Source organism: Xiphias gladius, chromosome 17, assembly GCF_016859285.1.
Source record: "Xiphias gladius isolate SHS-SW01 ecotype Sanya breed wild chromosome 17, ASM1685928v1, whole genome shotgun sequence".
Classification (NCBI taxonomy): Eukaryota; Metazoa; Chordata; class Actinopteri; order Istiophoriformes; family Xiphiidae; genus Xiphias; species Xiphias gladius.
In genome coordinates, this window is record NC_053416.1 from 19,557,363 (window position 1) to 19,629,293 (window position 71,931).

The 71,931-nt window shown below is 40.6% G+C and overlaps 3 protein-coding genes across 9 annotated transcripts; 1 reads left to right on the forward strand and 2 right to left on the reverse strand.

The window, feature by feature from the left end:
- Positions 1-1,162: 1,162 nt before the first annotated feature.
- On the forward strand, positions 1,163-4,577 carry LOC120802925 (LIM/homeobox protein Lhx1-like). The gene is made up of 5 exons (XM_040151113.1): positions 1,163-1,332; positions 2,040-2,260; positions 2,625-2,899; positions 3,770-3,926; positions 4,201-4,577. The coding sequence occupies exons 1-5, from the start codon at positions 1,163-1,165 to the stop codon at positions 4,575-4,577; spliced, it is 1,200 nt and encodes a 399-aa protein (XP_040007047.1).
- An 11,558-nt stretch (positions 4,578-16,135) lies between these two features.
- Positions 16,136-52,917, reverse strand: acaca (acetyl-CoA carboxylase alpha). 7 transcript variants are annotated; one of them, XM_040151252.1, is made up of 54 exons: positions 52,742-52,917; positions 51,249-51,507; positions 48,940-49,072; positions 48,239-48,377; positions 47,728-47,837; positions 47,552-47,633; positions 47,335-47,433; positions 46,937-47,043; positions 46,701-46,811; positions 46,311-46,520; positions 46,028-46,198; positions 45,206-45,367; positions 44,809-44,972; positions 44,499-44,649; positions 44,214-44,317; positions 43,877-44,104; positions 43,528-43,678; positions 43,273-43,407; positions 42,381-42,527; positions 42,095-42,283; positions 39,466-39,566; positions 39,109-39,197; positions 38,819-38,943; positions 38,274-38,387; positions 37,595-37,708; positions 37,405-37,494; positions 37,179-37,297; positions 35,860-35,883; positions 34,606-34,749; positions 34,397-34,499; positions 34,195-34,302; positions 34,010-34,066; positions 33,683-33,727; positions 32,293-32,334; positions 31,106-31,321; positions 30,745-30,900; positions 30,413-30,637; positions 29,454-29,609; positions 29,201-29,347; positions 28,464-28,733; positions 28,151-28,248; positions 27,839-27,959; positions 27,541-27,651; positions 24,086-24,229; positions 23,834-23,954; positions 22,674-22,770; positions 22,486-22,582; positions 22,241-22,376; positions 21,985-22,162; positions 21,792-21,904; positions 20,918-21,072; positions 19,802-19,972; positions 18,063-18,199; positions 16,136-17,898 (listed from the first exon to the last, which is right to left on the reverse strand). In XM_040151252.1, the coding sequence occupies exons 2-54, from the start codon at positions 51,476-51,478 to the stop codon at positions 17,772-17,774; spliced, it is 7,074 nt and encodes a 2,357-aa protein (XP_040007186.1). In that variant the 5' UTR covers positions 51,479-51,507; positions 52,742-52,917; the 3' UTR covers positions 16,136-17,771. The 7 variants fall into 7 exon arrangements, with proteins under 7 accessions (XP_040007186.1, XP_040007187.1, XP_040007182.1 ...); XM_040151253.1 differs by lacking the exon at positions 52,742-52,917 and adding an exon at positions 52,623-52,691; XM_040151248.1 differs by lacking the exon at positions 52,742-52,917 and adding an exon at positions 52,310-52,610 and having other exon boundaries at positions 30,434-30,637.
- A 6,806-nt stretch (positions 52,918-59,723) lies between these two features.
- Positions 59,724-65,805, reverse strand: LOC120802794 (T-box transcription factor TBX2b-like). The gene is made up of 7 exons (XM_040150954.1): positions 65,353-65,805; positions 64,554-64,821; positions 64,208-64,354; positions 63,852-63,928; positions 63,602-63,765; positions 61,094-61,647; positions 59,724-60,128 (listed from the first exon to the last, which is right to left on the reverse strand). Exons 1-7 carry the CDS (start codon positions 65,706-65,708, stop codon positions 59,724-59,726), a joined length of 1,971 nt encoding a protein of 656 aa, XP_040006888.1. The 5' UTR covers positions 65,709-65,805.
- Positions 65,806-71,931: the final 6,126 nt, after the last annotated feature.

Here is a 71,931-nt window from a genome sequence, read left to right on the forward strand (position 1 = left end):
ATTAATCGGCGGGGGGGGGGGGGATTGCGTTTAGCACCTTCGGCTGTCCGATTCCACACACTGCGGGCGCGGGCCCGCCGGTCATTTGTCATCTCTCGCCCACTACACAGCCGGTTCCGAGGGAAACCAGTCATTCGCATGATATCCTCGTTGACCCTCGGTACAGATACCGGTACGTTGGCGGATCCTGCGCAGAAAAGAGAAGGTTATTATGGCAACCGGAGCGCCGCTTGGTATCTTCACTACAGTCTGTCAGAATAAATAGATCAATGATCTCTTGAGCCTTTTTTTTTTTTTTCCAGTTCTCTCATCTAACTAAAATTTGCTTTTAAGGGACATTGTTGGACAAGGAAAAACAAATTGTTCCCCACGAATGAAAGGTTTAGAGGTTGATCACTCCAGAGTCCTGCTCAGTTTTCGCACCATGACACTCATTTGACCCGCTCTTACATTTTATCATCTCCTTTCATTGGATCTTATTCTATTTTACCTCATTTCATAAGCGTGCCTTTTGACTATCTTTAACACACCACCGAGGGACGCGTAGGCCACGGACGTGAAGCGTCCTCCTATAGGCTTTCCCTGGAGCTGACGTCACGGGGTTCTCCGCGGGCAATAGGCCGAGCTTCCAGAGGTGCGCTCATTACGAGGTCCCTCGCAGATCCGAGGGCGCACCGGAGTGCGAAAGGGACACAAATGACAAGGCCGAGCGCACGTATGGCACATCACCGTCCCCGTCCCCCTCCCCCCCTCCCTACTTTAGACACCACTCAGGATATATAGCACGGCAGTGAGCTGGTGTAATCGCCGCTAATGGGTAGCCCTGTGGTTTTTTTCTGCACTTACCCATTAAATCGCAACACCTCGGATCATCCTGATGGGGCTGGCCGCGATCTTCACTCTATAACGTTCCTTCCGAAATGCCTCCCGGTCGTTCCTTTCCACAGTTGACCTCTCGTCTGGAGCTGTCAGCCACATGTGGATTGTTGTCCCGTGGAGCAGAAGAGCTGCATCTGATCTCACGCATGGCGACGTAGTTGCCGCGATTAGTTCGGATAACCGTGGATGTCCTGGATCGTACCCGAGCGAGTCAACACCGACGCGTTGGAGGAAAGACGCCGAGTGTTTACCCCACACACTGGGCAGGGAATAACCCCAGACGATGCTTCAGTGCGCCAGCTGCGAAAAGCCTATTCTGGATAGGTTCCTGCTCAAAGTTTTGGATAGACCGTGGCACGCCAAATGCGTCCAGTGCTGCGATTGCAAATGCAGTTTGACAGAGAAGTGTTTTTCACGCGAGGGGAGACTGTATTGTAAGAATGACTTCTTTAGGTAAGCATCCAAGGTGCGCGTGGTTTAAAAAACAAAAACAAAACAAAAAAACAGAAAAAAAAAAAACCCGGAGAAAATGCAACTGTGATCAAATCAAATTTTTATTCAGACAATTAAAAAAAAAGAAAGAAAGAAAGAAAGAAGGGATTTGACAGGACACGGTAGCCTGAGTTGCAAAAGCGAGAAAAATACAAATGTTCGAGTATTGATCCCAAAACGCTGATGGGACCTTTACTGTGGGCGCTGATACCTATTCAAGGCCATGTGGCAATTACCTTTTTTTTTTTTTTCTTGAATCACAAAAAAAGTAAATTTAAAAAACACGAAACACACACACACACACACACACACACACACACACACACACACACACACACACACACACACACACACGCGCACAAACCCCACTCATAATCAGACTACTGTGCCTTACATCGTTTTTTCACGTTCTATGCATTTGACCTCAGACGAGGCCACCGGTTAGACTTTAGCTCCGTGTGGGATCCGACTAAAATTGTAGTTTTTTTTTAATATCAAACATGTAAGATGAACTGCACTCGGACCACTTGACAACAGTCCCCGGTGTCTTCGTGGACCGGTAGCCTGAAGTAGAATTTGCGTAGATTTTACCGCCCGCGTCGGAGGCACTGTTGTGTTGCGTCTGCACTGAAACTTTCCCCCTGACCGTTGCTCTCCCCCATGAACAGGAGATTTGGGACCAAGTGTGGCGGTTGCGCCCAGGGGATTTTACCCAGTGATCTTGTCCGCAGAGCCCGGAGTAAAGTGTTTCACCTGAACTGTTTCACCTGCGTGATGTGCAACAAGCAGCTGTCCACGGGAGAGGAACTGTACGTCCTGGACGAATTCAAGTTCGTCTGTAAAGAGGACTATCAAAACAGCAACGGGAAGGACACCATCCTCCTTTCGGGTGATTATATGTTTGTCAAGCCAGTCAGGCAGTATTGTACAATTCTAAATCAAATGCTTAATAAATCAAGGCTGCAGTGGGTATTATTATTATTATTATTATTATTATTATTATTATTATTATTATTATTATTATTATTATTCCTAGCAAATAATTTCTAGTCCAAATTGCCCAGTGTGTCTTCCTCTGAGTAATCTCGTACCGCCAGTGTTGACTATTCAATAACACTGAAATCATTTGGCTCCTGTATCAATGACTTGCTTTAAAATTGTCCCTATTTTTGCAGGTGGGATTTAGACTCTCGGGCGCTGTAAACGCGTAGCTGAAAGTGCTAACCCACTGCCTGCCTCATTCTCGTTGACAGTCACGACGTGCAGCGACCCCAGTCTGTCCCCGGACTCCCAGGACCCGCAGGACGACGGGAAGGACTCCGAAACGGGACATTTGTCCGACAAGGACGCGTGCAGCAACGAGAATGACGAGCAGGGTGCCGTCGGGAAGCGACGCGGGCCCCGGACCACGATCAAAGCCAAGCAGCTGGAGACCCTGAAAGCGGCTTTCGCGGCCACGCCGAAGCCCACCAGGCACATCAGGGAGCAGCTGTCGCGGGAGACCGGCCTCAACATGCGAGTCATCCAGGTAACAAGCAAAAGGGAACAAGGAGGGGGGGGGGGGCTTGACAGAGAGTGTATTTATTAACCATCTAGACCCATTATCGGACAGCTGGGCGCCAACCAAATCTAGACGGCGGTCGGCAGTGTCCGAACAGGTTAACACGCGCCCAAAGGACTGACGTGACAGGGAGTCGAGTCACGAGCGCACATTTTACACCACAACAGCGCCTTCACCAGCTCCTATGGACACACACAAGCAAAAGTTGCTGATGGCTCTTGGGCATTTTTACACTCCACGTCCTGCAGACACCCTGAGGACATCCGTCCATAAAGCTCTGCAGACCCCCCCCACCTTTAAAAAAAACAAAACAATTTCTGTATTTTGTTCCCCCCTAATCTTTACTCCCATTGCGCTCCCACAGCCCTTTAAAAGCAGGACTCACTCAGCTCTGAGGTCCATGGACACTTTTAAAAAGCCCCCCTGATGAATTGCCTTCCACGTCGAGATGCATTAAAAGCGAATGGTGTTTCGGTCTGCTAGGAACCGGCTCATCTTCCCCAAATCCGCCTTTTACGCATACATTTTAGCACCAAGCAAACCCTCAGTCCAGTTCATCAGCATCATTTTTGACTTGAGCGCAAAAGAAGTCTGAAAACTTAACCCAAGTTTGTTTAAATTTCATAATCTTTAAGGGGTCCATTGTCACGAAATAGTCCGATTCAGCCCGAATATTTTTGCAGCTCAGAAATGCTGCCGTGACACCTGAATGGCCCTGGCCCTTGCGAGGCATGAGCAGGTAGAGGAGGACGTCTTTTCTTTGCAGTGAGCCTACCTTTCCCACTCGTGCCCGTCCACGGCGCTCATCTTGTCTAACGCTGGCTCTGTGTCCTAAAGGTCTGGTTCCAAAATCGGAGGTCTAAAGAGAGACGCATGAAGCAGCTGAGCGCTCTGAGCGCGCGGAGGCACGTGTTTTTCCGCAGCCCGAGGAGGATGAGAGCGCTGGGAGAGAGACTGGAACCAGGGGAGCTGGGACACTTCTCCTATTATGGAGGTGAGCGGTGCTTGGGGGATAAAGGACTGATAACGTCCCTGATTCGAAGTTGATAGTCTTTTGAGTGAAATCTGCATCTTCAAGACGCCTATTCACTACAATTAATTCGAGTCATCTTGTATTGAGGGTGTTTTCTTTTTCTGTTGATTTGACAACATCTTAAAAATGTAAGGAAAAAAAATCAGCATAAAAAATTCAGTTCATGTTGTTCATATTTTTTTCTTTAAATTCAGACACAGCCCATGCACTAATCCAGCTCTTTTTATGAACACAGATTATCCTGGTGAATACTATGGCTCAGGGGGGAATTATGTGTACTTCCAAGGCCCTCCATCGGTCCAGGCTCAGACTCCAGCAGATTTGGGCTTTGTGCCCTCCTCTGTCCCCGCCGGCACCCCATTAGGAGCCATAGACCACCACCATCCGGGCCACCACTGTCCAGGAGAGGTGCAGTGCTTCTCTGACACAGTATCCCGTCATCCTGCGGACTCGCCCAGTCCGGAGCCCAATGGACCGGGCTCAATGCACAGCATCTCCAGTGAGATGTGTGGCCCCAGCACACCCTACACCACTGTGTCTCTCAGTGACAATGGATACACCAACCAGCTGTCACAGCCCTCCTCGGAAATGAGCGAGGGCACTGTCTGGTAATCCAGCTAAAACCGAACTACAAGGCACACTTGGATTTTGAAGGCAAATCAGTGCTTTTTTCTTTTTTTTTTAGATGTACTTTTATGTATGTATGTATTATTTATTTATTTATCTATTTATTTATCTATTTATTTGCCTGCATTTCTGTTAAGCTCTATTTAACTATTTACAAATCTCTATATTTGTACGTCGGTAGAATTGTTATTGACTAGCCAATCAATAGATGGGTTTTAAAAAATCCATGCGAATTTGACTCCTTAATACATTCATAATGGTGGGCCACACAGCTCAAGCAATAAACCAATGCATTTATAGGCTGCAGAAAGTGTTTTTTGTTGTTGTTGTCGTTGTTGTTTTTTTTTAGTGATTATAAAAGATTTTCTGCAACATATTTGACATAATTGTCCTTAAAATGTTGATGTGAAGGTGCATGGCAGCCTTTTTACCACATTTCAGTGTTTTACACATACTGACAAACAGCACCCTCTATCCACGAGTTCACGTGTAATAAAAGATTTTATCATTTAATAACAGATTATGATTGTGACGTTTAATACATTTGACCAAAAACCTCTCTCAGGACCGTGGAAGCATTGTTTTGGTCTATTTTTATTTGCCAGGCATGTCTTTTAATTATTTGATGTTCAGCACGTTTGCCTTCAAAAGGACATCTTTATAGATCTGAAAATTTTATATGTACTAGAAAATGATTTGACTTTAACATGACACAAGTCCAACCTTATATAGAGAATAACGGACAATTGTACAGAACAGTCAGTTGTTTACTTAAAGCTCCGATGTTTAGGGGTTTGAATTTCAGCTGTATACAACCTCTTGATACAGATGGACAAACCATTTAATGCAAACAGACCAAACTTTTGTAGCTGTTCTATTTATGTGCTCGCTCACTGTGCTACTTTGTATTATGTCCTCATTAAACAAAAAAACTACCCCTCCCCAGCCGAAAATACTAAAAAACTCTTTTGCCAAATGAAAGTACAGCATGAATCCTGCACCTTTAGTTGTGAGAAGCATCAGTTTTTAAGGGTTCAGTTCTTCTAATTCTCTGAGGATACCTGAGTAAAAAGTGTTTTTTCCAGCTCAGTTAGCCCAACACCCAAGAATCAGATTGTTTTTTTTTTTCTTTCTTTTTGGATCCGAATGTCAAATTATTTACACTGATGGTCTCATGCACTGCCAGCAGCAGCAGCAATGTTTTCCATGAGATAATACATGATTGTCCCGATCAAGTTTATGAGACCGATGTTTAGGACCATTCACTGTATAATAAAACACATATTCATAATTGTTATTTGTTGTTGATTGGGGGTGGGTGTGTGTGTGTGTGTGTGTGTGGGGGGGTACATCAACCCCTTCAGGATACAAATATGTATTTCCAGACCTGTACACTATGTAACAGTGTTGTAAGTTTCATAAACACCATAATCTCAAAGCTGATGGAAGCAGTGGCAGTATCTTCAAATGGCATGACTCAGATATTTAAGAAATATACATACTCAGAATTAAACAGACCTACACAACTGTCTCACAATGATAGTGAACAAGATCACTATGTATACAATGATTTGCAATTATTTTTTGTCTCTGCTATATTATTGAGACACACCAGTAAATATCTGCTTTATTTTCATATGTGTGCTTAAATGATTGACAGCAGCTTATTATGGGTTGAAACAGTAAGTTTTCCTTAATTTGTTGCGTATCATAGAAATGATAATTTTTCTGTTTTTTTTGTTTGTTTGTTTTTTTCCTTGCAAGCATCATATTTCACAATATGGTCTGTATTTCTGTGTCCAGGGCATTTAAAATGGTAATACACTATCTGAGACACACGCAAGCACACACACACACACACACACACACACACACACACACACAAACACACTCACACGTGCACACAGACAAGCTCACGCACACACACACACACACACACACACACACACACAAACACACGCAATGCAACTGCATTAGAGCTGAAACAATAAACTGATTAACTGACGACTTGATCAACAGAAAATTAATCATCAACTACTCTGCTAACTCACTGATTGTTTAAGACTTTAAACTTTAAGACTTTTTTCTAATAAAACGCCAAACATTTTCTGGTTCTAGCTTTTCGGATGTGAGGTTCTAGCTTTTACATCATGGTAAACTGGATATCTTTGGGTTTTGCTCAGGAAAGACATTACCTGGGGCTTCAGGAAACTGTGAAAGGCATTCTTGTCTATTTTCTGGCATTTTATAGACCAAACGATTGTTGAACAATATAGAAAAATAATCGACATAATCCATAGAATTAATTCATAATGAAAAGAATTGTTAGTTGCAGCCCTACACAAATAAAAATGGTGGCGCTTTGGCTAAATATCATAAAAATGATAACTTGACGTTGTTGGATTTAGTGGATCATGATTGGCTGTCTCATAGAAGAGAGAGAATTTCGTACCTCAAAATCCCCATCATTTCAAAAAATATTTGGATGCTATTTTTGGATTCACTAAGTTAAACTCTAGGTCTTACATACAAAATCAGGCTGTTTTTTGACCTGTGGTTAATGGCTGCAACACTGGGTATTTTCTACTGTCACAGACTGCTAAATGATAGCCCTTTTATCCAGAGCTCTACAACTGTAAACATCTTGACAAGGAGAGATGTTTGCAGGTTCTCTTTCTGCTGCAGCATCAACGAAGCCAGAGCGTCTCATTGTGTTGTTACTGACACTGCTGGCTAATATAGACGAGGCAACTAGCCAGTAATCAATAAACCTACAAATCCAGGGGCAATTGGTCAGCATTTCTGAGTCATTTTGCAAATGTTGATGGGCTGTTGAGTTTATAAAAGTGGCCGAGGTCTGCTCAGAACTGTGAGGAAAGAACACACAACACTACAAAAAGCTAAGACCCAAATGTTATTTGTACCCGGGGGCTTTAAATTTTCTTCTCCTGTTTTCTTTTTTTACATATTGAACTGAATTCATAAAGATATTCTTCAAATACTAAGAGCTAACAACAACAACAACAACAACAACGACAACAACAACGACAACAACAACCAACAACAAGTTAGTTCATCTCTCAGTACTCAGTGACAGTCCCAAGCCCACTGATCCCTTGGGAAGACTTAGTCTTTGTGATAAACAGGTCACATACAGTATATAGTTTCATTTTAAAAATGTTTTCAACAAACGTTCACAGTGGAGTAAATAGTCTGGTTGTTGGACACCATTTACAGTATCGGATTAATCCACATCTGGTGTGCTAATGAGTATTTATGGCAGCAGGCCAGCGTGTGAGGGGTATCCTCAAAATAATACATGTTGATGGTAATGAAGGAACATGTCACTCAGTGCAACAATCTGGCTCACTGATGTGTTTTCCCTGATACTGAGGGCTTTTAGACAAAATGGAGACCTCTGGCACAGAGGAACAGGCTACAGAAGCAGTACTTGTAAGTAGGATCAATTCCTTGTTGGTTTTGGGCTTTTCATGGGATTTGTTGACAAAAAAAAAAAAAAATCTAGATATAATCAGACGTATCCCTTGCAAAGCTAATCCCTAAATTGTTCTGTAAATAAAATCACTTTGTTGTTGAGAGATACATTTGGACTTCCTGAATAGAGTTCAGTCAGGTAAATAAAATTTGGGGGCCACCTGCTATTTGAGGAAAGCTTGGGGCACATACACTACCTTCACCAGCTGGTGGTTGTAGAAGATTATTTGTATTGCCACAGTTCTGTTTACTTTCAACGCTATATTGAAATCTACTACCCACTAATACTTACTATAATTTAAACTCCTTGTTATGTATAAACAATAACTGTTTTGTTACATAACTGAGGCCCCCATGGCATTTCTACATCCCATGTGAAACGGAAGGTGCAGTTGTTAGATTTGAGTGAAAGTAATTTCTCAAATTTTGTGGTCAGTTTTGATGCTGGTCCTACTAGAACTGTAAGAGTCACTGAAAATTCTCGCAGAGAGAAGCAGGAGTGGAATTATATTTCCTTAATTATATTTCAATATTCGGTCATTCCCAAGAAAATCACTTTTATAAAACAGGGCATTTTTAGTTGTTCGAAATTGTTCTGAACAGTGAGGTCAAAGTTGAAAATGTCTCTTTTCCAAATCTCAGACAAACAGGTACATTAGTCCCCCTTGGACCTGATTTCAATATTGCTACTACTGCCTATTGCTGTATAGTCATTTCTTCCAAGGTATTTCTTACTGGATAGACCAGGTAAGTACATTAGATGGAAAGCTACAACTTGAGGTTGTCTGGGCTTCAGAGCTCAACTTGCTTAACTTGAAGCAGCGAAGCTAGTTAGATAAAATCGTAGAGTAACTTTCACTACTTCTCATGACTTTACATTAAAAATGTTATTTTAACCAGTAACTGGACGCAGCTAAGACAAACTCAGCACGTGGAGGTATTCTCAGCAATGTTCTTGATCACAATTTTGTGGTCATTGTATGAAATGCATCTCATTTTAGTTCTGTGCATTGTTTTCCTGTTGCCAGCTGTTGGTCAGTGTGGTGAGTAGCTGATGTATTTTCATTTATCAATAGTCATCACCTACTTATCCACCGAACTGCGTTAAAGGTGCATGGAAAAGAAAGAATGACATCAAGTGAAGTAGGAAAGTAACAGCCATGGGAGTCTTACAATGGTGATTAAATATATCACATACAATAATAATTAACTATATTATTTTAAAAATGGTGAAGGGATGCCAACGATCAACAACCACAGCTATGCAATAGAGTTCTAAATAGAATTCTAAATATATATACTAAAATGTATTTTCACATTTTTTGAATTAAAGCCTATGAAGCCTCTCATGTTTAAATGTTTCCTTCTCTGTTGGGAGATAATGTTATGCTGTTAATCAACCTAATCCCTGTTTATCTGAACAAAATGCCTTGATTAAGAGAGAGATCTGCAAGTCAAACAGGAGGCCAGCAAATCAATTTAAATCTATCTGACAGTGATTATGGCGACTGTTGGATAAACCATGTGAAATAAAGGTTATTTGTCCTCTGAGGAGTCATTTGTGCACTTTTACTACAAAACTAATTCGGCTGAGTCCAAAAGTATGTGTCCAGAAATACTGGGGCCAATATAGCAAATCTTTCTAGGGCTTGACCCACATGTTTTTGGGTACCACTGTCCAGGAGTAAAAGTTTCTTGTTTATTTTGACATATTTTGTATTTTGTCAAATCTGACTGCTTTTGTCAAACAAATGAAGTGGAAAGACAAGAGAGCTGAGCGGTAATCAGCTGACTCGTGGCCAGATGGACACACTGAGTACTGAGGCCTGACACTTGAGTTGGCTCACAGCTACATGGTTAGGTGCCTGCAGCTAATCTCCTTATTGTTCTTCACAAAACAAGACAACGTTCTTAGGTAGAGTCATCTGAACTGGTTGGCTCATTCTCCAAAAAAAACAAAAGACAAAAAACAAAAAAACAGTGATGGCAATTGAATTAAAAAATGATTATGAGTTCAACTTTACACATGAACAAATATTATGACTGGAAAATACTCTATTGTAATTTGAGGTGGAAATCATTTTTATTTTCTAATCTCATTAAATCTAAATCTAAATCTAATAAATCTAAATCTTATTTGAACTTAATTTCGCATTTGACATTTTGTGGTTGCTGTTTCCTTTTATTCACATGCACAGTCTGGCCCAGTTTGCTAGCTAATTTGAGTCTTTCTTCACTTTTTGCTCGAGGCCACTTTCTGCATGAAAATCATTCACACATACAATTTTATAATCAATGCCCACAGTAATAGGATTCCTCTGGCCATGGGCAATTAATACAGTTTTTTCCTTTTTTTTCTCCTTGCGCTGATCTCAAAGCTATGAGACATTGGCTTCTCCTCATTTACATATTTATTGCATTGGACTCAAATCTGGCGAGTGATTGATGTGGAGCCTGCCTCCTGAATTTTTAGCGGCCCATTATTATGAAAGGGGGGGCTGCAGCATGTCAGTGTACTTTTGATTAAAGTTGAAGAGGACAGAATCATAAGAGTTCCCCACCTACTTTCTTCTCCTGCAGTGCTTAATCTGTAAAAGCCAAGTGCTGAGAAGATTTCAGCATGTTATAGATATTGACAAGTCGTTGTCTCACAAAAACCAAGGCAGATACGCTCGTTAAGATTTTAATCAGTGTTTCATTTGCTGTTAAGTTTTAGAGAGTAAGATGAACATACTAAAATACTTTGAGTTATTCGAGGATCTACATGTACCTTGGCAAAGCTTGGTATTGTGATCATTTAGAATTGAGGAGACAGTAACAGTCCACACCTGTAATGGAAATTGACGAACAGCAGCCAGTTTTGTTCATGATGACCTGATAAGTGGTAATGATTATAAGCAATATCACTACCAGTCCATGAAATCAAGGATTTATCACCTTGCTTTTGATAATAGCTTTACAATAGCTTTTGCTTTACATAGCAAACGAAGAGGAGACAAAAAAACAACATGCAAAACAGTCTTAAGAAATACAATGTTCTACTGAGGTATGCAGAGTTATTCTGTCCCTGAGTGGTTTTACACAAATAACCCTACACATGTTTCACACCAAATTCTTTCAAATCACTTTGTATCTAGTAATTGTAGTAGGAGCGCTGAGACAAAGAGAGAACACGCAGAAGGTTGATGCTTCCTTTCAGCAACACCTTTATCAGTCACCAACACTGTTCGATGACACTACACTATGTTGTCAAGCACAATGATTTCCCTGGTTGGCTGCTTTTGTCCTTCAGAGCCAGAGGACACTGGTCCACAAATCCAGCCATTTCACAGGCCCTGTGAGTAGCAGTAAACCAACAGTTCCGTAGGGAGTTGGCTTTCCATGCTCCACTGATACGCCTGTAATGCATGCATTTTAATTTGGCACACCTCTCAAAATGGGCCACTGCTGGACTGATGTTTGCATTCAGTTAAACTCTTTTAGTCAGCAACTCTGTGCAAACCATAACTCATAGCAGACTGCATGTTCTTCAGTGTAGTCTTGAAGCCATCAATTAATCAGTATATGCTAAATGGGAAAGACATGAAACTTTGCAGCATATTAATACACGGCCGCCCACCACTCATTTAACATGCATGTACTTTTGGCATTTTGACACAGATTTGGTTGCTGTATATAAGGTTAAAAATAGCACCACTAACTGCAAAGTGCTCTATCCGTGCTTTCATAAGATGATGACCACATAGGAACACAAATATGATTCGCAGAGGTACAACATATTACATGAATGTCAAGTAACTATTAAGTGTCTACTAATTTTCATATACCAGCAAGTGACTATGGCTGTTGGTGAAAATTATAGGGAACAAAAAAAACTTCTACATTTAAAAATGTATACACCCCCATTTACGATATTGCACAGATGTGTTTAGGAGAGAGTGCAAAATCAAGAAATGCTCACTTAGGTAGGAGCCTGCAAGCCGTGCTAGCAACTCTGTTACACTGTGCTTAGGCACCATCAGCATGTTAACAACCACTATCTTAGCATGGTGGTGTTTAGAAAGCATAATGTTAACAATTCCTACAATCTAAGTTTAGCATGCTAACATTTGCATAATTGGCAGTAAACACAAGTACAGCTCAGACAGAGAGTGTCATTAGTTTTGCAGATGTTTGGTCATAAACCAAGTCAAATTTTGACCCGACCATGGTGCTAGATAAAAAGTCTGGGGATCAAAGTTATGACAATTCATCTGCAGGGCACCATGAATGTCTATACCAAATTTCACATCATTCGTCCAGCGTTTTTAAGATAGTCGTATAAAAACCAAAAATCTTAATCTCATGTTGGCGCTAGAGGAAAGGTCGGGGAATCACCAAAGTCAGAGGGATTCATCTTCTGGGGAAAATGAATGCAGGTACAAAATTTCATGGCAACCCATCCAAAAGTTATTGGGACATGTTTTAGTCTGACCCAAAGTGGTGGACCAACAGACTGACTTTGCCATCCCTAGAGTCGTGGCGCCAGCATGGTTTAAGCTATACTTTTACTGACATTTACAGAGAGATACAGTAACAGTCGACAGGGACTTCTTTCCGGCCCGGACTTGCCCACTCTTTCAGCATGCTATGTGGCTCTTCTCCTATAATTTCCATACCAGTCAATGACCTACAGTAATAATTGTGATGTATGACTAGAGATGTGGCACCTTGGTTGCTGACCTTTCCCACAATCCCATACTGAGCAACCTTCACCACCACACACACCCCCACACCCCCCGCCCCTTCCTCCACCAGCTCTATTCAGCCCCCCCCATTCCTTGCATCTCGTCGTTGGCTTGATGTACGTGGCTCGCCACACTCCAGTGGCTCCATGAATGTTAATGTCGGGACAGGGGGGGAGGGATGAGAGGAGATGGGAGGAGTGGCTGCATGGTACAAGGAGCAGATCCACCTGGTTTGCAATGCTCAGCTACGGGGAGCTTGTTGTATATTATTGTTCATATTGGCTAAGTTATGTTTCTGTTCCTGCATGAGCAGCAGAATTAGGACAGATAGCAAGCTAGTTATTGTGCACTCAGCTACAGGATAATATTGATTTACTCTTGATGATGAATAGCAGACTGCTGACAGCATGTGATGAGGCACTTTGTGGATGTGTTCATTCACACCATTTAAAACAACTTTTTTTTCGTGAAGTCAAGATTAAAACATTTTGTTAATGATGAGCTGATAACTTCAGACCTCCGTCTTGTCCTGATGTCCTTTGTCCTCTGTCTACAGCTGGTTTGTCTTCTTGTGAATTATCCCTCCTCTCTGTCATCCTGGTGTTCAGTGAGTCCTCAGCCGATGTTTACCAAGCTCTGGCAGAATGAGAATGTATGCATTATGTGGTGATAATCACAGGGTGCTGTAATCTTTGACCCTTGTGGCACATTTCAAACGCGGATCGGAGATTAAGCCTCTCATGCAGCTGGCTGACAGGCTGCCTTCGTGCCCCTGGAGAGATTCACTGCCTGACTATTCTGCAGGCTGGCCTCCTCGCATTAAAGATACAATACATCATTTATTTTCAATTTTGATCTATTGATGAAAATTGCTTTTCAGAAGTTTGGTTTACCCTTCATAATGTAGGTCTATCAAACATTATAAATCCTGAAAGCCTGACCTGCATGGGGTAATCTCACTCAAAAGCAACACCATCATAAAACTATATGCAAACAAAGGCGATAGTTTGACATCAGTGTTTTACTTCCCATTAGAGGTCTACCTTAAACCCAGCTAGTCTGGGACTCGTAGTGTTGGATCAAATTATAAGGGAGCACTAAACTGAATGAAAATGGACTGCTCTCATATCCATGTGAAGTAAGTTGCTATTAATGCATCGGTATTCAACATGTTGATTTACGTGCAATATGATATAATATAGTATATATTAGTATATAATATAGTATACTAAAAAGTATAACAATATAGATCTTAAGTTCAATGCAAATGTGATTCTATTAGTTCAGCAAAATTAGTATGTTGTGAAACTACATATAATACACTAATTAAGCATGTACTTTTAAAAAGTAATATTTAAACTAACTTTACATTAGGACAGGCACACTTGTGAAAAACACAATTAAAAATGCTTTTTAAATGAGTGCACTTTTAATAGGTATCTTAAGGTAAGTACAAATTAAAATATATGTGGTAAAATTACATATAATACACCAATTAAAGTTTTACTTAAAGTAGTAATCAAATTTAAATGGTTTTTTCAAGATTTATTACAGTTATGGAAAATACAATTAAACCCAATTACCAATGTATTTCAAAATAGGGCACTTTTAATAAGTATACTATGTACAACTTGAATTATATCGCTATGTTAATATACATGGTAGTAGCCCACTAAAAATAGATTTACATCATATTTACTCACATATTGTGAAAATATACTTTCGGGATAGTATGAATAATTTATCAGTTGTCATTATTTGGAGATTAAAAATATTTTGGAGGCTGCTATAGGGCCATGAATGGTATCATGTAAAACGAAGTTGCCTTGAAATAATAGATACAGGCGTATGACCCAGGCGTCATCCGTTTCTATCCCAGACTCGGGGGACTCTACCAACATTTACTGGAGTCATAAGACACATCTGAAAAGTCTCTTAGTGTGACTGTGCCGCTATACACTTTGCAATAAGGTTGAAACGTGAAGGAGCAGGCAGACGGACAGAATCTTCAGCCTGGAGAGAAGGAGGACAGCTGGGTCCTGGCGCTCCCTCTGTGTCGGTCTACTCTTTGTCACGGGCAAAAGACTCTTGTTTTCAGGCAATAATCAGACAGCCCTGGGGCTCTGTAAAGACCCTGTTCGCTTTTCATCTCAACTGTTGCATACACCCCACTAATTGGAATCCTGCAAATGGGTCACAGGCATTGTCTCTCAAGTGCTGTCAAGTCATTGAGACGCATGGATGTGGAATTATGGTCGCCTCAGATGCATGATTGAGTCTTCCCTCTGCGCTATCTTAACGCCTCCATTTCAATCTCATCACAGAACTGATGTTGTCCCTTTTTTTCCCATTAATATTTCTCGCTGCTCTCTCCTCCATTTTTGTAACAGTTCTGCCTGAAACCAGCCGTCATGGGGATTTAGCAAATGGAATAAAAATTAAAAAAAATTTTTTTAAATCTAAATTCAACATGAGCTTGGTTTTATTGTTACATTTAAAGTATTTCTTTGGAGGCCAAACAAATGTTTCAAGACTGTTGATGTGACTAATTGTTTTTTTTGTTTTTTTTTTTGTATTGTGAATCAACACAGGCCCAAATTGTAAACTAGAGAAAGGACATTAAGCAGTTTCTTGCAAGTTTCACCCACCAAACCTCTTCTCTCCACTTCAATGGTTGAGGAGCAACCTGATTCTGCAGTTTGTCAGTGATTAGAAGAAGAATTAGCCAGCCTAGCATGCCACCACAAATGAGCAAAACCCTCTGGGAGACCAGAGAGACCAAGCAAGGCACATTTCCAATTATACCGCCAAATGACTCATTCTCTTATTGGGCCTCCTATAATTGTGGTGGGTATTGGGTGCATGCAACTCAATTTGTCTTACATATTTGTTGGTAGGATGGTAATAGAGTTGACAGAGCCAGGGGGATGATACGAACGAAGGAGACAAAAAGGATGAGATAGATCCCTCAATATTTGTTTGATGTTTCATCCTCCTTAAGACTGTTGAAGTTTAAAAGCCAGGAAGAAAATGCAACTTTAATCGTCTGTAGACTGAAGAATGGGAAGACTATCATTTTCGACTGATCAGAAAATGCCTCCCCAGAGTAATAGACTTTGCTCTGACTGCTGAAATTAATGAGGCTTCCAGTGATGTGATTATCTGTCCCAAGGATCATCAATATGTAAAAAATAATTGACAAATTAAATTACTGCAAATTCTTGGAAACTTGATTTTTGTTAAAACCACTTTCTTTAGTTTTTTTTTTTTCATGTAACAAAAACACTGATTTTTAAAGTTCTGCACAATTACAACTCAATCTAAGTTCGGTAAGCTTTATTAAATTTGCAGACACATTTAGAGTTCATCACTGTAAATACTTCTTCATCCTTGTATTGGAAACAACCAGTTACTTATAAAGCAACTGGACAACATGTTCACGTAGGCATATAAAAAGGCACAGCATTGAGCATCAAGCCATTTCACATTGCTAACATTGCTTTTTTTAGCAGAACATATGACACAGTGTTCTATAGGATTGAATTCAACATGATGGTTCTGTTTCGCCATTAGTCTTTAAAAAACAAACAAACAACAAAAAAAAAAAACTCAAGAGGAGAATATGCAATTCAAACATTGTTTTCAAAAATGAATATTAAAAATAATTTGATATACACAAAAGTAGAAACTTTAAATAGAATAGTTAATGTGGATGACAGTAAAAGTTTTGATGACAGTAAAATTAGACAACATAGCTGACATGTAATGTACAGTATAAGTCCAGTGAATGGTTGCCTTTGTATTTTCATACATGAATGATTCAGCCATCTAACAGTTGTAAATTCAAAAATATTTCTTTAGTTTAAAAAAAAAAATTAAAGAAAGAAAAAAAAAAACAAAACTAAAAACCCCTCAACTTTCAATAATTGGTTTTAGAAGCAACACAATAGTTGTTAAAAAAAAACAAAACCCTAACAAACAAAAAATTTACCCAAAGGTGAAAAGACTATTTTTCTAAAGAAGCATGCTATACACTCTGTGTAGTACCATTATTAATTCCCATTTAAACTATTATCATCTCTTTTTGTATCACTTGCACGTATGTGTGTGTATGCCTGTATGCCAACTGTGCAGGTTTGATTCTAGATGCAATGTAAGGGAACAGTTAGCAGTAAAGTGCATGTAAAGCAGCATGTGTGTGCTGTGTGAGTGAGAACAGAAGGGACAGCTGTGGTTTTGTTGTGAGGCGAGCTGCCCATTGCTCACTGCAGGGTAACCGTGAAAGAGTCGGGGTCTAAAAGGACCTTGTCCCTGCTCCCTGATGGGCTCTCCTTTCCTAATCTGTTGTAGTGCCCCCTATCTTTATTCAGTAACTAAGTGCTCCATACTTTGGAGTTTAAAAACCCGCTTTCTTGCTAATGCCCCGAGCAATGTGTCGTCATTGTCGAGCTGGTCATCAAAACACTTGCAAATCTTAACAAGCGTACGGTATGTCACTAACCAAGGTGCATTTTAATATGACAACATCCCTCTACATTTATTGTTGTGCGCACTGTGTCACTGATTATCATGGAAGCATAAACATCCATTTGAGCCAACTGTGTAAACTCCAAACATGTCATTACATATTAGTCACTAGATATTTCTTTAGTCATCTTTCAATTGCACTTGAATACAAATTACACTGATTTATCTAAACACTAGCATACATGTAAGGCAATCTACAAAATGTCATAAATGATGTCAGTCATCTGAACTCTTGCTTAGTGATAATCATCGCCAACGGTTCATCTGTAACCTGGCAGGTGCCAAGGGCCATCATGTTGGCTGCTCAAGCCTCAGTTTCCAGCGCAGGCCCCAGTCAGGAGTAGGCCCGGCTGAGCCTGGCTCCTCTGGCTGTGGTGGTGGCCAGAACTGTGATTCAGTCAGGCAGGGAGGGAGGGAGGAGAGGCTCCCACTAGGAGGAGGCTGACGTCTCCATAGTGGACAGGATACGGACCACCTCGGCTCTCTGTGTGGGTGAGATGTGCTGGGTCATATGCACAATAGAATCCATGGCAACCTCTGGATTGGCTTGAACGAGGCTGAAAATAAAAAGGGGAAACAAAAGAAAACAACATCAAAATCATGCGAAGGAAGCTGGATTTCACGTGTGTTTGCCAGGTGGGCAGATGGGGTAAAGACAGCTGAGAATTAGTTGCGCTGTAACTCTTCACCACATTGAGCCTGCATCGTTTAGAAATATCACCTGCGAATCTGCTTGAGGATGTGATCACGGCGGATGTACTTGATGTTCTCGTCGATGACAGACCTTGCGCCGTCTTCTTCAGTTAGTTGCCTCTCCAGCCATCCCACCACCTCTTCGTTGTTATCCCACAGATAGGCCTGCATAATGAAGGGAGGGAGTGTTAAAGGAGAGATAAATTATTGCGAGCAAGATTCAAAGTATTTGTGGATAAATAAAGTCTAGAAACCAAACTTTTTCTCCTGGTGTGAGTGTGAACAAAGGTGAGTGGTAATAAAAAGAAGCCCCAGGAAACAATTAAAACTTGCATATATAAGTATCATTTAAATGGGTAAAATATATAAAATATTATGAATCAACAAATAAATATCAACTACATCAAAAGAGATGGAAAGGCACAAAGTGGGTGCCTGATGTTTTGTTGACTGGCCCTGATAGGAAAATTAGTATTCATGAGTGCTGGCATCTCTGATCCCAAACAAAGACAGGCTGGAGGGCTTAGCAAAGATTTGGGGGTGGAGGGGTTTAATGGGCTCTTGCCTTTTTTATGAACAGTCCTATTTGAGGTCCACAAGAACATTTAATGCCCTTATTAATCATTTTTAATCTGTTTGCTTTTAATTAAGAAACAGTGTGTTGCTCTTCTATCTGCACGTGCCAGGGCTGTGATTAATTGTGGCTTAAGACAGCCAGTCCTGATTGGGATAATATATTAGCTAACAAGAAGGCCACTTCTGAAGAGATCTCTAATGCTTGGCCGGCTCCTATCACCCCCGCGGCTGGTCCTCTAAGCCCGACACTGGGCCGGAAGGAACCGCATTTATGTGTCTCTGAGGGATGCTTACTTTCATTAACTACCAGTTATCGGTCCATCTGTATTTAATCACAATGATTTAATAGGAATGATTATTACTTATTTTAACTGGTACAACTTGTGGGTAAGGGATGGCAGTTTGATAACAAAACAAAAAAAACCCCAAACCCTCTGTAATCATTCCTTGGGGCTTAGAAGGTGTTTACTTGAGTGCATCTACACACTACAGACAGATTTGAGTTCAGAATGAGCCATTTAATACTGGCCTAAGAGAAAACACGCTTACTAAGCCTCACTCAATTACTCATCACAAAAAAGACTGGATATAATGATGACTTTGAATATGAGTAGATGCACTGCATGAAATCTAAAAATAAATTAGCAAATGAGTTCATTGTTTTTTCCAGATTTTTGTGTGGTTGTCTGTATCTAAAAGATGATGAAAATGTATAATACAAAACTCATACTGTGATATTCTACAGTTTCACAGCCCACATTCAATCTTTTGGCCAAAGAACACCTAAATTTTAAAATGCAAGATGTTTGGAGAACTCTAGAATGGGCCACTTCACCTGTTTTGGGGAAGGCTGAGATAAAGCCGCACTAACTGACTTCTGCACCATGAAGTAAAGCAGCAAATAACATCATTTTTATTTTCACATACTGTGTGGTTAAAATATAAGCAAGCTGAATAAATTACAAGACAACAACAAAAATAAAATAATACAATGAATAATAATTTCATCATCATCCTCATCGTCTGTGTGTGTTGCTTTAAAACGTTAACTCTAAAGTCCCTAAAGTTAACCTGAAGTTCACAAACGGGCAAATTCAATGAAATACAGATTACAGGTTTCTACATCTTCCACTCAGTCACAAATAGAGAGAGACTATTGAGCAAACCCTAGAGGTATGCGTTGGGTTTTACCTTCACAGCCCCCTCCGCCTCCACAAACCAGCGGCGCAGCATGGCCTGGATCTGGCCGTCTGTCAGCTCGCTGTTGGCCGCTTGGATCTTCCTCTTCACCGTGTCCTCCAGCAGCAGACGCCGCAAACGCCAGTAGAAGAACTGACGGGACGTTGGCCATTCCAGGATATCCTGAAAAAGGCAAAAGATGAGCAGCTACTGTTAATAAGAGCTACTTTATCCCAAGTTTTAAATGTTATTAGATGTTTACATATAAGTACATGTATTTCATTGGGTGAATTTAAGGTGGAATATGGAGAATTTTCTTCCTGTGCCAAACCATACTTGGGATGTCACACTGAGGTAGAGCTCATTAAGGAAATAAACTGTTCTAGCTGGCAAAAAGGTCTGTGCTGTACGTTTGGCTCGATTAACTGTTATTTACATAATCTCAGGCCATATTTGTGTGGATAAAAAAACGACTCAGAATATTACAGAGTCTGCTTTAACACACAAACCACATTCAATTTAAAGGGCTAATTCAGCTTTATGAAGACTCTAATTGAAAGATGGATGTGACACTTGTAAAGCAGATTAATGTGTGTCACAGAAATATGTTATTCTGTAAATAAAGTATTTATCATAGTGGACTGAAGATCTGAGGATGTCATTTTGTGAACACACAGACTAGCCCAGTTAGTAAGTCTTTCCAGTCCATACTGTGTGCATAAAAAAAAAAAAAACGACTCCTCGACTGCCATCCATCCATGAAACACCCTTCTGGTCATGTCAGCAAAGTGACTGTGTGTGTATGTGTGTGTTTGTATATGAAAGATGGGACTGGGAAGGCACAGAATGAGATTGGGCCTGCCCGAGGCTGCTCTGTGGTCGCTAAGGTGATTGACCAGGGTCATCAGAAGATAATTATGAGGACGAGTCTCACAGCCTGGTGAGACCAAACATTATTCACTATGCAGGTGCAGCAGCAGCTAGACTGATCCTCCCCTGTGGCCTTTTCAGGTTATTCAAGTACTGCACACTCATACTGGAGCAATACATGCACACAAGATAGAATTAAAGAGAGAAAGAGAGAGAGAGAGAGAAAAAGAAAGAGAGAGAGAGAGAGAGAAAACTCACTGTGATAACGCCCTTCTCTTGCATGCGACCTGGGGTGTCATGGAGGTCTGCAAACTGCACAGCCACCTGGTGGTAGATGGGCAGGAGAAACTCCTCACGCTCCTTCAGCTTGGTCTCCAGCTCTTTACGATCAGGGGGGCTCAGCTCCGGGGTTCCTGTAGCAGTTTCAAAATAATACCATAAAACACATCATCAAATCAAAACATTTGCCAAAAACTGAAAGCCATATATCTGCATGTTTTAATTGCAAGCAGAGTATACAGACAAGAAATAGCATCTAATGCTAATTAATAGGTGCAGGACATACAGTGTAGCAGGGATGGAGTTTAGGTTTGAAAGCCAAAAAAAAAAAACCTGTTCATGGTAGTCTTTGGTTTGGCCTTCCCTTATAGTCCCATGTTCTACATGCAGCCATGAATTAACTGCTGCTAAAAGCATTTTGTTTTAGTGTTCCCCCAAACCCCTAGTGGCTGTCACCGAAGACTGATTTCTGTCAATTCCAATCTGTAAGCTCTCAAACCCTTCCCAGTAAACCTCCATTCCACCGGTTTGCCCAAAGCACCGAGCCCCACACAGCATCGGACCAAAGTTCCTCTGAGCCCTGGGTAAAATCAATAGCCTGCTCAGGGGGGACAGGAGAACTGGTGATTGATCTGAGCAGGCTGTGATTGACACATCTCCCGGGGTACTGCAGCGAAGATGATACAATCAACACCAAATAAAGAACAACAGTGAAAGCACACATGCTCCTGCCTGATATATTGCTCCTTCTTAAAACAGGCCGGCAGCGAGAAAGACTACAAATAAGAAAAAGGCCAAGGGGGACAAAAACACCCAAGGAGACCTTTAATTAGAAATGAACTGGAGGACTCACCCAATCTTTCAGCCAAGCCCATGTAGACCGGATCTACTCTTCTCATAGTCTTCACCAGGTCCTTCCTCCTAAACTTGATCTCCACTGTACCTTCAGGCTCCAACACTCCACCTCTGGGGACAAGAATGATTTAATGAACAAAGGTGATTTGATAAAGATGATTCTTACTCTGCCCTTTCGTCGTCCGACTCACCGGCTGTCCTTGTCGGCGTACATTTCCATGTGACGGGGGTTGATGGTGGGATCTATAACCACCCAGGAGCCTCCCCTCAGTTCAGCCTGCGGGGGAATATAAACCAGTACCGGCTGCTTGTATTCCCTTAGCCCGTCCACAATGTAGGCCCCAAACTTCAACACCTGGTCGTACATGTCTAAGAAGGAAAATTTTCAAATGAGATACTGAAAAGGGTTAAACTCAGATTGACTCATTACTATGAAAGTAGATGTACCTTTCATTCCACCAGAAAAGCCCCTCCAGTTGGAAAACAATATGAGAGGTAGGCCTTCTCGGTTCAGGTCCTTAATGGCCTGGGCTGTTTTGAAAGCAGAGTCTGGGAACCAAACCTGTCCTGCCTGCTGGATGATCTAAATATACAAATCAGAAAAACAGCATCAGTGCCTGAGTGTCTGTAAATGTCTAAACACTTGGGTGCCAGAGGTCCGTCTTGATTATATGCATTGAGGGAGCCCTTACCTTCGCCTCTGAGTCCAAATTGGCTGGATCAGCTGGGATTGACAGCTCCACTGACCTGGTTTCCACAGCAACCACTCCAGTAGGTATCCCGCCCAGTCTGGGGAGAGAGGCCTTTCAGCACTGACGTCTACAAAATACCTTTACTAAATTTTATAATGGACATATAAATATTTATGGTGTAGACTTACCTGGCTCTGCCTACCACCACACTCTGAGCCCATGGCTGCATGATCTCCATGAAGGAGCCATTGTCAAAGAAACCACTTTGCCAGGAACCCTTTGGAGCTTTAAATACAGAAATGAGAGAGAGTAGTGTGACAGAGAGTGCAGAAAGGTAAAAAAAAGAGTGAAACAGGGAAGAAAGTGGAGTTAATTACTGCCAATTGGAAAGGCAACCAAATCAATTTTCCAAAAACATTTTCTCTTTCCATACTTTTTAAAAAGTCTCTTGCTTTATTCCATTTACAGTCCGAGGTTGTGTATTTTTGTTTTTTTCTCTGAATTTGTAATCTTGGCAGCAACCATGATGGATGACTGTGTAAGGAGGCTTGCTCAGCTCTTTTACTGCCTGCACACCCTGAGAAACATGCCCAGCCTAGGAGGTTACCGTTCAATTAAGCCTCGCCACTCATCACTACCAGAGATGTTGACTGGCTTCCCACACGGTCCACCAATCTCACTGCTGTCCCAAGCTGTAATTACACTGACGTGGAACCTGCTCAGTCTTGACCTACAGTGTAAAACACACTGAGCCAATTTTGGTCCTATCTTGGTCTTACCTTTAGCTTCACTGTTTCTCTCTTAGTTTCTTAATAACTTCACTCTAGTAATGAACTATTTCCATATCTAACCCACAAGATATTAGACTGAGTTATAAATCTTTATATTTACTTTAAATAACACATGAAAAATGGGCCTGTGACTCTAGAACTGCTAATAAAGCACTTTGGATGAAAAATGATCAGTAGAGCAAATGCAAAAGTGCACACTGTAAATCATCATCATAGTTACATCAAGGATACTATATAGGGCCATACAACGTATTTTAGCACAACTCAGCATTTGATGTAACTACCCCATTGTTTAATTTTTGGAGTATACAAAGGCTTGAATGTAGGGCTGTAAATTACAACTGTTCATTATCGATTAATCAGACCTTTATTTAGCAATTGAGAAAATGATGGTCATTGTTTCACGGGGCCCAAGCCGAACTTTCAAACTAGCTTGTTTTTTCCAAACAACAGTCCAAAGTGCAAAGATATTTAATTGATATTAATATAAAAACAGAGAAAAGTTGGATACTTTTGCGTTTGATAAGTGATAAACAGATAAAAGACTAGCGTCTCACTCTGGCTGGGACGTCCAGCTAACATCCAGCGAGGGTCATACGGAGCCTTGGTTGGTACAAATTCCACTTGCCGATCTATGGGATCCTTGGCACTGAGGATGGGCACTGGACTAGATTTACACTGAGGAAAGATTTTTTTTTTTTTTTTTTTTTTTTTAATTTTGCAAAAAACATGCAGCTCTAAACATTACGTTAAGTTAACCTGTATTAATTCAGGATGCAGCATCTTATTCAAAACAATTGCTAAATTACCTTGGGCATATAGGACAGCCACAGCAGAAGAGTGAAGACACCCTCAAAGTCATCACAAACAGTACAGTGGGTCACACCATTGTTGTGCATGATTTGAATTCCACCGAGCTGGTTATTCGATGTGTACACTTCTCTGCCCAGCACCTGTAGTTGGAAAAAGACAAAGGTGTGGATTTTACATTTGAAAAAAAATGTTTTATAATATTAATAGTACTTTCCTCTTTTGAATTCTCAGACTGTCCAACATTCATCTCTGGCTTTTAAGGCATATGCCATGGTAAAAAATAACACTTTTGAGAATACACACTAAGTCACGTACAACAGTAAACTGTTGCAGTGCTGCTCTTGAAACTTGCCTGAAAATTGGAGCAGCTCTTTCCTGCACAGTTTAATTATGTGCTGATCTACCCTCTAAAAGCCTCCTCTCTCTGGCCTCCAATGGTGGCAATAGAGTTAATCTACTGTTCATGTTGTGCAACCTCGGCTGACAACAGGAGGTGTCGTCAGAAGGTTTCTGGTCTGGGGAGCTGTTGATCAATGAGATCACACACAGATGCAGACATGTCAGGTAACACCAGGGACTCTGCATTTACAAGGCCCCACTGCATCATCAATACAGGTGATCAGCAGAAATCTCAGCCAGAAATCTCTCTATCACAGCAGTCACACGTGGGTGGCAGTATCTGCTGCTCTGCCTGGGGGATTTTCTTAAAATACTCTTTGAATTAACACATGCCCTGTCTCATCTAAAACATTCTATTCATTCTCATGCTAGCAACTGGCTCTTTACTGGCTCACATTCCTTGTTGCTGGGTTTATTGTGAATACTCCCTGTACCAGTTCTGATAGAGGCTATAGTGTAACGGTGACATGGAAGTTGCGGAACAATTTCTGCCCTCAAAACTGCCTCTGTGCCAACCTGAATCCATAAAGTTTCACTCCCAGCCCACCTTATTTTCATAAGCAGCTTAGAACAGGTGGCAGGGCCCTGACATGGTTCCATAAAAATCAGAGAGGAGTTCAATCCTTACCCTAAGCTCTAACCTTTTCAGCCATCATTTACTTTCTTTATTACCATTAATGGTTATGTATCTGGCTACAAATCTAGGGCACTCTCCTAAAGCTGTCAGGAAAGCCTGCGGCCCCAAGAAACATTGCAATCACCTTGACATACACAAAAACCCCAGTGCCTCCGGCCATCGCCGGCTTCATTAAGATTCCAAAGCAGAGAGAAGCGGACGGGGTATAGGAGTAGGAACAGAGGGAGATGACTGGGAGGAAGAAAACGAGGGGCCGACTGGATGTAACAGCTCACTGGGGTATTTGCGCTAGTAGTTACTATCCAGTCCCCATGAAAATATGAGCGCTTTTCAGCAGCTAATGAAATGATGATCTTTGGGTAGCAGCCTCCTGCTCTCCATTAAGTTTCAGTTAATAGCCATGAAACCACATGATAAACGAGCAGAATTTAAAAAAACTACCCCACTTCTTGCCTGTGTCGCTAGTTGAATCAGTACTATTGTAAATAGTACAGAGTATACAGTATATTGAAACTCATCATCTACACAACGTAGACACCATTGTGTAGTAACAATTACTGTGAATCTAAGCGCACAAATACAGCTAAAGAGTGGGGCCATCTAAAAACAACCGAGCTGCCAGCGAATAGGTATGCCATTATTGGGCCATTTACATGATTTGTCATGTTGCAATCCGTCATCTAATTTGAAATGGAGTCATCTTAATGCACTGACAAGGACGGAGAATGGAAAGCAAGACAAGAGGAAGTAGTGAAGCATGTAGGCACGCACGCACGCGCGCACACACACACACACACACACACACACACACACACACACACACACACACACACACACACACACACACGAATCAACTGCATTCAGAAAACAATTTGCCTCAGCAAAACTTCATTTTGATTAAAAACAAATGATATGGGTGTCCTGCATCGCAGCCTCCGGCATGTCACTCTATTTCTATGCAAATACAACTTCACGGTTCGCTTTCAATTATTCCACTAGGAGTGGCAGGCTGGCCTGTTGCTGGGATCGGATAGCAAATCCTAGCAGAAGAAAGTGAGGGAGGCGGAGGCCTGAACGCCGGGTTGGAACAAGCACCAAAATCACAGCACACTTTTCTCAATTCTTTTCTTTGATATATACAAACACACATAATTCAACCCTTTCATTTCATATAGAATCTGTAGAATCTTTGTCTTAATTTATTATAAAAAAGGAAAACAGACTGTACAGTACCAGCTGCAAAACGTTTTACACAAACGCACACAGCTCCTTTCCAGATCTGTTTGCCCTTACAGTCATATAAGCTGAAAAATTTAATAGCCAACTAATGAATATTTATAGCAAGTTCCTCATTAAAATGCAGACGCATCAAATGTGTTAATTTAGGGAGGATTCATTTGGTTGCTACAGGAAGTGCAATGTTCAGACAAACACAACATCATAGTGTTTTCAATTTAAACACTAGAAAAAAAACGACCTTTAACGGGCTTTAGTCGACGAAAGAAAATCTTGGTCGACCTGAAATCTTACCTAGTCTTCAACAAATTGATTGGTTGCAGGAAAAAAAAAATCTGCACATTATCTACGGATTAACGAAATGAGCCACAGAGGTCTAGTGCAATGAGTACACTAGACCTCTTAGCCTTATTAGCCTAAATGAATTGTAAATACACTTAAAAAACTGGTATTTGTAGCATATTAAATCATTTTAACCTAATTATTTTATAGTGAAATGATAACAACAGACTCAGAGCTGACCAGACCTGCCCATTTTCATATGATTTCTGAAAATAGAACTACAGTATATCAACTGGTGAAGAACTATTGAGGAATATACACTCAAAGCCTCAAGCATTAAACATGAAAGTTGACGCACATCCAAACGCAAACAAGTTTGCCTATTGCTTTTAGATGACATGCCATGTTGGTTGTCGAGCTATGATGCTTTGCAAAGTTTACACTCGACTTTTTGTTCATTGGTTTTAAAACAAAATGCAGCCACACCAACAACTTCTTTGATATGGTGTCAATTAGTTTGGAGCTGACCCCCGAGTAAACGTTCAGTAAACGTTAAATAAGTTAGATCTAGTAGTCCCCCTTAGGTCAGGTGAGTCCAAAGTTGTGAAGACAGGAGGTTTGTGTTTTCACAACACCCCCGTTTTCACAGGTAGTCTGTCCCTCCCACTGCTGCAGGAAATAATGGATTCATCGTGGAAGTCTATTGACGTAGCGCTTTTCTCTGTATTAAAGTAACACCGCCGACTGTCTGACCAATGAGAATTTGGTCTAACCAGGACCCATGGACCAAAAGATCGACCAGTCCATCGGGAGACTACAGCGCTAGATAAAAAACCAAAACTTTGTATTGTGCTGAAATACACATTTAAATTAGATAATAAATGTAGATAATTTTACCTTGTTGAGTGCTCCAGCTCCAGTAAGAATGATGTGAGAGTTGTCCACTTGGATGGTTCGCTGTCCAAGCCTAACCAAATAGGCCCCAATTCCTATGGCTCGACATGTGACCTAGAGGACCAGACAGTTGTGTTTGTCTCTAAGTAACCACACGTAAGCACAATTACTCAAGTAAATTCATGTAGAGCAAGTCTTTCTTCTTGAAAGATCAGACATGTGAACAGCTTGTGGCTTAGGAGGAGACTACATGCATGCATGTTTTTCTTTTTGTACACAAGTGTGCCCACTTTAGTCTTACCAGGTTCATGGTGATGATTTCCTCATAAGCCAGAGAGGACTCTCCAGCGATCATCCCAGACCCTTTCAGATTCTCCACGCCCAGCCCTTCATCCTTTCCAATGATGTCAGTGATCTTGTACCTGCATGACAACACATATTCACTCAAAGCCAGATGTGACCCTCAAATTTCCCATCTGTGGTCACCTCTATTGCATTTTCATGGACTTGAATCTGTGGAGTCATGTACACTTGATTAATACTACAGCAGCTTCAAGATTTCTTTCCTTACGTACAAAGTTAAGTGTATTAATATTTAATAAAAATGATGTACCTGGATTCTCCTTCATCCTCGACATGTTCGCAATGCACAGAGTTCAGGGCTGAAACCTTCTTGTAATCCTGAGGTGTGAGGTAGAGATACTTGAAACCCTGCAGGGAAAAAGAAAAGAAAAGACATTTCAGATATCAGATACCATAATAAAGAAATATACATATAAAAATATAAATAAATGAACAAAACAGTTTGTGTTTTTGGAATACTGAGTTGGTGAATTGTAGGCCACAAAATTTAAAACAGTGACACAAAAATTTCGTAGGGAAGCCCTCAACTACAGCATTATGTGACTGAGACTCTGCTGGCTGACCTTATATGGGTCTGCTGGATCTTGCCAGGCCACATGGAACATGTGTCTGATTTCCTCTGCCAGCCCAATGCGGGCGCCACTGTTGGCTGCGATGTAGATTCGAGGGATGCCGCTCTCTCGTGACATCTCTGAGGCTCGCAGGAATAACAGGTCCTCCTGGGGCCCAAATGAGCCTATCTTGTGTGTAATGTCATTACTTATGACGATGATCTCTCGGCCCGCTGGATACTCTGGAGTTCGCAGGGTCATCCGCCAAGCCACCATACCAATCTTGATAGACAGAGTAGAAGCACTTTTACACAAGAAATACTGAATATCTGTATCTATTGTATCATAAATATACTGTAAACATTGTATTTTGATGTTTTTTTGTTAAGTTTTTGAGGGTAAATGTTGCTCAAAAGGTGTAGCTGAGAATGAGATCGAGTGTGAGATGTTCCATATGTTATGCTCTAAGGGTTATTCAGACTGCAGTATTTTATCTTTGGTTTAAATAGAATCACTACACATAGTGCACTGAGAGACAATAACTAAGTTTTGCCATTCAACAATAAAGTATTGAACAAGCAGCCTAGAACACAACCGAAGAAACACAGAGACACCTACAGAGTAAAAAGGAAATTGCATATTTTGAGGGGAGGTGGATAGATAAAGTAAAAAGATGTCGTCAAAGTAAATGGGTACTATTTAATTTTTTTATATATCTGTATTCATGTGTCAAACTAAAAAAAACTGACCTCGTTGCCCCCTGGCAGTCGGTTCATCTGCACCAGCTGACCTTGGGCGTCAAGAACCAGCTCTGTGAAGGTGAGCAGCTCAGAAGGAAGAGGGCATTTGGGTAAGTGGGCATAGGCCTGGCTTGAGTGCCACAGCTTTTTCAGAGCCTAAATGAAATAATCAAAAAAATGAATTATTATTTAGTATTTATAAGCAGAAGCTAAGCAAAATGGTCAAAATGTAAGTTCTTTTTTTTTTTTTTTTAAACTTTACCTGTCTGAACATTTCTGGAAAGTCATAGACATACGTGGTGCCCAGAGACTGCGCCTGGAAGCGCTTAGACTGCAGCAGGTCCTTGGTGACATAGGGTGTGTTGATGAGCATGCCATGCAATGGACCCTGCTTGTCTCCATATGCTTGGAACATAATCTGAACAAAGAAGGAGAGAGAGTCACTTTATAGATATTCTGACCGCTAACAACCCTGAGATTGTACACAGGAAGTGAACATCAGACAGACATGACCATTAAATTCTAAGAGCTACAGTGTTGTAAGTGTAAGCATGTTTTAAGAAAGCATTTCCCATCACATATGTTTTGTTGAATTAGGCCAACAACACCCTAAAAAAGCTCAACAGCATGTCTTGGTATCCCAAAATCATTCCAATCCACACTATTATGACTGCAGGAAATGCAGTTGGTTCTTTCTCAACCATGTCTTGAATCTTCAAATAGAAAACAGATCTGACACCTCCTCACTCTTAATATTCACTATTATGAAACTAATAAGGCAACCACCAAGCAAAAATAAAAAATGGGACAGAAAAGTAATATGTGAATTGTGTAGCCACTCCCCCCCCCAATTCTTCAGGGTTCCATGTACATTTTACCTATTCAACATTCACTTACTATTGAATAGATGATGATGGTGATGGACAGATGGATGGATGACGAGACTTACCTGACCAGCTGCGAGAAGAAACATATTACTAAAAAAAAATTGTCCACTGGGGAAAGGGCAAGACGCCGTACTGGATCTCTACTTCACATCAATAAATATTAAAGCCAGAACTTTTGTATTCTACTGTGTAAAAATGACAAACTCAATTTTTTAACCTTACGAGAGGTAGGTAAACAGCATTCTGTAAGTTGAGGTTTCCAGAATGGAGCTGAAGCCTTTTGCCTGCAACTGGACAATATGCGGATGAGATGGAAGATGTATGAGTGCCCCACCTGTCGGTCTTTGGGCCCCACCTGTCCCGTTCGGGAATCAGTGACCTCCTTGTAAAGGCTGATGTCCAGGTAGTAGCCTGATTCATTGGTAAGAAAGAGCCGGATGGGGATTTGCTTTCCTGTTGGAGTCAGGCGGATGTTAATTTTCAGTTCAGCCTGCAGGACGCGCAGCTTCCACAAACGGCTACCGTAACGCATGACCATGGAGCGCACAGACTCCTCAATCTAAAGTTTGTACAGAAAGATTAGGGAGAAATCAAGTCATTGATAACATGTGAGCTTTGTTCAGATGGTGTTTTGGAGATGTGTTTGTGTATGATTATTTCACAAACCTTCGATGGGTCCATGATGACTGTAGGGACAAAGTTAAGGAAGATATGATTACAGTCAGTTCGCACAGTTGTGTTGTTGAAAGCCACCTCAAGCTCATCCATGGCTTCCAGGAGCAAACGCTCTGCCTCATTGTGAAGGTACTCAAAAGAGGCCTCCTAGTAAATGAACAGAGAGAAAAAATAACTTTCAACAAGGGCAGGTATGATTAATCTTTGGAATAAAAATGTGTAGGGGGAATCCAAAAGCTCTAAAATCACACAAAAGTGCAAGTAACTTAAAAAACAATCATTAGGAATGTAAAAGAAAAAAAAAAATTCCATTACTCATAAAAAAAAGTTTCTTGGTCTTTTGTATTCTCACCTTTGTAACCAGATCAGAGTGGCGGATTATGGCTCGCACAAAGAAACGGTAGTCCGTAACCTCTGTGCCCACCTCCACCCGCGCTGCACCCAGGTACAGGTGCATTTTGTGGTTGGCACATGGAATGGCAGTTAGGGCAAAATTGCGCATGCGGTTGAGCTCCAACTGGAAAGCTAGTGCCGGCTCCAAATGACGATAGATCCTGTCTTCTTCAAACTATTGAGACAAAGGCAGGATGCAATGACCAACACCAACACATCACTACCAATATTTTCAATGGATTTATTCACAGACTTTCCTGAAGATTTTTTTTTAAGTTAAGCCTCTTTGCCATCATCTCTTCCATTAACAGAAGTAGTTCAAATTGGCAATTTCAGGAGCACTCAGTTGATATAAGAGTAGAAAGATGCCTGTGAGCCGCACACTGTATTAAGTAAATGAAATCATGGGCAATCTCGATCTCAGAAAGCTGCTAATGGGTGTCATTTCTCTTAAATGGGAGAAATAATTAAAGAGTTCATTACTTTAATGAGTTTTGGTGGTGTCATTGTAGTGAAACTATCAGGGGTAACGGAGAGGAAGAGACATCACTGGTTGTGATAGAGTGAAATTCATCATTGCCAAGGGGGTGAAAAATTGTTTCTTATAACCACAACATGGCTTTGAACGGTTTCCCCGCCTAAGGAAAATCCATCAGTCTGTAGTATCTTGAAATTTGTAGGTTTATTTTCAGTGTCACAATAATTTGATACATGTGCATAAAAAGGTATATATGTCCCTTAATCTTTTCAATAGAAATGGTAATTTCTGCGCGGCCAAACACCAATTTGGCCATTCAGAAAATATTTTGAGTAAAAGTGATGATTTGACACATGGTTTGTGATATGATATAGTTTGCGCGGCTGTGGCTAAGGAGGTTGAGCGAGTCGTTCCCTAACCGGAAGGTCAGTGACTCGATCCCCGGCTCCTCCAGTCCGCATGTCAACGTGTCCTTGGGCTAGATACTCAACCCCAAATTGCCCCTGATGTATCATCGGTGTGTCAGTGTGTGTGTAAATATAGAAAAGAGCGCTGTATGAATGTGTGTGTGTCGATGGGGGAATGTGGCAGTAGTGTAAAGTGCTTTGTGTGGTCGATAAGACTAGAAAAGCGCTATATAAGTGCAGTCCATTTATGTAGACACCCACCTTGTCTCTGGCACGGAATGTGAAAAATTTGGGGAATTCTCTCTGTGTGGTAGATAGTGAGACAGAGAGAGAAAGAACACAAAGAAATCAGCAAAGTCTCCGTGACAAAAACCTTTGTTGTAAACATAGCAGTTCACTGTTAAGAATGCCAAATCAGTTAGAACACACACCGACTATAAACCTAATGAAAGCAGGTGAAAATAAGATATTCTGGGCTTTGCTTAAATTGCTACACGAGTAAGTATGGAGTAAAGCAGTGATGATCAGGACCTTGCCTTACATGCATTGGGCCCTAATCACCTTTACTGCTGGAATCACTCTGTTTTCACTCAGACCACAAGCTCACATAATAATGGTAACAGGCTACATATATAAAGCACCACTCACTATGTTAATGCATAAAACATTCCCTTTTTTCAGAGACATTTGATCCTCTGAATAATGCCCGGTACCCTGTTTGACGTTATCAGATGAAGTGTCCCACTTGCCAAAACAAAGCCAGACCGATTGGAGATGCTCTCATCAACTCACAGCCTACATGATAACAAAAGAACTGCAATAGTACAAACACTGGAAACCACCACAGCCACGATTTGACACTGTGATTACACATAATTTTCACTCTCCATGATATAGTGAACTGAAAAAATTTTTTTTATGGTGGGCATAGAGAATGGCGCAGGCTACTAAAAAAGCCCTTCCATGTAATAAGGGCCACATAATGATGGTGACACCAGTTAGTATGATTTGCTCTCATCAGAGCTGTGGTACCACCAAAAGAAAAATCAAAGCCTATTGTTTAAATGACAGCAGAGGTGAAAGAACAGAGCATTTCTCAAAATCTAATCCCGTCCTAAATCCCTGTCATTATCACTTTCATTCAAATTTTAGTGCGTGTTCTATTTATAATGTGTCAAACCTGGAAAGATAACTGCAGTGCTGTGTACTGCAGCACAATCAGAAGGCGATATCACAAAACTGCCATGATTGCTGGTTCAATTCTTACACGGCTATTCATGCTAAAAATGTGTGCTCACAACAATGCAGGACACTTAAAATTGACATTTCAAGGTGAGAAAATCGCAATGAGTACATGTGCCTGGGGCTTTAGTGACATCTTTAAACTGTAGCTCAAAAAAAATCTGTTGCTAAACCAAACCTTTATGGATTCAGGACAATGGTGGGATGGTTTCCTTTATATATGCTGGCACAACAAAGTTCAATAAGCTCCCCCTTGAAATCAAGAAGCTGACTGGCTGTATATTTAATGGGCATTACCGTGGTAGGGCCTGTTTGAACTATTTTTGCAATAGCAAATGCATCGAAACTTGTCCAATAAGTCAAATCAAAGAGCCATCTGTCCTCATTTCCTTCATCTTCCTCTACTTACATGAAACCTTTGGTCCAACTCACAGTTGACTTGCTTCCTGAAATCCTGTCATCATAAATGCAGCAAAAGCAAGGCATGCAGAAAGAGGATACAGAGACAAACAAGAAAGTAAGCTAAATTTCGAATGCAAATTATTGCAATTATCACAATAATGACATTGCGTATAAAGAAATTAATTAAGTATTAGTAATTACAAAAAAAGATGCAGGACAGTTCATTTTTAACAGTTTGATACATGCTTTTTAGACCTATTGAATAGGTGACATGCATGGTAGCAAATTGTCAAGAAAGGTAGCTGACTTATTAAACATTATTAGGGACCCTCACCTTCTGGGCAACAAGGAAAGTAAGCCTTCGGATGCCATGTTCAAACAGCAAGGATTTCTGGGATTGATAAGAAATACAAATGTCAGGATGAGGAGATGTTTCCGAATAATCCCAAACATTTAAATTGCTCCGCTGAAATCAAGACAAAAAAAAAAAGAAAAAGCCTTTTTGTAGACAGCTCCCACCTTTGACTGAGTGAATTCCCGGAACATGGCTGCCAGGCCATCGTCATCAATGTCACTGTCCGTCTTTATTGCCACATTCAGGATATGTATAGGCTCATCCTGGGCACTCTGTATGATAAAGCAAATAGACATTTCATCCTAAAATACACAGTCATACAGGGCAATGCCCAGCCTGCGACCATCAGATGTCTGTTCTCATCACCTTGTTGTCCTCTTCACCATACAGGACAGGATTACCTCCCTCTGGGAAGGTTGGACTTGGGGGAGGAGAGTCAGAGAAGCAGCTCAACACGTCCGGTATGTTCCTGTGAAGAAGGAAAATCGCACATCCCATTAATCACACTTCTGATATTATCTTCACCTATCGACAAAATATATCCAAGTTAAGATCTATTTTATACAAGCACTGACCTGGTGAACTCCTGGAAGGAGCGGAAAGCGACCATGGCTCCCATGCGCTGACAAGGTGGTGTAAAAGATGTGTCAAGCAGTACATCACTCACGCTGGCTACATGCACCATGCCATAGTGGTTCAGGTTTGATGAGAATGACATCCTAGGTTGTCGACAGAGAGCAATTATTATGGGAATCTGCCATACCACTAGACTGACTTTGTAAAGATGTGCCCCATCCACCTTTAAGAACCTCACAACAGTTTTAATCCCTCATCTTTTTGGCAGTTTGAGATGCTGGGATAAAATAATGTGTATGAAAAAATTTAAAAGCCCAATGGGTTAACTGTAAGTGACTCATTTGTATAAAAACTGAATGAGGTTCAAATTATAAAAAGCAAGTAGTAACACAATTCCACCATGACACGTGAACAAGTGAAAGTAGCTGCACAGTATGTCAGGGATTCTTTGATACACCACGTATTAATTGAAATAAAACAAAATATTCCTTTTTACAGGGACAAGCAAACAATGATCCACCAAGAAGACCCTTTAAAGATTTACAGGTTTCATTTTGTTGGGTGTTAGTCCTTCAATTGTAGGAAGCCATCCAAGAAGATACACCCACTGAAAGCACTTGAGAAGTTGTGTGTGTCAAACCTGTCCACAGTTTCCGATTCTGAGACATTTTTCTTTGCAGCATTTTCATCCTTAGATTTACTATCCTGTGTTTTAAGGTCCTGGGGTTTAGTCCCCTGTAATTTAGTGTCCGTGGCTTTTACATTGTCCAGGATTGGAGCAGACATTTTCCTGGCAGAACAGTCAGGGGTGTCATTTCAGGAGATTTGCACTGGTGTACAACATTTCCCCAAACATGTATTTTTAATTACCTTACACCACATTACATCCCAAATTTTTCCAAATTTCCACAATACTGAAGCACATACAGACAATACTTAGGATTTGAACACTCTTTCACAAAGACACAAACACACATACAGACCCAAATGTCTGACACAGAGGCTGAATGCCAAAGGCCATGCTGTTGTCAGTAAAATTAAGAAACATTGTCCTTATCAACCAGACTATAGTCCAGTTGCTAAATCAGCTTCATCTTGGGAAATTTAAAAGCACCAAACAGTTGCTTAACCAAACAACATGTTGACTTAATCACCAGATGCATTAATTTTTAAATGAATTACTGCTCTGACCATGCAGCTAGCTAGTCTACGGTCACTTGAGGTCTATGCAATAAAAAGAATGTTTACAATACCTGTTTAGAGTGGGGATGTTCCCTCTGCAATCAAACAACATTGATTACTAAGTGGTTAGTGGCAGGCATCAGGAGAGGAAGACAGTCAAAGTGTAGCAATGTGTGTTTGTGTGTGTGAGCGTGTGTGTGTGTGCTTTAACGTAATTGTTTTGTATTTATAGGTACCTAAATGATACATGATACATTGAATGCAAAAACTGTTGATAAAGGAAACTGAAAAATATCTTTCTAGCAATACAGACACATTTCACTTCTTGACTGCTCCCTTTACAACATGCATCACGAGATCCTAAGGCCTCCTTTCCTGAGGCATACTCTGAACAAAGACAGAGGATCGCTTTAAACTCCCAACATGTAGGTTAATTCAGACACATTAAATCACAAGCATGCAATAAAATGAGTGTATGATGGCATTCACGGGATTTCTACCACTAGCTGCAAGCAAAGAAAAATATAAGCGCTGCCAAGCAACCACAAGCAAATACACAGAAACATAATAACATTCACACACAGCCAAACCAAAAACAATCATACAGGTAGGATGCGGAATATGAGAGCAACAGAAGTGCCACAGTACTGTGTCTGTTTTTCAAATGCTAAGCATGTACAACACAAATCCTGAGTTTGTCTCTGGTTTCTCTCGGATTCTCAAGTTTAATATTGCATAAGATAAGTTTTTCCAGGACTTATAAGAAAGAGCAACTGACATTAGACTCTTGAGGCTGAGAGCTTTGTTGCTCATGGCACTTACACTTTTGACAAACCAAGAAAAGTATTTTCAGTCTTGCAAAATACCTTCTTTTGCACATGTGGAGCATTTACATGGAGAACAACAATGAACGATGACAGAGCTGGGAAGGTGGGAGAGGAACCTTGGCACCATGGACGACATTAAGATTGTGGACTAAGTGATTTCTAGGTGTTAGAGTAATATGTTTTGTGTAACCACAGCACATTTGCTCCTATGCGACAAACACCTAGACAATGGAATAATGCAGTGGTCTATGGGAAAAAAGCAGCTGTGAGAATAGAAGGAGCCACCAAACTATACTGATAATTCTGAGGAAGAGGGCAGTAAGCAGGGACAACAGAAGATGGCTGCAGGTGCTGACGCAAAGATACTAAATTAACAAAAAGCTGTGACCAAAATATATCGCGGTGATGCCAACTTGCCAGCATCACTGCCACCAAAGGAAAATTGTACATCTAGCCCTGTTGTAAATATTGATTCCTGTCCACAGTGCCGTTAAAGGGTGGGGGGCAGCGGGAAAGATGATGCACAGCATGTGAGCGTTGCGGGCATATTGTGTGCGTGATACCTGTTGGGATGCGAGGTAGGGAGCATGAACTGGAACTCTACTATACATGTGTTGTCCTTCAGCTGTCGATGTTGAACGCTGTTGAGCTCATAGGCAATGTACGCTCTGCGCACGTAAACCTGCAGAAAATGTTGGTGTATGTTAGATACTGAAAGTGCCTGCTTTTTTCAGTAAAACTGAGTAAAGGCAAAATGTATTTGTAAACTGACATCATTATTCGTCTCACCTCTAGGGCAGCCATCCTGACTACCTGATTACTGTGGTAGAAGAAGTTGGGTAGAACATCAAAGATGGATGTCTCTGAAAGGATCAGTTTCTAGAGAAAAAAAAAAAGATAATTAGCCATCTTGAACACTCTTCCATAGTCAGAATATTAGATAAAGCCACAACTGCTAGTCATGGCCTTTATTACCTACCTGCAGGTTCTCGATGCAAAATTGGTGTCCATACATATCAATGGCAGAGAGAAAGATGGACTCCACCTGGTTGTGTCGTAGCTCATAAGAGGGAAGGTGGGAAGCTATCAATACCTGGGAAAGAGGAGAAATTTGGAAGGTCCTTTAGGTATAAGATTTTAAACAGTATTTCTTTGTATATCCCTTTATATTGTGTGACAGAGTCTCTCTCTGTACAGCCTTTAGAATGTTTAAGTACATTACAGTTCTTGTATTCTCATTTGTCTATCATTTTGGTTTTCCCCCCATAAAAATGAACATCAGTATCAACTCACTGCCTTAGCGGAGAGTGGACAGTGACATCTGGTGGTGAAATTCTCACCCTGGCTTTTGGAGTAAAACTTAGGGAAGTTGTCGAACATCTACTTTTCAACTTGGGATCTATCTAATGCAATTTGAGTTAAGGCTAAGCCTGTCCATGGTTTTAACAGATTTGACCTGAACAGGAACAAAGAAGCTTTAAACACTTCAGAAGAATGTATATTTTTCAGCTTTCAAGTTTAAGCAAGCACACTTTCATATTCTTTATGCCACTATTACACTTTTTGCCATGCAGAGGACTTTTTAGTTGTTACTAAATGTTGAATATTGAGCCTTTTCAATGGAATTTCAATTAAATTTGTCATCCGAGTGGACTGACCTGCCGAGCACGCAGTGCCACCTTGGCATTGGTTGTCTTGCTGAGCTGGGTGAGTTCAGTCAAGATGGCCATCAGTTCATCTGTCAGTGTGGGATCACGGCCACAAAGCTGGTCCTAGACACAGGAGATTACAAGATTACTAGTTGGATAACACTTTACTTTAAAAAAAGGGAAAACTCTAAATAATATAAAGTATACACATTGATATTACATACATAATCACCACTTTTCCCACTAACGCCAAAGTGTAATACATTACATTTTGATTTTCAGTGATTACATTAATCAGTAGTTACATTCCTCTCTTTATTGAGTAAAAAGTAAGGGAATTTCATCACAAGAGTGTAATAACTACTTAATAATGTATAGTTTTTTATCCAACACTTCATATCACACATTGCTAATGTGTATGCATGTATACATAAACAGACCAGCATGGGAAATCTGCCCAACCATCATCGTAACTATTATTAAAATTTTACAGAAGAAAAAAGGGTTAAAAGGGAAATCTGTGTTATTATCAGTCAGTATAAAAGGACACTTACAATCAGCATTGTAACCAGTAGGTTCTTCTTGGTGACCTGGGCGTGGGAGAAGATATAGTTGAGCACATTGGCCATGTCGCCTTTGTTTTCCTCACGCAGTGCAAACACACATTTGTCATAGTGTCCTGTTAACAAGCCAACACATAAGAGCTTTGGTTAATATTGTACAGGTGAAGTGCAGAGTCATAGATGCTGAGGACTTTATTGTGAAACAGCTCCTGCTTGTCGAAACACGTCACCACTGTGAAACCTCAACACCAGTAAGGCAGTGTGTTGCTACTGTTTCTCACCATTCTGAAATTGGATCTCTACTTTCAGGTACTGTCTGAGCAAGTCCATCACCACTGCCTTCATGTGACCTCGGATACCACTGCGATACCTATTGGAGAGAAAAAACAGTCTGGTCTGACAGAAAGAAGAATGCAGCATTGAGCTAAATTAGGCACATGGCCAAAACGCAGATCCACCAATCTGTGGACCAGGAGATCCAGTGACTAGGAAAACAACCAATATACAGCAAACACAGAAAATCTCAGTGTTAAAGTCTCTGTGCACTCCTTCACTTTGGGTCATCAGATGCACTTTAAAACTGCGTGATTAATGTGTGAAACTTTATATCATGTTAAGATATAGAGTATGATACTCACTTCTGCACCAGCTGAACAATGCTTTGTGTGTTCATAAAGAAGACTTCTCTCTCTGACTTCTTGTTAAGAGTAGCAGCATGGCTGTCGAGGATGTTTGCAATCTGGAGACAAAGGAGATAAACCATATAAGCATTTACTCCCAACAACAGTGGAGAATCATAAGTATGTATCCCAGTAGCACCAATGGGCCCTTAGTTAGGTTGTTCTTGTTATATCCAGACTGTATACAGTGACCAATAGGGAATGTGGGATCCTAACTGGTCGTGAGATTTGTGATAAAAACAGGTTAAATATCATTTGACAGCACCTTTCCACTAATATTTATATTAATGTAGTGAGCTGTTTTTGCTTTTCATAAACTATGCAAGAATATCAAATTCATAAAATATGCATCCAAAAATGTTTCACAAGTAATAATAATAATCATAATAAATCAAATCCAGTGTAAATTCTCAGAGAAAAGACATGTTTTTTTCATTATGGACTGATTTATACTAAATAAATATTACATGATTCTCCACACACACACACACACACACACACACACACACACACACACACACACACACACACACACACACACACACACACACACACACACACAAAGACAGAGAGGCTGGGACAGAGAAAGAGATATTACTGACTTGCATACCTTACCATTTTACTAAGACATGCAGTCATTCAGATGTATATTTTGAAATCATTTGTTTGCACAAGAAACTGTACAAAAAGTTAAGGAGGTTGACACAGTATTTTTCTAGTAGACTGGAATATCCAAGTGCAACTAGACAATACAGCTGAGAAATAATACTGCCCAACTAACAAAACTTAAGAACACAATCACCGGAAAAAAATACCACTTTTTTCTTTGAACAACCTTCTAGTTGTTGTTTAGAAGACCATCTAATGTGGTAGCATCAGATATGGGCTATACAGTGGCATGAAAAAAGTTTGGGAACCCCTGTCATAATTTCTGTTACTGTGAATAGTTAAGTGAGTAGAAGATGAACTGATCTCCAAAAGGCATAAAGTTAATGGTGAAACATTCTTTTCAACATTTTACGCTAAATTAGTCTATTATTTTGATTTTTACAAGTGTAGAGTGAAAAAAGGAAAGGAGCACCATAGAAAAGTTTGGGTACCCCAAGGGATTTGAGCTCTCAGATAACTTTTACCAAGGTCTCAGGCAATATTCACAATCATCTTCAGAAAAGGCCAATTGATGCAAAGTTCAAAGCTTTATAAATAATCTGACTCCTCAAACTTTGTCCCAACAGCAGCCATGGGCTCCTCTAAGAAGCTGCCTAGCACTCTGAAAATTAAAAAAAAACTGATGCTTTCAAAGCAGGAGGAGGCTATAAGAAGACAACGAAGCATTTTCAGGTAGCTATTTGCTCGATTCGTAATATAAAATTCAGAAATGGGACTTAACAGGAATGGTGGAGCTCAAATTGAGGAGACTTACTCGTAGGATTTCTAGAAAGCCAAATCAAAACCCCCGTTTGACTGCAAAAGACCTTCAGGAAGATTTAGCAGACTTTGGTTTGGTGGTGCACTGTTCTACTGTGCAGCAACACCTGCACAAATATGACCTTCATGGAAGAGTCATCAGAAGAAAACCTTTCCTGTGTCCTCACCATAAAATTCCATTTCAGAAGTTTGTCAAGGAACAATTCACAGGAAACAAGTCCTGTGGACTGATGACATTAAAACTGAACTTTCCGGCCGCAATGAACAAAAGTATGTTTGGAGAAAAAAGGTTGCAGAACTTCATGAAAAGAACTCCTCTCCAACTGTTAAGCACAGGGCTGGATCGATCATGCTTTGGGCTTGTGTTGCAGCCAGTGGCACGAGGAACATTTCACTGGTAGAGGGAAGGATGGATTCAATGAAATACCAGCATATTCTGGGACCAAACATCACACCATCTGTAAAAAGCTGAAGGTGAAAAGAGGATGGCTTCTACAACAGGATAATGATCCTAAACACACCTCAAAATCCACAATGGACTACATCAAGAGGTGCAAACTGAAGGTTTTGGCATTGGCCCTCACAGTCCCCCAACCTAAACATCATCGAAAATCTGTGGATAGATCTCAAAAGAGCAGTGCATGCAAGATGGCCCAGGAATCTCACAGAACTAGAAACCTTTTGCAAGGAAGACTGGGCAAGAATCCCCTAAACAAAAACTGAAAGATTCTCAGCTGCTACGAAGAGCATTTACAAGCTGTGATACTTGCCAAAGGGGGTCTTACTAAGTACTGACCATGCAGGGTCAGTACTTTTGTTTTCAGCACCTTTTCCTTTTTTTGTTATTTTGAAACTTTAAAAGATGAAAATAAAAAAGTAATCTTGTTTTTTTCTTTTCGAAATCAGGTCATCATCTACTCACTTAAATATTCACATTGCTTTGACCAGGGGTGCCCAAAATTATTCATACCACTGTGTACTGTATTTATACATAACCAATAGCTCTGTTCTCTGTCCACTGGGGTTACTAAGGAAACCAAATGTTATTATTGCTGGCACGGAAAAATCAGTGAGTTACTTGACAGCTGTTTTACTTTTATTGACAATGTAGAATTCGGTGGGTGTAGTTGGCAGAGTGTCTGCATTTGTTATAGGCCACCTGCTGACTGGGAAACTGGCAGAGCACAGAGGTGATGTTGCTGGCATACTGAGCCATCTCCTTCTTGATCGCCTTCTCTACAGCAGGGGGGATGCGACCTGACACACTAGTCATGATGTCTTGAAGCTCCAGCAGTGGCAAAGAGGGATCACGCATGGTTTTCATTAGCCTTTCCACCCATTCTTTCAACTGGGAAAGACAACAGAGGCACACGGTATAGTTAAGAAACGGCTTAAAGCTGGGAGCGTTAATGCTGGTATGTATCCAGGTGCGTGTGAATTCTCACCTTAGCACTGAAGAAAGGCTCAGGAAGACAGTAGCCATTCATGATGTGAACAAGGTGATCGAGTGTGTTGTGGAAGACTCTGTGTAGCTTCTCCCCTCTCAGAGCTACTGCCTGGATAGAAGGCAGGGCCCCTGTGTGCAGGTCTGCCTATAAGATAAATGCAAATACTTATAATGCATATCTTCCAACACTTCTACGCAAATTCCATTATTTCATACACAGGCATTGTAAGTGGTGTGGTATAGTGTGAGTATTTGCCATACTCTCAAAACACACAAGCTATCACCTCTAAATGCAAGTTGTAGAAACCCGCAGTTACCCTGAATAATATCGGTACGAGAAAGAAATCCAAAATGTGCAGTTTACACTTACACTTCTTCTATGGGCCGTACCTAACCAGTAGTGACAAATTTACCAGAAGTGGGCCCTTTCTTCACCATTAAGTCTGCCTCCTTTTCTGACACTTATTCCCTTCAGATTATTGAGACTTCATCTTTGTTGGCAGCCTCAGTTTCCTGCCTCATTAATGTTTTGACTTCATAAAGTCACTTGTCATTAACAAATATGCACACACCCAAACAACCAAGATAAAAAGCTCATATAGTTAGTAAATCGATTTTTATGAATGGAAAATGCAGACCTCTGTCATTTTGACAGTCAGTTCATTTTCATAACAGAAGGATCTGAAAGCTATAATTTGTGTCCAAACTTGAAATGTGAATTGATATTTTGTACTAAACAAAGAAATATCACATATCTTGGTGGACTTTGTAGCAGGCATATGGAGAATCCCAGTTGGCTTATAAAGTGTATGCCAACAGCATGTATCAGTCCGTGCAGGTATATGGACTGTGCCTGCAAAGTCGCTTAATAAAGTGACTTTATGAAGTACCTGTTGCACTCTGCTTGGGTCATCCAGCTGCAGCTTGGCAATGACACAGCCAGACTCCAGTGCTGCTCCAGCCCTCTTAACATAGTGGATACAACCAGACTCTGCAGCTGTAAGGGTCATTACCATCTTCATCACCTGGAATTTAAAAACATCAGCTATTACATCTATACAATCCATTCAATGAAAATAAAGTGATTTTAAACCTATTCCATCTTTCTTGTGGACAACATACACATAAGCGTAAACATACTGTACCTCTATCTCCGCGTAGCACTGGCCTGCAAACACATGCCCGCCATCCTCGACTGTGTATTGAATGAGTTTTCCTGCTGATGGAGAACGCAGCAGTGAAGGATCATTCTCCTTTTCAAAAACACAAGTCTTGTTCCCAATTGTGATGCGGTACCTGTAGGGTAAAAAAAAAAAAAAACAAACAAACCAAAAAGAGATACTTTATTTTGCCAGTTCATTGCCTGGACATAGCTTGATTCAGTGAACAACCTTACAAAAACTAAATGGTTTCATTTCTTTATCTTTTAATTCATTTTCATTGTATGCTAAATTAGTTAGGATAATTTCATTATTAAGATTTGTTTTCTCTTACCTGTCCACCTCCTCCTTCATGTATGTAGTGTAGCTGCTGCCATCGTAGGACAGCAGAAGACCTCCATCACTGAGCCGATGGACGTCAACCTCAGCTGAGGAGTTGTTCATGATGACCACATAGGAGTTGGGAGACTGGCGTGTCACTGTCAGGACGTACTTAGTACCTTCATAGATCAGCTCCACATCCACAGTATTGAGTAGTGTGTGTGCTGGCAGCACCTGGCCCCTGGTCACAGAGTAGAGTGTCTCACATTTCCTATTCAAACACTGCTTACGTTTTTTTCCTGAGAATCTACATCCTGACATGGATCGCTATGTCATGCTGTATTTATTACCTTTCCAGAGAATGCAGGAAATTGGACACACTATTCCTTAGATTTACATCTGCCACATGAAGAGCCCCGCTCACAATTCCCAGCATGGTATCGGGACGCTCCGCCTGCACACAACAGAGACTTTACTTTTTAGCCAGGAAAACATCAAAGACTCCAGCTTAAATTCAAACTGTGTGGTTTCAGCACTGACATTATAATATGGATCAGTATGTCTAACATGATCTTTTCTCATTTTAGTTTTCTCAAAGAGCATCCAGTTGCCACAGCTCGAACATCTGTGCTTACCTGCATCTTCTCTGAGATAAGCCTGTCCAGCCAGCCTGTGTCAATGCTGTTGTGCTGAAAGCTTTCAGTCTCTAACAGCTTAATGAGGTATTCCACTGTGGTCCTGAAATCTCCTCTGATAGACAACTCCTTCAGAGCCACCACCATGTTGCTAGAAAAAGATTAAGACGTAACCACATACGACAAATACAGAAACCTCTGATTAGACAATTGCATAGAAACTATCTCCCAAGGTAAATATATACTGACATTAGCAATAAATAAATGGTTCCTGAGTGAGCTTTAATGTTTTCAAAATTCGTGTACTCACGAGATGGCTTCTTCACGATTCTCTCCCCAAGAGAAGCAGTGTCCAAACTGGGAGTCAGCAAACTCATGCAGACCTCCAGCGGCTGCAACACTGAAGTAGCCCCACACGTTCTTATTGCTGCGGAAATTCAGCTCCTGCACTGTTCCGGAGCTTGGCTTGAAACCCTGCAACGAGACACGCACACAACATATCATCTGCGCATAACTTGAACGAAAAACTGCTAATGTGACATTTACACGAGGGTAAAGTAACAACAAGGGCTGTCATTTATGGTACAATGGATTTACTAAGTGTAAAATTGACAAAATAAAAAGGAACAGAACCACATTAGAAATCACAGTCCTTGTGTAACCTTTAGCTGCAAGTATTTTGTGTACCAGGAGAGAGTGAGGCATACCTCATCAGGATTTTCACTGGTGATACGTGCTGCAATGACATGACCCCGTGGGGAGGGGGCAGTTGACAGACCCTCAAAGTCAATAGGAGAGTCTCCCCAGGGCTGGACCCCATAAAGCATCCTGATGTCTTTGATCCGTTGAAGAGGAATACCCATAGCAATCTGACAGAAGATAGTGGTATTAGCTCGATACAAGTTTATTCTCTTGAACTGACATATATAGAATTTTAAGGGGCAGGCTCACAGGCCCTGAACTAACAGAGCTAAAACACAATGCAGCACATATATGGATTCTGAATGTATATTTGCTTTGAATGAACCACACAGATTTTCTCCGGCTTGCTATTCTGACCGTTGTCAATACCATGTTTTCAGCTTTCTAGTCAACCGATAAACAACATCTTGCTGACAGATAGTGAGTCCTATTGTTGCCAGGAAAACGACACTACAGTCCTCAGTGCCAGAGTGTGGCACTCCCACAGTAACACCCAATCAGCTTGACTACACAGCTTTCCCAGCAACCATGCCCTTCAGCTTGACTGCCGCTGACCTATTTACACACAATCCTAAATACTGCAGAACAGACCACGTGACCCATTGCTGCTACAACCACTGGATCCTACTACACTGTTTCTGCATGTTGCCTTCTTCTTTTGCAGTCGGTTGCCATGGAGACAGGGGGCCTGTCTAGTGCAGAGCAGTGAAGGCGGTGAAGCGTGCTAGCTTTGTCTGCTCCTGGCCAGTCACAGACTCAAAAGGCATTGTAAGTAATGTAGCAGAGTGTGTTTTTTCTAGCAGCTCAAGCGTGTGAGTGAGACTGACCTGCAGCTGGGCGGCAGGCAAGTTGACATCAGCCACCATCTCCGTACAGGGGTGTTCCACCTGCAGACGAGGGTTGAGCTCCAGGAAGTAGAAGCTGCCATCTTGGCTGTAGAGGTACTCTACTGTACCTGCACTGACGTACCCCACCATCTTAGCCAGCTTCACTGCACACTGAGGGGAGAGAACAGGTCTGTTCATTTAGAGGTTTGAATTTGTTGGTCTTAGATTTCCATTATCGGCTACATATTTTATTTATACATTTATTATGTTAGATGGGTAATACCTTTTCCATATCCTCAAACACATCAGAAGTTGCAATGGTGGCAGGAGCCTCCTCTATGATTTTCTGGTGTCGTCGCTGCACAGAACAGTCTCTACCAAACAGGGAAATGGCATTGCCATACTGATCAGCTAAGATCTGGACCTCCAAGTGGCGGGCATGCTTGGCTAGCTCCATGACGAAAATGGGCGATCCTGGAACTTCTGCCTGGACCTGGAGAACCAAAGAGAAAGAAAATCCATGCAGTCAAGAAATGCATGAAAAACCTATTCTAAATCTTCTTATATTTTTCCCCCCACTGAATCCTCTAATTTTATGTGCATAGCATATTCTACAATGTGCCTGTATGATGTTTCAAATGAAATACTGGATTTATTCTGAGTTTCCACTTACCTGTCTGAAGAGGTTGGGGAAATCATCAGCAGAGTTGACTTTACGGATGCCTTTTCCTCCACCTCCCTCTGAGGCCTTTACCATTAGAGGGTAGCCAACCTTCTCTGCAGCCTAGAAATGGGGGAAAAAAAAAACCCCACAACTTTCCAGTATACATACAAGTATGCACTGTATACGAAAGCACATGCAAGACATTCATTTGGAATTACAAACTGTCGGTTAGATGACATGCTTACTTTTAGGCCGTCCTCTACATCCTGGATGCAGCCAAGCTCATACACGTCATGAGGAACGTTGATAATCCTCTTCTTTTGGTTGTTCTCTGTCCATTCTACTGTCAGGCCTGATAATGACAAACAGCTGACATATTCAGCATACATACATACAGTTCTATGACATTGTGTGATGTTCATAATTTTCTTTTCTGAACTCTTCAGAATCTCACTTGAAACACCACACAATTTGCAATATTCCTAAAACATTACACCAACTTTACAAAGTTGGAATCTTAAGGAAAGCAGAAAGCACCAGCTGTTTTTTTTAATAATACAGAAAAACCATTTACTTTTTCAAGTTCAATCATAAATAGATTCAACAGAAACTATCTTTGAACACCACACAACCTTTGACCAACCTGTTCCGCTCCAAGGTAGGGTTGGAATGCCAGCCGTCTGAGCAACGATAGAGGAGGCAATCTTGTCTCCTAAAGCCCACATTGCCTGACTTGGGGGCCCTGAGAAAGGAGCAGGCAATAAAAAAATTTAAAAAAAAATCTAGTTAAGTAAACTGATTATGTGTATGTAAACTAAGGGGTCAACAAAGTGATAAAAAAGGCAATAAATGTCTCTGACCCATGAAAGCAATTCCATGCTTTTGAAGCAGCTCTGGGAGTTTGGGGTTCTCTGAGGCATGACCCCACCCAGCCCACACTGCCTGTAAGGAATAAAATGGCAACATTCACTTAATGGTTGATAAAGTGATTGATTACTGTGCAAAAGTCATAGATATATTAAGAGTGTGGTTGTACCTGAACAGGTATGCGTTTAGCAATGTCGAGAATGAGCTCAACATTGGCATAGTTGTTGTTGTTAGTCCCTCCTGGCACAGGCACGTAATGATCTGCCATTTTGATGTACTCTGTGAAACACAGAAACATAGAAAACTAATTTGTAAAATAACTTATATGGTCAATAGCTCTACTAGTTTCCTACCATGTAGTTTAAAGCATTCACTCCACCCTAAGTATAAACCAATCCCTAATAAGAGGGCTTGAATGAGAAGAAATGATCAAGATCGAGAGGGAGCAATCAATTTTACCTTTCAAACAATTCAGAATCTATTTTTCTTAAAGGCATATTGACTTGCTGCAGTCACATATATAATATTCATCAAAAGCAGAATCAGCGTATTGTGTTCTGAGTTAGTTGAAGTGCTTGGATGCACTCCCAAGGCTGTGGGAGCTCAGCTGAGTGTCGCACCGCAGTTGTTACACTTACTGAGGTGTTTTACGTGTTTAGAGAAATCATGCTGAAGCTCACCTGCATTGGCCTTCAGGTCCTCTGGAGTCACCATGACAACAAAGCGGATTGCCCTTTCATTGCGAAACATCTCATAGGCCCAGCGGCGGATCGAGCGCATACACTTGACAGCTGCAATTCCATTGTTGGCGATAAGCACCTGGAGAAGCAACATAGTTGAGTTAACAATGCTTACCTAAGTTGAGTTATGCTGCTCACATAAGTTAAATAGTTCATTAATGATGGCTAGTCTAATTATGTCACAGCATAAAAGTTATAGAACATAAACATATTCATGAATTGCTTCTCACTTTATGAAACTTATCATATTATTGTGTCTTTTGATTGTGGTGGCAGCACAAGCCGTGGTTACATTTTTAATGATTTTCACTACAAATGTGAGACATGGAAGGTCACTGAATTGGATTAGTAAATTCTAAAATAGGGCATTTTGCCTTTATGTGCTCAAGACAATTGCAAGGTATTACTGTGTCTATATGCACAATTTATATAACAACTGACAGTCATTACATTTCACGGCTGTGCAGTTTAAACACACAAATCACACAATATGTTTGGTTTTAGAATTCTTCACCTGTTTGCTCTAATTATTAAAGTGGTTGCTCATATTACGTCAGATTAATGTCTGAATGTGGCGTGACTGGTTTCATGATTAGCCCTTTAAGCATGCCTTCAAGACAGTGGTCTATAAAAATAATCACCTTCTCGATGACCTTGTTGCCACCGAAACGGGTTACAAATTCAGCAGGAGAAGCCACAGTGAAGTCCCTCTGCAGATCAATACGCCGGCGATCTCTGCCTTGCTTCACCAGATGCAGCCCTGACATGCTTGGCCTGTTTTAAGAAATATAAAGAATCCACACATTGGCCCTTAATAACACCTCCAGGCCTGGAAAGAACGGGGTATAAGGTAGCTATGCTAATAACAAGCAAATAACTCAGATGCTTTAACTTTTAAACTGTGAAAAACATTTAATAATGTGAATCTTACAAAGATAGGTTAGTTAAAATGAGTTCAATTAAATTGCCAGAAGGAAACTATCACACCTGAGGCTTTTAGCAGAAGCTGTGAAAATGGTTTACTGCCCATACATAAAAAGATAAAAAGACACTGATATCACCTCATATTGATAAGAGACACAGGAGCAGAGGATGTGATTACTGTCTCTTATCTTAAACTTCATAGCTTACCATCTGTGACAGCAGCAATAAATATTTAAAAAAGCCTTAAACATATGACGGGAATGATGGTATTTATTTTAACACTTTAACAAGTGTTAGCACAGCAAAAGTATGATATATGTGAGGATAAAAAAAAAGGTTCTGCTCATAGTACAACTACTGAAAGAATAGAACATAATGTGAACAAGTCACAAAACATGTTTACATGCTTGGGCAAGCCTCTAACGGGATTTGAACTGCTCTATAATTCAAGCTCCACCACAAAGAGGACCACAGAGGGGACTGGGTAGCGCAGGGGGAGGAATATGACTATCGGCTGGAGGGTGTGGCAACGCATGGGCTCATTTGGCTGGCTGGCTTCTGTGGCCTGATACTGCATTATTGCATCACTGTAGGGGTTACCAGCACGAGGCAAATGACCTCCTACTGAATGGAGGCTCTGATTTCAATCCAGCTGTGTACAAACTGCGAGAGTTTGTACTGTTCCGTGAGAGAGGAAAATTATGTGGTGGAGGAGGCAGACACCCCATCCAGTATTTCCAGTTTTTAAGACTGCCATTCCAACTTCTGTCTGTTAACCCCCACTTCTTTCATCCTCTTTTTCCCTAAGAGGACTAATCACACAAAAAAAGACTAGACAAAGAGAATGTTGGGCTCTACGAAATCCTAATGTCTTATACGGATAATGTATAAAATTTCAAATTGCAAACAAAATGAAGCTTTCCTCACTGTCACACTAAGTGAGTCAGTGGGCAAAAAAACCCCCCACAACTTTCCACATGGCTGGCTGTCCACTGTAAAACAGAGTAGAAAACACGTAAAAAGCATTTTTTTTAACCCAGCCAACTGCCAAGGAAGAAGTACGTAACTATTGGAAAGATTTTCTGTGGGCAGTTACCTACATCAGCACGACTTTCTCATTTGAATCTCAAATCTTGAAATCCAAATCTTGTATGAAGCTTTTGAGGAAAACGTAATTTACAGGAGTGTCTAGAGAGCCCAGTGAAAGACCTGGGGCTGGCAGACTAAGTACTAAATACTGCTGCTGTGTCAGTACTGAATAGCTCCTTTCGACTGGTGGATTGGGAATTTCTGTATGTGAACATTTTCCAACTTTCCCAAACCAACATACTGAAGTCTATGCCTACTCACCAGGCCAACCTCACAGACTATGGAGAAAGAAAAAGCTTTTAGCAGTGTGCTGCTAGTGAAACCACATTTTTCACATGTGCTGTAAAAAGGGGTTGGCGAGTGAAGGAGGAGCATAAGAACAGAGTCTACTCCAGGTCTAATAAGAGAGCATTTGAAGATGTAGGTTCCTGATTTGATTCCAACATTTCCACACTTTTAGGGCCACAGAGAAATAATGTAATTTTAGGCTGCTAAAGGTAATGTCTTCATTATATGTAAAAGTAATGCATCACGATGTGAAATGACAAAACAAAAGTCAATAATCCATAAATACTTGAATTGCACCAGAGACTAATAAAATGTAAAACCCTAAAGAATGTGTAATATTTTCCTAAGTTAGGAAAATGTTTTAAGCAGGTTCTTAAACATGGTACAGTCTCGATACAAATTAGTCAGCATGCCTGAGACTTGACTTGACCTGAAACTTAACTAAAACTGAGCATCACCATCCCAGGTTTTTTCCTTTAGGATACCTTAACAAATCATTACAGAAAAACCTGTATCCACGTATAAAATCACTAATATCACAATCATAGTATTCAGCAAAATATATTTTTTAGCAGTAATGTGTGGAAAAATTGTTATTACACACTGACAGACCTAAGGGGATGCAGACCAATGAGGTCTGGATTCTAACCTTAGATTGTGCATGGAGCCATCAATATGGTCGAAGCCTATTTCATAGGTGCTGTCTGAGCTACCAGAGGATGGTGACAAAGAGCGCGTCTCCTTTTCTTCCAGCTGCATGTCCATCTTCCCTTGGATTTCATCCTCTGAGTTCTCCTCTGATACTGATCCTACAATGAAGTGTGAGTGCAGGGCCGCTACAGCGGGATTCTTCTTGGCAGCACCGTCCTGTTGTGCCATGGCTGGGCGACATGAACAGGCTGCAAATACTGACGAGAAACAGAGGAGTGGTGGCAACGGTTATAAGGGAGATACAGGGTCCAAATAGCAGGGTATAGAGTGACATGAGATCCCTTTGGCTGGCATTTGATGCTGTTTGTCATATTGCAAAACAAGGTTACATAAACTTAATTATCTTGATAATGCAACTGATTTTGCAACACTTGGACCAACACTCGGACTATCAGTACATCGTGTGTGGATTTTCGAAAAAAAAAAAAAAAAAAATATCACCATTTGTATATCAAAATTCAAGAAGAATTAAATAATGGCATTTGCATGTACTGATGGTCATACTGTTACCAGTAACCATATAGCCAGACGCACCTGAAGCATTTATCAACCCTAAATAACTGCAACCCCATGAAACAACAGGGCCTATTTGTAAAGCAGATATTCAAAGAATTGCACTCCATAAAACATGCATAAACACCTGTCAAAAATACAAGTCCTGCTGCCATGAGACATAGTTACAGGTGCCTGTCAATTAAAACCAATGCAAAAGACATTTGTATGATAACAACTGTAAGTTATGCAAATTGATTAAATAGCACATTTCATACTAGAAAGACTAACATTACCTACTCTTGTACTGGACCTCTCTCACTTCCTCTTCAACAGCTAAGTTACCAAGGACGTCCAATACGATGTTAATGATCGTTATAGGATATCATCTTAACTGCCACGGCGCTGTCCAGCCTGCCTCTGTTCGCTCACGTTGCTACAACTACATTTTCTTCCACCTGCTCGTGCAAGTGCACATAGTAGACTCTCAGGTAAGGCACACCTTACCCATCGATAGCTGCTTGCAGGACCAGAAAAACAAGCCGAGCACCGCTGCCACACACGCTGCAAACGTGAGCCAGTGGAACATCACGAGCTGCTACCGCCAACTTCATTTAACTTATTAACCGACCGAAACTTCTGAGCCACACCATGTTGCTTAATGACATACCAGGTGGCCTGTCTACTGGCTAGCGTTAAATTCACTACTGTTACCTGTCAAGTCAAAGCTAGCTCGCTAAGCAGCCGCCGCAGATAATCTGAGGCGCGGATGCTAATAACGTAGGTGTTAGCTAGTTTACCAGCAGGAGCTAATACACACATTAACTGCACTGCCGGCCGGTGAACTGCACCGCAGCGTGGTCCAAATCTTCTGAACGCAACTACCAATAAACAGACCGGTAACATAATCTGAGACAGACATCTCGGAGGGCAACTCACCGGTGGAGATGAACCGACACGTAATCCTGACAAAGTTGAGTCCAAGAGATCGATAAGTTAATTGTGTCTATCAAACATCTCCGTTTCCAGTGATTGGGGGAAAAAAAAAAAAAAAAATCACATCACGATGAGGTCACAAAGCTCCAACAGACGCTTTAACAGCAGACAGTGGGGTGATGTGACGATGCGCAAGCAGGTTACTTCTGGACATTGAACTCTGACCTCAGCTTCCGCTATAGAAACAGAGTAGGTAGAAAAGACTTTTCACCCAAGATAATACACATACCACAGTATACGCTCAATATACCACACAAAAGAAATTATATTATATTATATTATATTATGTTATTAAAATTACAATGGTGGGTTGCAAATTAATCAGCCATTCTACACGTGCACATATATCTTGAGTATCATAGTTCTGGTTTTAAATTACTTCCGCTTTAAACATAATAGTTAATTATTTATTATGTTTTTGTTGTTTTATTTCTTGTCTACTACCTTGATTGTCTTCACGTTTTTGGTTTTTGTGACTTGGTTGCTGCAAGAATTTCCAATTCGTATAAAGTACTCTGTCTGTACCAATCTTAATGGCAAACAGGACCCGCATTAGAATTAGGCTACTCTGTTCAGTCAAATATTGTTAATGCTTCCATGGCAACAGCATCAATTGTTACGCCAAACAACAAGGTTACAAATACATTGTGCTGCCTATAAAGGTTCACTATAGGGTAACTTCTCTCGATCTACTTTATCTAGCTCTAAGACGGCCTCATTCGCAGAGGACCAATCAGATTCCGGAGGGATTTCTGTGGGCGGGTCTAGGAGGAGGTGGTATCGGAGGGGCGGGTACAGGAAAATGTGGTACTTCGGCATGAGTGCAGCGCCCGTCGCGTGTCCTGCAGAACGGCGCCGGTAGTCCACGTGTGTTTTGGGAGAAGAATGTTCAACAGTATCAGGTCTTTGTTATCCCGGTGGGACCGGCTGTGGCCGAGGGGCAGTTGCGAGCACGCATGTTAGCACACACGATGTTGACCTACAAGACCGCAGATGGGTTAACAAAAACCACCTCGTATCGTGACAGCGATTGAGCAGCAGGAGGAGGAGGACAGCGCTTGGCTTGTGCAATACATCGCCTCGAGTCTGTCAATAACAGAAATGGTGAAATAATCCGCACCTGCACCGGCTCAGCTTCTGAAAATCACCCCCATGTGTTGTTGTAAAGAATAATTTTCATATGAATTTCATATATATATATTTAGTCTATTGGAAGGCAGGCATATAGGCATTCCGAGCATCGCACCAGAAACGGCACCTTTAGCTGATCCCAAGTTCAAAGTTATGCAACCCTATAATTTCTCCAAACCCAACTCTCTAAAATCACCAACAGTCAACAACCAATCACAATGTAGACCGAGTGAAAACCTGCAGCTCTAGATGGTGGAAAACGGTCACTTGTGTCTCTCAGAGAGAAACGGTATACAGTATTCTTCTGAGATGTCTCATGATTCTTGGGTTTCGGTGCAGTGTCAGTGCTGAAACCGGATCCATGACTTAAACTGGGGGGAGTTTTTCTTTTAGTGAAATAACTTCCCGATGCCGGTATTTCCGATGCAAACATTAACAGTAACCCCGCCGTTACGGGGGTTTTAAACGGTAACGTGAAAAGTGCAGGGTTACTGCACTTCTAATCCACTAGATGGCTTCAGAGGCCGTTAGTTTGCCATCTCTAAATCCATTACATTTTGGGCAATGGCAGAGAATTTTTTTTTTTTGGGGGGGGGGCTGAAATGCCAAACTTCTGGATTGTATGGTTTGAGATTGCATTGCATTATTATCATTGGACACGTAAAACAATTATATTTGACTTTGATGCATGTTTCTCCTTTGTGTGTCAGAATTGTAGATATTTAGCAGTGTTCACATAACAGTACTTTAGTATTTCACATCAATTTGGTTTCTGTCAATAACCTATGAACTATGCTTATACACTGGACATCTTCCCATACAGGCTATAAAACTTCACATTAACTGACATCTGAGGGCCTGACATTATTGTATTTTAGCATCAGTGGTGTGTTCTTATAAACAGTGAATATTTAACCTTTACATTGATATCCGCTGACATGGTCTCCCATTTTTCATTTACTTGGCCTGTGAGCTAATAACAACGGAACTGAGATATATGAGACATACCTTCATATCTATGCAAAAGGAGGGATAAGGTGGTATATTATGCAAATAAGAATGTTTTGTATTTATTTATTCCGTGCAAAGAACAATACATGTAAAAAACGTAACATGGGATTTGCATGTCTTAACAGCTTCAACAGACCTACATACAGCATGTGGTGGTAATCAAGTTTTGAATGAAATAGCAAAAAGGCAAAAAAAAAATAAAATAAATAAACACTACAGATAATGCTATGCTATCATATTTGCAATTTATTTTTGCGTGTACTAATACTTTATCCATTTGAATGCATTCAGTGTGAAAATTGAAAAATCTATCTGCAAACATCCAGAGGTAGTTCTCAGTGACCACCATTTAACCTTTTACAGCACTGTGGGGCAGAAAGTACTTGGTGGTTGGACCACACACACCGTAGTTTCTCTGGTTGATTCTATTTCAAAGACCTCAGTGTGAGCAGAGAAAGCAGTACAGTTGCCTAATAATTAATCATAGGGCGTGGTAAATCTCCTTACCAAACTTTTCCTTTGCAAGAACAAAAAGGAATGGAATTATAAATCTGAACTGACAGGATTTTCACATGCTGTATAGTCACCAAAATGTGACCCCCAGCCCCCCCTTTGTGTGTTCATTGCATTCTTTACACAAAACTGTTTATGTCACTCCGCTTCCCCCTTTTTTATGGTTAAGCGAGCAGATTCATACCTTAGGCTTCTACAGACCACTCCAGCCCCAGCAGATACACTAGTGCTTTATTCATGATAACACAGGCTTTTAGATGATATCCCTGTTAAGTGAATTATTCATATTGTAAGCTACAGATGATTATCTATTCTCTTTAACCATCTTTGTTGACATTTTGATCTCAGCACTTACTTTCAGAATATGCGAATATGCTGAGAATTCTTCCGGCATCCAGGAATATGTAAGCCCTTGATGCACCGTGTTGCTTTGACACTGTGTCATGCAAGAATAATGAAAAATACCATCTGAGTTGTACAGGCCTGTCTCACTCTAACCCATAGATTTCACAGCTACAGGGAGGGAAGTTTTCCTCTGACTGCAAAATTTTGCAGTTGACCTCCTCATCATATTTTTGAGCCAGTGGAGATGTTGTTTCAGTGTGAAGCTACGCTCAGCCAAAGAGAAAATTCACACAACAGAGGTTTGAGAGGAGCCCAGCACCGGAGGAGGACTTTTCAGGTCAAGTTTCCTCCTGGGAAACCACTTGACTTTTTTGTAGTACCAGCAACTACAGTGAAAAAGAAACGACAAAAAGAAACAATTTGCCATAGAGTGTCATGTCATGGTTATTACGTCTTGACTGAAAAAAGAGCACTAAGAGATTTTATTTGTTTGCTGTCTTTATAATTCTTTCAACATAAATGGAATTTTAAAATCTGCCCATAGATTTAACTTCTAGGAGGTACAATATGTTTGTATTGACATAAGTGTATTACTGTTTAGATATGTAATCTATGTTGCCATAATTAATAGAATAAGAAGTGCTAAAATTCAGCTTTGAAATATATTATTTGTTTGTAAATAAAGTGCACTAATCAATGCAACAAAAGCACAATAGAAATGTAGTCCAATTACCATTCATTAGGGCAAATTACTGTTTTGCAACGATTATTTGAAGACGGCGGTTTGCGGTTTCATTCTACAGAAAGTTTCTGATTGCAAAAATGTGCTTTTTTTTAACATATGCCTCCTGTCAAATTACATTGAAAGAACTGGATTAGGATTATCTCAGATGTGTCCATGCCCTCAGACCAAGTCCCCATGGATGTATTCAGGAAAACGTTAAATGTTATTGTAAAATGGCCACAATTTTGCTCTTAGGGTAATTTTCTCACATAAGCTTAAAATGTCTTGATTGGTTTCTTCTTGTGCAACCTACAAGAAATGCATCACAGCACACAGTGCTAGTCACACACAAAACTAGCTTTTCTAGGCTCTAAAGAGTGTAACTAATGCCTGACTCCTAAAGGGTAGAAAATTCAGGTACACTACAGGCCTTTTATGACTCGGTGTGTGACAACCTGAATGGTGACCACAGTGAATTTACTCTGCTGTATCCACTGCGGTAATGTGCCATGACAAACCATGGCCTCTGTCTAAGAGTGAATATAGTGTGAAGCATCTCTTTTGCATACATACTGTATGCAGCTTTTTACATTTGTTTGCACGATTGGACTACAATATATTCAAACGTGACATGACCTTTTGTCACAGGGTACCACTACCCTCTAATCCCATCAAGTCATGGGTATAGCATGGGTTCATTGCTTTCAATGTGAAGCTTGTCAAGGGGTTGTTTTTCTTCCTGTCCTTAATCAAGGATGCCATACTGTCAGCTCTTGTATGTGTGAATGACTGTCAATTTGCATATATTGTACATAAACATATACTTTAACAGATACGAACTGTATATATATACAGTACATATATGCACTTACACTTGGCATGTACATATGTTACTAAATCTACGTGAGAGCTGTAATGCTTCTAAATATTCCAGAAATATTTCAAAACATTTTATATCGACCACATGAGTCAATATGTCATTTATGGATACCAAAACATGTATTTTTCATTGCATCTTTGGGGGATTTACTGGGCAGGGGGATTAGCAACTCGAGTGTAGCTTTGCTGTCACAAGCAGGGATGTTGTGGGAATTGCCGTTGCATGCATTGAGCCGCACTCATGCATAAGGAATGAAATGCGCAGGACCGCAGACTCATTCACCTTTATTGCTCAGCCGCCATTGCCATGGCCAAGAGGATAACAGCAGGAGATGTTGCACGGCACAACTTTTAGCTTGCTGTGATGAAGCTTCACAAAACATACACAAACAATAAAATGAAGCAGCAATTCCAGAGGTAAATTCAATACGTTAGTGTTGCATTTATTAATATGGCTATTTAAAAAAACACATGGTCATTATATGTGCCCGGAGAGAGGTGGCACCATTGCAAAGATATATTCTTGGATTGCTATCCAAAATAATTACTTCAGAATTAAGAGAATTTGGGTTCATATTACTCTTTGCTTTATAATGCGTTTGCCCGTCAGTGCCTTTGGAGAGGCAAAAAGATGCCAACAGATAGTAATGTGGTCAGATGGACAGTCAAGGTCTAAGCAAAGCATATCTATAAGCCAAACCAGCATGAAGAACTAAGGACAGGTCCGGAAGGGTCTTGCCACAAGGGCTGATGTTAACAAAACCGAATTCGAAAGTACACAAATAAAACGGAAAGCTTAATTTCGGTAAATTAAGTTAAAGGATTAGGCCTAACATACAGACAGTTTCAGAGAATTGAATCCAGGTCCTGAATCCAGTCCAGCTCTTAAACCATATATAATATGTGCATGTGCCCATGTTATACACTTAGATCTTTAATTGTCTGTTACATAAAACAGTTACAAGTCATAATTGATAAGCTATAGTATTTTTCAGCTTTGTATAGCATTATCAAAGATCTACTTTCTAGGCTGTATATATAGCAGGCAATTACCAGTTCTGGATTCTAAGAACAGTGTTGAACAAAGCAGGTAGGCAGGTTTTTGGGCATTTTTCGAGTGCAATGTACATGCATGTATTTCCTCTGTTCTAAGCATCATCCATGACTATGCAATGTTGGCTGTGTTAGCTTGTGTGGAGAATCAATCAAAAACTATCTTGGAAGTCAAATTATATGTTATATATATATATATATTTTTTTTTTTTTTGATGTATCTGGTGGTGAGACAGCAGATGTTGTGCAATAAATAGCCTGTTTCTGGCAATAGATCTCCAGATATTTAATGTCCATTGTAAAGCATGTTAGTATATGTAAAGTATATTAAGACAATTGCAATAAATGTGAACAGTATCTTTATTTAAATTGTGATCCTCCTCGCTAACCTCTCCACAAACACACACACACACACACACACACACACACACACACACGAAAAAATTTTTACCGAAATAATTTGGCAGACAACCTGCCAATTAACTTTACTTAAGACATTTTTCTTAAGTGCTGGTATAAAAAAAAAAGAAACCTGAGTTTTCCCTCCAAGTCCACGGCTTTGGTACATCAACAGAATGTGAAACTGTGAAAAGGTGATATACAATTTCCTCATATCTTATTGGCAGGTTTAACAGTGATCAGTTACAGCATTCAGTCTCAAAAGGCTTTGATCAGTCATATTTTATACAGTATGTGAAAACTAGGAGGACAATAAGAAAATATTTACACAATCATACAGAATAAAGGAATTAAAAAAAAGTGTTTTATTCATATTTAAAGCACATTATTGTTCTTCTGTAGAGTATTCCACTTGGGGGAGCTGAGATTTGAAAAGCTAATTTTCCCCAAAATGAACTCCAATAAGCATCTTTCATTTGAATTGATATTAATTCATATAGAACTTCCAGTAAGCAGCATCTGGAGTTTTTGCAAACCAAAGACACCCTGATGTTTAGGTAAGGCAAAATTTAGTTGAATGATTTAACGTTTGTTAGAAATCTAGATTAAATATACCCATTGTTTCAAAAGCTAGGCCAAGTTAGGACTTCTTTCACATGGAAATATAGTAAATATAATTAAGCGTAGTTTCTACGTGTCTTGTGACCAACAAATCATCAGACAAGATAAGTTTTGTTGATGATATAATAAGAAGGTATAATGCAGCAACACATACTGTTCCGACAAAATGTTAATTTTAGGTCATTATAGTGTGAAACTTCATAACGTTGTCAGTGAAATGTTAGAATGAAAAACAACCTATAGGAGAGTTTACCGTGGAGTGAGTGGTTTATCGAGTCCTCTAACCGGATTATACATGTTGTGCAGTTCATTCATGGAACCCTTAACGCTGGTTTTATGTGGAGCAGTCGTCTGCTTGGCCTTAGTTTTGTAGCTGTGATTGTCACACACCGGACCTGACTCTCTGCCTCCCGATTTGGAAAGCTCAGATCGTGAGTCTGAACTGCCAGAGGATCTGGTTGTAAGCAGGCTTGAGGTGACAGAGGTGGGGATCTGATAAGGGCTGAATTGCAACCAAGGCCGGGAGCTGCGGAAACAGTGGTTTCTGGCGAGCGATGAGGTTGCAGAACGAGTGGGGAGAGCCAGGCTGAGCGCAGCTGGTGCTGCCATGTACGGATATGACAACAATCCTCCAAAGGGTGACAGTGAGATTCCCTGTATGAAAAAATAAGAGTTAATTTTCCCATAATGTAATGTCATGGATCTCCCTACATTTTCATGGATATTCTTGGCAGAATTATGTGTAGCAGATTGTTGTTCTTTATTATTTCCTACTCCCACTAATCATCTTGCGACCACTAACATTCATGTCAAGACCCCTTGCGAGGGGCTCAACCCCTAGGTTGGGAAGTCTGGCCTAGATCAGAATATTGCTGTGACTATAAAAAATACTATATCATTTGTGACTTGCAATGCAGCCACAGGTTGACCTTGCATATTCCCACACTGTCAATTCAGATCCTTTGTCACCAGGAGTTTAGCCCAACTCCTTATGTGAGCCTTTCTGCCCACGCTAAATATATGTACATGTGTATATGAGCATAACTAGCCTAGCCTACCTCAGTTTTTGTTTGCATATATTATCAGATATACACAACTTGCCTTTCTTACTGAAGTTCTTAGAGCTCATTAAAAGCATCATCTTATAGGTTTGGCTAGAGACAGACAGCATTACTTCATCCAGGACTAAAGAATATACTGCAATACTGCTATTTAAAGGGTCAGTTCACCCTAATAGAAAAAAAAGCTCATTTCTACTTGGAGCTAGCCATGTAGTTAATTTCATTTTCTCTATTAAAAGAATACATTTATTTTTTATGGTACTCAAAGCATTAAAACAGGTTACTTTTGATTTCACTTGAACAGTTGTCACTGGGAGTAATTTCTGCCCAAGAGTGTCAGTGTAAAGAGCTAGATCTGAAGAGTGCCTGAGTGACGACGGAATTTTTCTGGAAAGACACAGTTTTGCTGTTGAGTAAAAAGTGAGAAAGTGCTTTTTATAATCTAGATGTACTCATCCTAAGGAGACAACAAGCTTGAACTGTAGGTTATGATATCTGTTCCCTAAATACATTAAAATATGTGGATTATTATTGTACAGTGTTCCTGCAGAGGCGTACCTGAGATGCCAGCATGGGCTGTGACAGCTGAAACATGAAGGGAGATGAAGAGGCAATGCTTTGAGGAGATAGGCCTCCATTTTCTACTTCATTTACTCCAGATAAAGAGGAAAATAGATGCCCCATACTCGTAGTGGGAAAAGCCTGTGGCTTCATTGACAGCTGTCCAGGATGAAAAAACAAAGGTGCCCCAAGCTTAAGAAACTGTTGGCTGTGTGCACCTGAGAAATCCAAAGTCTCAAGATGACCAGCACTCAGGGATGATGAGCTGCACGTTTGCAACATCGTAGGCAGAACCCCATCTTCGATTTCACTCCTGTGCTTTTTTGAAGAGTCCACTGCCATGGAGCGCGTATCATCTGATGTTCTAAACGCTGTTCCTTCTTTTACTGTGTCCTGATTGTTGTCACTCTTACTGACGGCAGACTTGTTCTGCAGTATCTCCGCGCTTTTCAGACTCAGGGTAGATGCGTGTTCAGCCTTGGCAAAGCTGTCTTCAGCAATGTCCTCATATTGTAGATCAACATCTGAATCAATTCCAGTATTGTTCTCATCTGTGGGAAAAATCATAATCTTTATTATATGTACTTGTATTTTAAAGTGAAAAGAGCCCTTTTTTTGCCTTGATAGTATATCGTTAGTACACAGCGGGGAGATAGGTGATGGACACTTGAGAGAGAGATGACTTTGTGCAAACATCTAGGGCCATGAAAGAGACAGTGTTCATGTGTCACTAACCCCAAGGCGCCAGGAACAGTTGATTCATTGAAGCAGCAAACTATTTTTTGCTGTGTCAAAATGAGTCAGAGAGTAAAATGTGGTTGAAATCCACATCCCAAACAACATTCCTTCATATCTGTGTAGTTCATGTTGCCAGCTTCCTGGTCCTAGAGTGGTTAAGATGCATACCTTGTACGCTAACTGCAATGTCTGCTGTTCAATTCTAGCTTGACACATTTGTTACATTTCATAGCCCTATTTCTCCCCACTCCTCTCTCTGTCCAATAAAGGCAAAAATGACAAAAAAAAAAAAAAAAAAACAACTTGAAAATGGGCCAAAAAAAAATCAGAGTCACTTTCACACTGTCATGGCTTAATGGGACACAGAGCAATCATTCATGGAGTAACACCTGTCCTTTTCCTAATATGCGTTAAACTGTCTGCTGGGAAAAAGGATAAGAGATGAATGGATGGATGCATGGATGGATGTATAGGATCCTGTACATTATATAAAAAAAAATCAAAACAAAAATTAAAAAAAAAAAAACACGAAAAACCTCCAGAATACTCCTAAGACAACAAAAGAAAAGAAAAACAATAACCACTTAAAATCCACATTGAATTATAATTGAATAGTTTATTAGTAACCTTTTTTACTTGTTCATTTCTTCCATCACTAAAAGAAATACATTGACTGAAGGATCTGTTTGCTTTATCAAAGTGAAACCTATATACTGTACCTGCTTGAGGGAGTCTACAGAATTTAATTTACAATTTACTTTCTTAACACCCCCAATTTATATTTCAGCATTCCTGTGTGGGATTAATTCAAAATAGAAATAATCAAATAATTACAAATGAAGTTTCTAATATTTACAGTGAGTCACAAATGTGCAGGTCACCATATGCATAGGATAGAAATCCTGTCTCTGATTCAGAGATATTTTTTCCATCACATTATAACAAGAAGCACAAAGGTTTATCATTTATTCATTGTCTGTGTGTGTTTGTCCCTTCTGTATGCCTCTGTACTGTGTTGTTGTAAAAATAACACATGCTGGCTGTGCACACATTCCTAGCCCATTCCAGGAAAGGGGCTCCCAGAGATGTGATCTTGTCCCAGTGACTTGATGCTTTAAGTCTTTTCTTAGGGAGAGGTTGCCATAATGGGCGATGTTGATGTTGACTTTGACTCTTTCTAAGGTCAAGGTCATTGGAGGACTATCTTATATAAGCAACAGAGGGCCAGTCGTGTGTAACTTTGTCGTTGTTTGGATACTATAAATGCTGAAATCTGCTGACCTTTGGGGAGCCATAGCTCTCTGACTTCTGACCCCTGTAAGGTATTGTATCCTATATATATTGCAATATACGTATTTACTCTTCAACCCATCAGTCTTTTGTGTATTATTTCCAGAGCGCTGAGTCTTTAACAATGCAATTTCCACCACATGATCACTACAAAAACTTACAATTAAAATAAAAACAAAACTGAAATATAAGATTTAACCCTCCTACCCACTGACTTAATTTTTGTATAGCCCCTGAATATTCCTAAATCATTTAAAATATTTACAAATTTTAAAGTTGCAAGCTGAAAATCGTGGTTATTTTGCTGCTAAAAGGTTGCTGATTTGTTTTTTAAAGCAAAAATGAACATTTTCTCTCTCTAGTGACTGTTATGTTTAACATGTTAGATCAACACATAGTCCTACAGAATGATTTCAGTTCATAGAAACACTGCCATTAAGGCTGCCTAAATACATAATATACAGTAAGTTAACCCACCTTGACCGGTTGGGGTGGACATCAGAGGGCTGCTCACCAGCTCCCCAGGGGAATAAAAGAAATCACTGGTACTGGGTTGTTCACACGAGTTATCAGAATCAACACTGTCCTGGTCTGCTTTGCTTCCGTTCTCATGCAGCAACGACATGTTTAACTGTTTATTCCTGGGGATCACAAATTTGTATCAATTATAGACTTATACAGGTACGTCCTTTGCTGTTCTGATGTACTGTGGCGGCAAAACAATCACCTCTTTTCTCGTCTCCCATTTCCAGTGTCTCTGAATCCTTTGGCAAAGGGATTATTGTCAATTTTGAGCTGTGTAATCTTACGGAGAAGAAGAAAAATCTGAAAGTTAGTCATTGCAAAAATGCATCTCCTTGCACAGTGGCAGATAAGTGCAACATCAGTATGCACAAAGTGGAGCTGATGAAGGCTCACTTTCCCAAACAACTCCAACAGTGTTTTTTTTTCTTTTTCTGATTTCTCACACACATACATTCCACATGGCTGCACGCAGCTAGAGTAGGTCTGCTGTGTGTGTCTGTGCGTGCGGATGTGGAGGGGAGGGCAGAGGGTGGGGGAGTAGGAGGGGGGGGGGTTTACCTTTTCATTTTGATAGGCCGTGACAGCGATGAACTCCGTCTCCGGGAAAACGTAAGTCCGGAAGGTGCTGCATGGAAGCTTCATTATGTCGTTTGCTCTCACGATGTGAAATCTGGGTTGGTATTTATGCATTGAGTTCAAAATTGTCTGGGAAGTTGAGGACATGTGTCACGCACAATTAAAATTACAGACCTAGTTATATGATGTTAAAAACAAAAAAAAAAAAAAAAAAAAACACAGGCAACGGGTTCAATGTAAAGTCAATATTGACAGTTTTAGTAATTCCCCTAGCCAGAATAAAAGTCCTCAGCCACAACAACTCGTAAGTTCAATGAGTGCTACTTACAAATCCGTGCTTATCCGATATATTATTGGTGAGTTTGAGTTTATGAAAAGCAACAGGCTTGCTCATCCACTGCTCTCCTTTGGACGGGCTGTCTGGGTGGATGTACATACGCTTTGGCATCTCCGGGTCAGCTTTTCCAGCCACCATCCAGCGGGAGCTGTGAAACTTGTAGCGGCAGTCGTCTACAGCCACGATGTCCATCAGCAGGATGTACTTTGCCGTTTCATCCAGCCCGTCCACCCTCACTTTGAAAGGCGGAAACATCCTCCTGCAGCAGGGAATTAACGGGGAGTAGGGTATGTTAGAAATGGGCCAGGTTTTGACACCGTGCAAGACGGTGCAAGACATCCAATTGCCCTTTTTTTTTTTCTTTTCTGAAGCGCTTATCATTAGAAAGAGGTCAAGTGGGAGTGGGGATTTAACACTATACTGCAACTGTTAGTACTTGTAGGAAGGGCTGAACCGGACCCCTGGAACCAGGGCCCCCGTGGTCCCCGACCTGTGACTTCTATATTGACAGAAGAAAAAGATTTTCTAGCACTTCCCGTTCTGAAACGGGAATCCGTGAACACAATTGCTGTTATGTGCAGTGTTTCTAGCGTCGGAACTCTAAGACTAGTCTTACAATGGCTTTATGGCTCAGGGAGTTTTTTTTTTCTACATGACAGCAAGGAACCCGATCCCACAATCAAACGATATATGCGGTGATATCACATTGGAAGGTTGAAATAAAGCTATTTCATTTTAGATCCACGACTAAGTCCCACACTGGCACTTTGACGGACTGAACTTTACTTACCTTCCAGATTTTGTAATAACCATCTCGGTTCCCTTCTTGTGAAATTCGTTCCATAAATTCTTGGACTCCAGTGTGACTTGCGGGTCACCGTCCAGCCCTGCTTCCGGCTGCAGGCTCCTCGAGGAGCACGGCTGGACGGGCCGATGCAGGCGTCGCAGAGCCGCGTGCAGCCCCGCGTCAGAGGCAGCCTGCTCCGAAACAGGCTCGGAGAGGGAGGCGACGTCTGGGAAAGCCAGCGCGGGGAAAAGCGAGGGCTGAGCGGCGGCCAGGAAGGCTGACAGGGGCAAGGTACCCGGTCGATGAGCTTGGAAAGGATGGTAGGTCATGGCGGCGGCTGTGTCACCTGGATCTCTCATCAGGGCAACCGATCGGGCAGGTCGATATTATGAAGTCTCAGCCAACTTGCCGCTGCAGGCGCACGCGTCTACATCCAAACTGCTATGGCCTTTCCGAAGAGTTTGTAAGTTCGGTCGCATGGCCGAAAGGTTTTTTTTTATGAGAAAATGCACATGTCCAGATGTCTTCAGACACTCGAGCCAAAGTAAGAATAGTCCGTCTACCAGGGAGAGGACATGCAGCGCACTGCGGAACCATATGCCAAGCTGTTTGCTGAGAAATGGCTTAATGAAAAAAATACAATAAAATGAATAGATAAAAAAACAAAAACAAAACAAAACAACTGGAGCTGCGCCAGGGAGTGAGTGCGGAGAGAGGCTGAAGAGATGGTGTTTACGCTGCCACACGTCGGTCCAACCCAGCCAGCCGCGCACTAATGGACCACATTTCATCGACAGCGCTTCACTGTCCGAGCCAATCAGCGTCCCGAGCGCTGGGCGTGGCTTCCCCCGCTCAGACTCCCGAGCGCTGGGGGGGGGTCGTAGGGTTACGGCACGACAGCACGCAGAAGTAGCCTGAATACAAATATGAGCAAATGAGCCAGGAATCGCTAACAATTTCGTTCATTTATATCCTTAGGGTAATAATGACAATATACATACAAGGATAATAATAATAATAATACAATTGATTATGAAAAGGATTATTGTAGTAGTTGCAATAGTACGGTAGCTTTACATTTGACTGTAATCGCACAAGGCCAGTGATGCCTTGATTCGTGACTAATTTCTTATTTTTTCAGATTTTTTTTAACACAGCCGACAACTTCTGTCTCAATTGTTTTTAGCCGCGCTTAAAGGCGCTTAAAGTCGAATTCATTATTATTATCATCGTCACGCAGGTGCTGACCCTCGCGCTCACCCCCCCCCCCCCCCCAAACGACGGTCAAAGGAATCCTCGACACGTTTCCGAGCCGATGGAAATCACGCAGTGACACACAGTCCTGATTTCACCGGTGAAATTAATAGCAACTAAAGAAAGAAACAAACAAAGAACAAACTTGTGGGGTGTGAGATGAAGGTGGAGTGAATGGGTGTGTTAATAGAGGCGGACTCGGCGACAGTTTGCTGGGCGTCCCACGAGGAGCCAAGAGGTCGCTCCTGTCACTTCACATTTAGGCAACTCTCCAAATCCTCACGATGCCTGCTCCAGTTTTCCTTTCTAGTGCAGCCCACAAGCTACACTGCTTTAGCCTTTGTGAAGCAGGAGACAACCTAAATAAATGATGAGCAGTACTCAAATCCGAGAATCTAAAGGAAAGCAGTAGTCTGCTTGTCTCATGAATGAAAATGCAGTTTCGAGATCAGGCTTTGAGCAATTAGGCTCCAGTGATGAGGAGACTTGAATAAGAGTCCCCCCCGTTTTTTCTTATTTACTGCGGTAGCTTAATTTTGGAAAACTCCCTTGTTGCTCTCGACCACTCTGTGATTAAGCATTAAACTGACTTGTTGAAATATGCAGCGTTTGTCTATAATTAATCCGGTGATGAAAATTGTTCTGTAGAGTCTCGAATTATTCGGGGAAAAAAAATCCAAATCCAAATTTAAATTTAAATGCATTACGAGTTTTATCGATTATTATTATTGATAGCCTTGTAATTGGCATTGAATTAAGTAGCGTACACCTGATTGTTATAAAGATACAAGCGTTTTGAAAACCTCCATATCTTTCATTTTCACTGGCATCCTTTGCTAGATCAGTGCAAAAGGTGTACATATATATATTTAAAGTTTTCTTTTATGTTTTTCTTTTTTTTAACACGTTGAAAAATGCACGATGAAACATGATAAACATGAAAAGAGACCACGTTACCATGGCCACTGACTCAAAGTCGTCATTTAAACACTTTGTTTTGTTTGTAAACCTCTCTTCCTCCCCCTCTCTCACACATTCACCTGGGCATATAACTTATACCAACTTATATGACTGTATTGTAATGTAGGAATTATAGATGTTTCATGTAATGCTTTAGTAAGTTTTCGTTTTGCAGAACTTATCAGGACTTGCAGAAACATAAGCTCACATTCACAATTTTCTTTTCTTTTCTTTTCTATTCTTTTTTTAAGTGGAATCTGTAACCAGTCAAACTACTTCCTCTTTTCAGTGACATAATTTAGGTTTTGGAACTGCTGCATAGTGTTGCAGAAGTTAGTGTAGATAGAGCACATGTTTTGTCTCATGAAAACTTTGAGGCCAACTGAATAGACTGATTCACAGTCCTTTAAAGTAACATTTTTCCTTGTGACTTGCACTAACTAAAAAGTCTTTTGCTTTTTATTTATTTATTTTAACTCCTTAAAAATATAGATCATTGCATACAAATAGTAGGATAGCACATCCCACGTATTAATGTAGTAATACAGAGAAAGAGACAGACAGAGAAACAATAGAAATCTTTCATCATTCCATTTTTACATTTTTACATTACTGATAATATGGAGAAAATTATCAGTTAAAAATCAGTTCTTACACTAGCTCTTACAGTATGTGGCATAGTTGTAGTCGATGGTTCGCAGTAATGAGCATATATATATATATATATATATATATATATATATGCTCATTACATATATATCCTTCATCAATCTACACTCAAAACTCCATAATGACAAAGCAAAAACAGAGTTTTAGAAATTTTTTAGAAACTTATTAAAAAGTTAAAACTGAAATATCACATTGAATTCCAGAAGGTCAATCAATTCTAAGCGTCATGTCTTGAGAAAACCAGACATGACGCTTAGAATTGAGGCCAAACGGTTCAGTCTGAGTTTCATCAGACCAGAGAATCTTGTTTCTCACAGTATGAGAATCCTTTAGGTGCTTTTTTGCAAACTTTCCCTGAGGATAGGGCTTCCATCTGACCACTCAGCCATACTGCAGTGATGGTTGTCTTTCTGGATGTTTCTCTCATCCCCACACAGGATCTCTGGAGCTCAGCCAGAGTGACCAATGGTTTCTTGGTTACCTCTCTCACCAAGGCCCCTCTCCCCTGATTGCTCAGTTTGGCCGGGTGGCCAGCCCTAGGAAGTGTCCTGGTTGTTCCAACTTTTAGTCAGTCCCCTTTCTCCTTGGATAAATTAGAAATTCAAAAAAAGTCTGAAAAAGTAAAAGTCTGTGAGTTTTTCTCTGTGGGCTGGACTACGTGAATGCAGGGTGTAGTGGAGTGTTGCTTGACAGTTACAAGGCAGGAAAGGCTCAGCATAGGAAGTGATCTCAGAGATGGATGGCTCCCAAGATAGTGAAGGGTAATAACTTGTAATCAAAACCATAAGACGAGTACAAAGAAGCATGATGAGAGAAGGAGGGCAGGAAGACATTATTCTCCATTCTTTTCTGTAAACATTCACCGAAATGTGTGGCGTGCATTAGGTTGCCAGCAGCCATCCACAATACTGTGCCATTGGTTTAGGGTTGCAGAGGGGAGTGGCAGTGGTTGGGTCTGCTTTTCCTCATTCAGTGCTACGGTGAGGGATGGTCTATGACACACCACCATTTTTCTCTGGTGCAGCTCCAGCCAACGGCATAAGGGAAGTGCCAGAACAGGAAGGAGACAATCAATCTGAGTGATGTTGCATGAATTTCACCTTTCTGGTCACAGTCCACACCTGGGACAAATTCAGAAGAATGTTAGGCCACTGAGGGTTCCTAGCAAGTCATCCAAAGTGCAAGCAAGTAAAGTACATAGCACATCTAATGGTTGGAGAGCACTCCTTAATGACAAACAAGGGGGTAGAGGATAGGAACATAACTTTATTGTGGACTTAAGGCTGAGCAGAGAGGTCTAAGGACTGATCACCTCAAGTGTTGTCTGGGCTCTGTATCTTGTTAATCATGACATCATATCAGTAACATTATAGACACAACATATGGATCTTTTTATTTTGACTGTAAGATCTAAATGCTGTGATTTTTGAAGCTCTAAAAGAAGGAGGCTAAATTCCCGCAGAAAGAGGAAATTAAGGTATTCAATCGAGGAATATCATTCCTGTAGTTTACAGGCCCATCTTACTGACTGTATTTTCTATTACAGTATATGAAAGATGATGCAACTACACATACTGTTCTTACTTTAAAAAGTCCACGCTTGTCTGAATGATTCATTATGATATCAGTTTCTTAGTCAAAGCTCAGACTTCAGTGCACTTTCGGAGCTTCAGCAGATGAATGTGAATGTGGCTCAATATTACAAAGGGCTTAAGATAATGAACTCTAAAAGCTAAAAGCTTTGTTCTGCAACTTTCATTGACATTTGTTTTGTTCTACTTTTTGTTTCCATACCATTGCCACTTTTCATGCATTCAGCGTGTTTCACACTTACACTGTAGGACAACTATAGCGTAGGCTATATACAAATAATTTCATAACCTCAAAAAAGCAAGAAGAAAGGGAAATAGTCTCACTGAACATTTATTGCAGAATGATACTATACTGTAGATAAATGCAGATGTTGCACTTTACTTACACTCCGCTGTTTTCTTAATATGCAGGTACATACAGAGCGGAGTAAACACAGAACTTGCACATGATAGACATGGAAGGGGCATTTCCTTTTCCTATACTTGTCCTAAATGTCCATCTCAGATTTATCCCCAGTAATGAATGTCTTCATGTACATTTCTAACACTGAATGCGTAAAGAACAATTCTGTAAATGGGACTCACAATTAATTTAAGAGGAATTCACACCGCTATACCTACAAGAATTTAGATAAAGAAATAAATGAAATAAAAGTCAGGTGAATAAGTGCAGTAAAGTACAGAAAATACATCTTAGGAAAAAAGTATGAGGAGAGTGAGACGTTATGCGACACATTTGTCGAGTTGACTCTGTATTCCAAGCTCTTGGATTGAATTCCAAAATACTGTAAGATTACAATGCCGATGACATTAAAGTGATGACTATAACTCATTTATTTGTTGTCCCCCTATTTTATGTAGTCCCACCATAACCATCTACAGTCCTGGTTGAAATTATTGGCACCCCTGAATTTTAAGTACAGAGTTTAATAAATCTTCAGAAATCAATGCAAAATAACCAGTTTTGTATAATCAGAATATTTCATCAAATGTCCAAAGTTACTGAACAAAAAAAATCCTTCCATATACTGAAATAAAAATACAGACACATAATGTGCACTTGATACAATTAATGGCACGCCTTTGATGAATTTAAATTAGTTCCTTAAACAAACACATAAGACTCACCTGTGCTTAATTTTCAGTGTTCACATGACCTGAATTAACCAATGAATGATGGTTTTACTGCATAAAAAGGGTCTGATTGTTTTCAGTTTCTTTTTCACAATGGTGAAGACATGAGAGGTGTCTAAGAGCAAAAAACAACAATTCCAAAGGCTACGAGGCTACAATCTCCAAAGATCTTGAAATCCCTCTCTCAACAGTCCCTAATGTTAAGAAGAAGTTTCACAATCATAAAAGTTTTAAGACACTTCCAGGACATGGAGCTAAGAAGAAAGTCAATGAGAGAATTCTGCAAAGGTTGATGCGGATTGTGGAAAAAAACACCACACGAGACATCTGAAGAGCTTCAGGCTGACCTGGAGCCATCTGGAGTGGTGGTTTCAGCCCGTACCATAAACCGTACACTAAACCAAGTAGCACTCCATGAGAAAAGGCCAAGGAGGACACCACTAATGAAAGGAAGGCACAAAAAGGCAAGACTAATGTTTGCAAGAGCTTTCATAGATAAGCCACGGTCATTCTGGGATGATGTTCTATGGACAGATGAAACCAAAGTAGAGCTCTTTGCGAACACAGCACATCAGTTTGTTTATAGGCAACGAAATGAGGCCCATAAGGAAAAGAACACCTACAGTAAAACATGGTGGAGGTTCTATCATGCTATGGAGTTGCTCTGCTCCCTCTGGTACTGAGGCATTAAATATATCAAAGGATTGATGAAATCATTTAGATTACCAAGATATTTTTGAGCGAAATGTGTCACCCAGTGTCAGAAAACTACATTTGAGGCAAAGGTGTTGGGTCTTTGAGCAGGACAACAACCCAAAGCACACATCCAGCAGCACAAATTTCCCTTTCAACAAAGAATTGTTGAAAGGGAAACATGGACCACTTTTAAACTGGCCAGGAATGAGTCCTGGCCTAAATCCCACTGAAAACCTGGGCGAAAGCTGAAATCTGCGATTGCAAAAAGGACTCCTGC

Coding starts and splice junctions, on each gene's coding strand:
- acaca (XM_040151247.1), bottom strand. CDS start 52,391: ATGTTCCACTGGCTCACGTTTGCAGCGTGTGTGGCAGCGGTGCTCGGC. Junction 49,073..51,248: donor GGCTCCATGCACAATCTAAG/GTTAGAATCCAG, acceptor TTCTTAAAACAG/GCCAAGCATGTCAGGGCTGC. Junction 29,348..29,453: donor TTCCAGAAATGTTCAGACAG/GTAAAGTTTAAA, acceptor TATTTCATTTAG/GCTCTGAAAAAGCTGTGGCA.
- LOC120802794 (XM_040150954.1), bottom strand. CDS start 65,708: ATGAGAGATCCAGGTGACACAGCCGCCGCCATGACCTACCATCCTTTC. Junction 64,822..65,352: donor GTTATTACAAAATCTGGAAG/GTAAGTAAAGTT, acceptor TCCCTGCTGCAG/GAGGATGTTTCCGCCTTTCA. Junction 64,355..64,553: donor TATCGGATAAGCACGGATTT/GTAAGTAGCACT, acceptor TCAACTTCCCAG/ACAATTTTGAACTCAATGCA.
- LOC120802925 (XM_040151113.1), top strand. CDS start 1,163: ATGCTTCAGTGCGCCAGCTGCGAAAAGCCTATTCTGGATAGGTTCCTG. Junction 2,261..2,624: donor GGACACCATCCTCCTTTCGG/GTGATTATATGT, acceptor TCTCGTTGACAG/TCACGACGTGCAGCGACCCC. Junction 2,900..3,769: donor TCAACATGCGAGTCATCCAG/GTAACAAGCAAA, acceptor TGTGTCCTAAAG/GTCTGGTTCCAAAATCGGAG.